At 36.8% G+C, this 72089-nt stretch overlaps 1 protein-coding gene across 3 annotated transcripts; it reads right to left on the bottom strand.

Moving 5' to 3' along the window:
* Positions 1-42148: 42148 nt before the first annotated feature.
* On the bottom strand, positions 42149-50527 carry LOC114413334 (bifunctional 3-dehydroquinate dehydratase/shikimate dehydrogenase, chloroplastic-like). 3 transcript variants are annotated; one of them, XM_028377673.1, is made up of 12 exons: positions 50369-50521; positions 50068-50288; positions 47637-47742; positions 46780-47007; positions 45917-46263; positions 44859-44922; positions 44643-44751; positions 44406-44549; positions 43557-43705; positions 42892-43054; positions 42712-42756; positions 42149-42382 (listed from the first exon to the last, which is right to left on the bottom strand). In XM_028377673.1, exons 1-11 carry the CDS (start codon positions 50387-50389, stop codon positions 42716-42718), a joined length of 1593 nt encoding a protein of 530 aa, XP_028233474.1. In that variant the 5' UTR covers positions 50390-50521; the 3' UTR covers positions 42149-42382; positions 42712-42715. The 3 variants fall into 3 exon arrangements, with proteins under 3 accessions (XP_028233474.1, XP_028233490.1, XP_028233482.1); XM_028377689.1 differs by having other exon boundaries at positions 46789-47007; positions 50369-50519; XM_028377681.1 differs by lacking the exon at positions 42149-42382 and having other exon boundaries at positions 42532-42756; positions 50369-50527.
* Positions 50528-72089: the final 21562 nt, after the last annotated feature.

The raw sequence follows: 72089 nt of genomic DNA, 5'->3' as shown, positions 1-72089 counted from the left end.
AAAACCAAGGAATTTCAATTTCTTCCCGTACCAGTACCACTCCTCTTTATGCGTGCGTACTCACTCCTCTCTCTCAATCTGTCCTCAGAGGATCTGAGAACTCCAATTTTGACCCACAATCTTCCTACCTTGCAATTTCGACCCACGGTCTCGCTCTCTTGCGATTTCGACCCACACTCTCATTGTGCCACAATGGTTCATACAAGGTTCTTTTGATTTTCCTAAAACTCTAACGGTGGTTCATACATTGCAGAAGGGTTTCATTTTATTCCGTTAATTTGTGACTTGATTGGGTTTTGTTGATTTCTCGCTCATTAATCATTGTGCTTTGTTGTTGTTGGATTTTTCCCACAACGTCGATTCCATCATAAAGAGGCCTCGAGTAGCATACGACCTTGCACTGTAGGTGCTTGTGTTTATTCTTGAAAGATGTTTTCTGCTACAACATGAATCAGGGTGTATTGTAAATTTGTTAGGAACAAACCCTGGACTGTAGGTGCTTGTGTCTATTCTTGAATGATGTTTTTTGCTACAACATGAATCAGGGTGTATTGCAAATTTGTTAGGAACAAACCCTGGACTGTAGGTGCTTGTGTTTATTCTCCTATAGAGATTTTTCCACAAGCAAAAATGCCCACAGATTAAGTGTTAAATTGACCAATAAGCTAGTTACAGTATCAAATACTACTCCATTTTTAAAACTACAGATAGAGCCTTTTCCAAAAGAAAGAAAATTTATTCCCTTAGGTGTCACAGTCGATAATTTCTTAGGAATGTCCACCTTGTTTTGAGTTTTGTGAAATGCACTTTGATCTTCATGGGTCCCAATTTGTATAGGACTTTCCTTGGTTGTTACTATGTCTTGTTTCAGTGAACTAAAGCTGGGTGATAATTTTGCAAGATTGATGAAACTAATTCCGTTAGGTGGTATAGGTTGTTTTTCTACAGATAGGATAATAATGTACAAATCATTCATAGGTCAAAAAAACTGCAGCATTTTCTGCAATGTTGTCCAACATCTTTGTCTACTATTATTTTGTTGATCCTAATATACAGAACTTTGTTAGTTTTTTTTCTAGTTGATCATCTCTATCTATACTTTAAATTGCACTAGTATCATTGTTTTGCATCTTTTACCTAGATATTTGTTTTAAATCTCAAAATAGTATATACACATATTATCTTATATCATTATCATGCAGTTTGGATTGAGAAGCAATGGATCCAAGCATAGTTGACACTACAATTATTTCAAGAAAATGTAAAAGAGAAGAGTATAAGAAGATAATCTTATTAGTTGTTGCTTGTGTTGTTCATATGGTCATTGGTGTGGTGACATGATATCATAATAATTATTTGGTTAAGGAACCAACCCGTAATTGGGAACTAGAATGTCGCAGCTTCCTTAATCGTCTTTATAGAGGGACAGAGAAAGATTGCATGAACAACTGAGGCTTAGTAAAAAATCATTTTTTAACCTTTGTAGAATTTTACAAGAAAAAGGTGGATTAGTAAGAACAAGAAATGTTCCAACAACTGAAGCAGTAACAATGTTTTTACATATCCTTGCTCGCAACCTAAAGCATAGGGTAGTGCAATTTAGTTATTATAGATTTAAAGAAACCATAAGTAGGAAATTCAACAATGTCTTGAGAGTGGTAATGAAAGTGAGCAAAGACTATTTAAATTTTCAACCCTGTACTTTAGAAGGTGCAAAAGCAAACAAGTGGAGATGGTTTGAGGTAAGTTTATCAATTGTTAGGAGAGATTAGTTAATTATAAAATTTTCTTAGAATCTAAAAAAATTGTCTTGTTTGTAGAGATGCATTGGAGCACTTGATGAGACTCATATTCTGGTTACAGTTTCTCCTGATGAGAGACCTAAGTATCGTAATAGAAATGGTGATGTCTCTACAAATGTGTTAGCCACTTGTGGTTCAGATTTAAGATTTATTTATGTGTTACCTGGGTGGGAAGGGTCTGCAGGAGATTCTCGAGTATTACGAGATGCATTACGTCGTCAAAACAAACTTGAAATTCTAACTAGTAATATTTCTTGTAAATATTTTTTTTTCTTTTTTTTTGTCTAGTTTAAGCTTGTGTTTTTTATTTTAAACATTGTAGGTAAGTACTTTCTTGTGGATGCGGTATATACCAATGGTCAGGGATTTTTAGCACCATATCGAGGGACTAGATATCATCTCAATGAGTGGATTGGAAACACCCCCTCAAAGTTACAAGGAGTTATTTAATCTTTGTCATGCAAGTGCCCGAAATGAAATAGAAAGGTCATTTGGGATCTTGAAAAAAAGATGGAGTATATTAAGAACTCCCTCATTTTTTGATATAAAGACACAATTAAGAATTATCAATGCTTGTTTTGTGTTACATAATTTCATAAGAGACGAACAACAAACTGATTAACTTCTAGAAGTTCAAGACATCGAATTCTTATATGTTGTTGATGAAGAGTTAGTCCATCAATCAAGGGAAGGAGTTCAAAATAATGTCATAGATGATATCACAACTATTCAAACTATTGAGGAATGGACAAGATTTCAAGATACATTAGCTATGAATATGTTTGCTAACTATCAAGTTAGAAGAAACTTTGCTCAAGGATAGTTCTTTTTTAAATGTATTTTGCTATTGCAGACAAACTTTGTGTGCTTTGTTACTATGGTACTTTGCTATTGAAGATAGACTTTTATGTACTTTGCTATTGCATAAAAACTTTGCTTGAAATATTTTCTATGATTGTGCAGCGGACTAATCAAATGAATAAAGTAGGTTGTATCTAATATTTGTTATGTGTAAGTTAAATAAGTGACATTAACTTCAATGGAGTCATCTAATGAAAAAATGACGGGCAAAAGAAAAGTTTTAGGAAAAAATAATGAGAAAACAAGAAGTTATTTTACATGGAATTTGGAGATGGAACATGTATTGGCTGATGTACTAAGAGATCAAAGGAATTTGGGCAACAAGGGTGACGGAGGTTGGAAAAGGTCAGCATTGAATGCTGCAGCAGTGTTGTCTACAAGCTTCAATATTAATGTCACATCAGATAATGCCAAAAACCGTATCAAATTATGGAGATCATGGTATGGTATTGTAAGTGACATCCTTGACCAGAGTGGGTTTGATTGGGATGACACTAAGCACATGATCATAGTTGAGAATGAAAATGCTTGGAATGAATAGTGCACCATAAGTATTCTTTAATATATTGCTATTTGTAATTCAAAGTAGATTGGATTTGACTTTTTCTTTTTTCCAGTCGCATAAATCGGCTAAACCATTTCGATTCAAGGTGCTTCAAAACTGGGATGATATAGTGGATTTGTATGCTAAAGATAGAGCCATTGGTCATGAAGCTGAGACTGCTATAGATGTAATTCATGAAGATTTTGATGATGTCAAGAAGAATTAAGAATTTGCTTGAGAAAGGGAGAGAATGTAAATCATGCAAGCTTTGATGGTGTTGAGAAGAAATCACATGTTTGTCATCATCAAAAAGGGGGAGAATGCAAATGTATGTATACATGATTTTGATGATGTCAAAAGAAGAATCAAACAGGGCTCATTTTGCTTCAAGATTAATACAAGATTGTTTCAACAAACAAAGCCTTGATTCAAGATTTCTTCAAGATCAAGCCTTGCCTCACAATGAAAGGTTTCAAGTCATTCAAGGCACATGTAATCGATTACCAATACATGTAATCGATTACCAATGGTTTGAAAGTGTGTAATCGATTACACATCATATGTAATTGATTACCAGAGACTCTGAACGTTAGGAATTCAAATTTTAAATGAAGGATCACAACTGTTCAAGAAAAACAGCTGTGTAATCGATTACACTAATTCTGTAATCGATTACTAGAGAGGATTTTCAAGGAATATCGCCAACAATCACATCTTATCATTTGGATTTTGAATGGCCATCAAAGGCCTATATATATGTGTGACTTGGGACGAAATTGAAGAGAGAGTTTTGCTAGGCAAAAATGTCTTATCCTCTCAAAAGACAATGAGAGAGATTCCAAAAGAACTTCATTGTCAAATGCTCTCTCAAAAGAAATCCTTGGCCAAACACTTGCAAAATCTATAAGGATTCCTACATGATCTTTATTGTAATATTCTTCTCTTGAAGAGAGAATTCTTCTTTCATTCTTCTTATTCAATGAGATTGGTTAAGAGACTATGAGTCTCTTGTTGTAAAGGATTCCTGAACACAAGGGATGGGTTGTCCCTGTGTGGTTCAGACTTTATAATGGATTTTACAAAGATAGTGGAAATCTCAAGTAGGTTGCTTGAGTACTGGATGTAGGCACGGGAAGTGGCCGAACCAGTATAAAATTGTGTTTGCATTCTCTCTTCCCTTATCTCATTTATGTTATTGCAATCAATTTTGCCTTGCATGTTTATAGAACATTATTAAATTGATTGTTGTTGCTTCTTCTGCATTCTAAGCCTATCCCTCTTAAGATTATTGAGGCCACAAGGTCCAACAATAGATGCTGATGAAGTGATGAGTAGAGAAACAAATGAAGTAGAATTCATGGGTTTAGGTGCTACTGCTACTATAGACGTAGAAGAACCAAGCTCTAATACAAAAGGAAAAAGACAAGGTTCAACTTCTTCTGGTACACATTCTCACAAGATCGAAGAAAAAGAAGGAATAACAACTTCTTTGGATAAAATGGCCAACTCTTTTGACCGGATGGTAGAAAAAATGGATGGTAAAGTCAATGATGAAGATATTCAAGAAGTATTACGTGAGACAACTTTGATACCAGATCTTAATAGACAACAATGGGCTAAAGCTATTAAATGGTTAGCTGAAGATCCAAAGCAGTTAGCTATTGTGAAAGCCCTTCCAATTCGCGAAAAGACAGATTATGTTTTAACACATCTTGCAAAATGAAACTTGGTGAGTAACCTTTTGTCTACATTTTCAATTTCAACTTTCAAATTATAAAATTGTGTCTTTTTTATGCCTAATTGAAGTGATATTTTCATTAAAGTTATTTGTCTTTCCTGTTGTGACTTATATTATTTTATTTTGTTTCTTCTATGTCAGGTTATTGTGAACAAGGAATAGTAATGCAATCCTACCCCGCAAGGGCATTGGATAAAGATTCCAAGAAGATTGGGCCAGAGATGCAAGAGAAGGCCCTAGAGTTCTCATGAGCCTTATGGTAGATTTCAGGCCCATGGGCTAAGTATGAGCCCGCTTATCTTTGTACATATTAGATTAAGGTTTCATTATTTTTGGGCCTTGTATTTAGGGCTCCATAATATAGGTAAGGTGCCCTAGAAATGTAGGATTTTTCAGCCCTTGTATTTTATGGCACCTAGACTAGTTTTTTGTATTAGGGGTAGTTTTGTAATTTCACATGCATTAAGTGAATATTTGATGTGTGTGGTTGGAAATAAATTTAATTGAATTGGGAGAAGCCCAATCCAATTAAATTTTAGAGGGGGAGGCGAGCATTTGCTTGCTACACCCCATTGCCACATCATATAGTCACACTTTGTGCATGTTTTTCATGCTTTACATGTCTCATGACACCTAAGCACACTTAGTGGAGAATCTTGGACTTGATCTTGGATTAGTGGGCTGAACCATAGCTAAAATTCACTAATCATAATTAGTGAAATTTTGCCTCCAAAATTTGGCTCCACAAATTCAATTGCAAATTCAAGTGAAATTTGAATAGAAATTCAAATTTCCCTCCAATTTTGTGACACTTAGGCTACAAATAGAGGTCATGTGTGTGCATTTTTTGAACTTTGATCATTTGAAAATTAAACTTCAGATTTCAGAGCTCTTTTAGAGCACAAAATTTCGTGTTTTTCTCTTCCTCTCCCTTCATTCATCTCATTCTTCCTCCAAGCTCTTATCCATGGCCTCCTATGGTGGTGAGCTTCTTCTAGACTCATCTTCTCTTTGAAGTGGCGTCTCCTCTCTCTCTTCCTTCTCCATTCCGCTGCCATTCATCTTCCAAGAAACAAAAGAATCCATTGATGAAGAAGATCCTAGGCCTACAAGCTCCAATGGAGCTTACATCAAATAGAGAGGAGTTGCATTCTTACAAAGCAAGAAAAAAGTTGATTCTTCTAAAACTGTTTGATTATGTTGTTTGTTTTGGACCCTCTAATTTGCAAAGTAATTCGTGAATGGTTGAGTATTATAAGTGAAGTGACATCAATGTGGATGATATATGATTTTAGGTCTTAATATGAATTGAAATATTTTCTTCTCTTACGAACAATGAAATTAATATCATTATTTGAATTTTGTATGAGATAATTGTCCTTAAATTACGTAATTATTTAATTTCAATGCGTTTTTTTAAAATTATTGTGAGACTAGGTAATTGAATTTTTTTTTAACAAGGAATTAGATTGAACAAGGAATTACATATCATTCATCTTTAATTTTGCAATATTGTTTAATTCAAGTTTTTTTTGTGTGTTAATACAAGAATATTGTGTAAGATTCAAAATTGTTTAACATTAAAATTATTTTGATTATTTAATTATTAAATATTAAAAAATTGATTATTAAATATTGTATAACATTAAATTTATTTTGAATATTTAACTATTTAAAAATGACTAATATTTATTTTCATTCAATATTGAAATTTTAATTTTTAAATAAATATTGAAAAATGAAAATTTGAATTTCATTGAAATTGAATTACTTTATCTAAACAAGGAAATTAAAATACAAGAAATTGAATTGCTTCATCTAAACAAAATATTTACAAAATGAAAGGAATTTAAATCAAGGCAATCAAAATATTGTGTATTTAAATTTCCTAGAAATTTTTAAATTCCCCATCTAAACACATGGTTATGCTTATACTAGAGATAGAGGGAACAACATGAAGATCAAGACTAAGAAGTGTTTGACTTTTACATGCCCAACTCTATATTGAGTGGCATTTGTATTGCTTGTTATCCTTAGTCAATCTGTGTGTACATCATGTATCATCATATAGAAGTAGAAAAAACAATTTCTATAATAAAAAATATCATTTATGTTGTACAACTCATTGGTTTAATCAATTACCACATGTGTTTAATCAATTACGTAAGTGTTTGAGAACTTGTACTGAAATCATGGCTCTGGTTTAATCGATTATCATATATTCATAATTGATTACACAATTCAAATTGAGACCATGATTGTTTTTTTAGATCTCTGGTTTAATTGATTACGAGGATATAGTAATCGATTACATTGTTTTTTAAAGTATTCCTAGAAGTGATCAAGAACACTTTAATCAATTAAATTAAGAGTTTAATCGATTACATTATTCTTGAATTTTTTCCAATATTGGGGAAGAGTATTTTAATCAATTAAATGGGACATGTAATCAATTGCTTTGATGAAATAATCAATTATATTGTCAATTTATTCGATTATAGACGGTTATAACTATTTTTTATATATACCCACCTTGTGTTCTCACTCTCAATGAACTTTTACAACTCACAAACTTCAGTTTATGATTCTTGGAGCTTTTTAAAGTAAAGTTTCTTTGAGGGTTATGTGATTAGTGAGTTGTAAACACACTTGAGATGAAGAGAGGTTCATTCAATCAAGTTTTTTGCTCTTGCATTTGAATGTAAAGGTTGTATCTCTCCTTGATTATGTTTCATATTCTTTTTACACATTGTTACTACATGTGCAAGAGTTTTACTGCATGACAAAATAAGTGTTTCTAGTTTGAAGCTAAGAGTAGGTTTCTCTTAGGCTTAGATTCATTAAGGACCCTAGGGTTGGATGCCTAATCTTGGTAGGATTTGAAATTGTTTGTGATTGCTTGTAAAACTCACATTGTATAGTAAAAATCTAATTCAGGTTAAATTAGATAACTGGATTAGCTTCTCTAGAGATAGAGAGTGAACCAGTATAAATCTTATTCTTTAGCTTCTCATTAACTCTCATATCTCTCTATTGCATTCTTTATCAATTTGCTAAGTTTCAAAGATATTTAAAATTGATGCACTTTAACAAAAAGGGTATTATGCTTGGGTGATTGATTCAATATTGTTTTAATAAGAAAGTTCTGATACGATCTTTTGGGCAACAAAAGTTTTAAAACTCTTTTTGACGATTTGATTTTACACCAATTCACCCCCCTCTTGGTTTGGTTAGTCCCATTGTCTTTTTCAACTTAGTGAGTGGTGAGGTCCTATTTTTCTATATTTTGTGACTAACATCTCGTAGGTATGTCATCCAAAAATGATAGTGATCCACTTTTTCCTAAGACTGCCAAGTTAATGGCATCTTTGACTTAACAAATGGAGAAGATGCAAAGCCATATTGAAAGAAGGATGAGAGAAAGGTTTGATGATATGCAAAGGAGTACTCAAGAGTTAAGTGAAAGGTGGAAGGCATAGAGAGGATGAGACATCATAGGACACCTCCATTTTCACAAGGTAGTAATGATGATTATGAGGGAGGAATAAGGCACAGAGATAGGACAAATAAGGATGGTATGGAGGATGTGAAGGTTAAAATTCTAAAGTTCCAAGGTGCATATGACCCAGAGGTGTCCCTAGATTAGGAAATGAAGGTTGATCAAATTTTCAATTGCCATAACTATAGTGAAGAAAAAAAGAAGATAAGATTGGCAAGTATAGAGTTTGAAGGTTATGCTCTTGTGTGGTGGAACCAACTTCAAGTTGACGTGGATAGGTTGAGAAGACCTAGAGTGGAAACTTGGTTAGAGATGAAGAAGGTTTTTAAAGAAAGGTTTGTACCTCCTTATTACAAAAGAGTGTTGCACAACAAATTGCAAAGATTTTACTAAGGAAATAGAAGTGTGGATGAACATTACAAGGAGATGGAGATTTCTTTGATAGGGCTGAAATGGAAGAAACTCAAGAAGACACTATGGCTAGATTCTTGCATGGTTTGAATAAAGATATCCAAGATGAAGTGGTGCTTCAAAGCTACAATAGCATGGATGAACTCATACAATGGAGACTCAAAGGCATATGGAAGGGTTGCTGAGAAATGGATAGGTAAGAGAAAGCTTGAGTCCATGAGCCATGCCAATTATTCTAGTGCCCAAGAAAGATGGATCATGACTGATGTGCACGGATTGTAGGCTTATTAATAACATCACTGTGAGGTATAGACATCCAATCCCTAGGCTTGATGATTTGTTGGATGAACTTCATGTTACATGTTATTTCTCCAAAATAGATTTGAAAAATGATTACCACCATATTCGAATGAGAGAAGGTGATGAGTTGAAAACCTCTTTTAAAATTAAGTTTGGACTCTATGAGTGGTTGGTCATGCCTTTTGGCCTAACCAATGCACCAAACACTTTCATGAGATTAATGAACCATATTTTGAAACACTTCATTATTAAATTTGTGGTTGTGTACTTTGGTGATATCTCGATCTATAGTTTGACATTTGATGACCACTTGGACCATATTAGGAGTGTTTTGGAAGTGCTTAAAAGAGAGAGCTTGAATGCAAATAAGGCAAATGCACATTTTGCACTAATCAAGTAGTGTTCCTAGGATTTGTTGTGAGCTCTAAGGGCATGCAAGTCGATGAGGATAAAGTGAAAGCTATTTAGAGATTGGCCTACCCCTAAGAATGTGGGTGAGGCGAGGATTTTCCATGTGTTAGCTAGTTTCTATAGGTGCTTTATCAAAGACTTTAGCACACTAGCTCTTCCTTAAATGAAATTGTAAAGAAAAATGTGGGGTTTAAGTAGGGAAGTGAATAAGGGGAAGCTTTTAATATCTTGAAAGAGAAATTAACACATGCTCCTATTCTTGCTCTGCCTAATTTTGCCAAATCTTTGAAATTCAATGTGATGCATCTAATATGGGAATAGGTGGTGTGTTGTTACAAGAGGGGCATCCTATTACTTGTTTTAGTGAAAAGTTGAAGGGTGCTCATTTGAGTTATTTCACATATGACAATGAATTATATTCACTTGTAAGAGTTTTACACACTTAGCAGTATTATACTTTACCTAAGGAATTTGTTATACATAGTGATCACGAATCTCTTAAGCATTTAAAGGCAAACTCAACAAGAGACATGCCAAATGGGTGAATTTTTTGGAACAATTTCCATATGTGATCAAGTGTAGCAAGGCAAGGCCAATGTGGGGGTCGATGCTCTTTATAGGAGATAGTCTTTACTCTCCATGCTTAAAACTAAAATGCTTGGGTTTGATCACATAAAGGAGTTGCTTGCTTGCGATGATGACTTCTCTAGGTTGTATGAATTGTGTGAGAAAAATGCTCACAATGGATTCTTTAGCCATGATGGATTTCTATTTAAAGATAAGAGATTGTGTGTGACTAAGAGTACTTTATGTGAGTTGTTGATTAGGGAAGCTCATGACATAGGCTTGATGGGTGACTTTGGGGTTAACAAGACTTTGGACATTTTGCATAAGCATTTCTTTGTCCTAAAATGAATTAATAAATATTGTGTCGAATGAATTGTATGTCATAAAGCTAAATCTAAGGTCTTAAACCATGGATTGTATACCCTTTTGCCTATTCCCACCTCTCCTTGAACCGACATATCCATGGATTTTGTAGTTGGTTTTCCAAGGTCCAAGAGAGCCAAATATTCTATTTTTTTTGTGGTTGATAGGTTCACAAAGATAACTCACTTCATTCCTTGCCATAAAGTGGATGATGCTTGTGTGGTAGCGAACTTGTTCTTTAGAGGGGTGGTGCACTTACATGGACTTCCAAGAAACATTGTGTCGAATAGAGATTCTAAATTCCTAAGCCATTTTTGGAGGACTTTGTTGGGAAAGCTTGGCACCAAGCTTTTTTTCTCCACAACTTGCCATCCCTAAACCGATGGGCAAACCAAAGTGGTAAATAGTAATTTGTCTCAACTCCTATGGTGCCTTGTCAAAGGTAATTTGAAAACTTGGGAAGATTGACTACCCCATGTAGAATTTGCATAAAATAGGATAATCAACTTTAACACTTATCATTTTTCTTTTGAAGTTGTTTATGGATTTAACCTAATGTCTCCTCTTGATTTGATTCCTTTGCCTAATGTTGATTCTATGTTGAATGGAGATGAGCTTTTCAAAGCCTCTTTTATTAGAAACTTGCATGAGAAGGTGAAGGCTTAGATTGTGAGAAACATGGAACAATATGCTAAACATGTAAACAAGGGGAGGAAAACGATGGTGTTTGAGCCCAACGATTGGGCACATGCATTTAAGGTAAGGAAGGATAGGTTTCCTTCTGAAAGAAAAACTAAACTTCAAGCTAGAGGAGATAACCCTTTTCAAGTTTTGGAACACATAAATGACAATGCATATATAATTGATTTGCCTCTTGATTATGGTGTGAGTGTCACTTTCAATGTTAGTGATTTATTTTTTTATGGTGCAGGTACAATTGATTCAAATCCGAGGACATATTCTTTCAAGAATGAAGGGATGATGAAGGACTACAAAAGGATGAGGACCTTAGCTTAGGAGGAGTAGATCAAGGTTGAGGAAACTACATGAGGACATTAATATGAAGATGTACTCACTTATGGAGAAGGAAGAGGAAGGAGCTTTGAAGATAATAAATTGTAGTCAACACTTTGATTAATAGTTGTTTTTAGAACCCTTTGTTGGGCTTTAATAATTTTGTAATTGAACTCATGTGTGAGTATTAGCTTTATTTTAGTTACTCTGGTAATTTTCTATAGTGTGTTAGTTTTGGGTCTTGGTCTAAGTGCTCATTTTAGTGAGAAGAATAACTATACCTCTTAAACATTTTGTAAGGACCTTAGGCTAAATAATTACAATTTTAGCTTGTTGCTAATAGAGATAGTACTTATCTTTGGTTCTTCCTTGGAACCTTGATTCTCATAAAAGAATTTCATTCTTTGTGGCGGATCTACCTTAACTCATCAATGCATTTGAATTATGGTGTTATTCTTCCACTTCTCGTCTTGATCCATCTTTTCCTTTCCCTATTTTTTTTTTTTGCGAAAATCCCCAATTTGATGATGCTGAAATTTGATCCTTATTAGGGTTTTTATCAGGGACAAACATCCACAAAGTTTAAGATGGCCACCTAAAACTCATTAATGGGAAGGTGTAGGCCTAAATCTTCAAAGAAGGTGGTATACATGGGCAAAAAATCATGATAAACATAGTCGCTTTCCCCGGTGCCAATAATTTCTTTGCCAATATGCTTAGTGACCCTTTGTGAACTAATTCAATCATGGACTCCAAGGGAAATGACCATCCAACCATCATAACCACTACTCTTGCTAATGGGATAGAGATTTTTCAGTAAGTCCGCAATCGTGGCCTTGTCAATGATGGATTGTGTACCAAGAATCTTGTGGTCAACCCATTCCACCTTTTTTGACTTTGGAACCTCGTGGAGAGTATTTTCTTTTTTAGAGCCTTTAGCCATTTCCTTGTTAAGTGAAGAATCAAAAGAGGACAAGTTAATGGAACTGGTATCTCATAGGTCAGACATAGCTTCTAGTGAGTCAAGATTCTTTATACAAGCTAAATCATATTCTATCGTATCGTCAAACAATTGGGGTTGATCCAAAGCTTGCAAGTGCATAAAACAGTCTTTCAAAAGTTGCTTGCTAATATTCTAGTGAATTGTCACAACAAAATCATCTTAGGGCATATAGTGACACTTATCTTTGTCGTATTGTATGAGAACATTTTCCCTCAAAATAGAAAACTTGGGCCTTGATAGCTCCCTTTTTCCACTAAGGTCATCATCAATAGTAATGTATTTATCGACACCACTGCTACCCACCTAGCGACGATTCTCAGGACTATTACCCCTTTTTTAGTTAGAACTACCACCAGCCAACCACCATTCACTGAATTTTTGAAAATACATCTATATAATTGATTGTGATTTTTTAAAAATAAAAGAACAAATAGAAACAACACACAACATAAAATAAAATATCTAAATCCTTACCAACTAGAAAGCAAGAAGCACTATAATCAATAATGAGACAAAAGAGGGGCAATGTCTAGAAGGTCCACAACGGCAAAATAAATGAGATGGTGCAAAAAATTTGTTGCAAGCCTCATCATATGTGACACCAAAATTTGTTGCAAGTGTCACCATATGTAACACCCTATGTTTCAAGTACTAAAAATATACCCTAAGGAGAATCCTTATTAGGACCCTTCTGTTATATTTTTTGTAAATTCTTGTTGTTGTTGTTATTATTATTATTATAATATTATGTTTGTTGTTATTGTTATATAATTATGTAATTGTTATTAGGACCCTATGTTTGTTGTTATTTTTAGATTAAGTTCTTATAATTAGAATGCTGGAAAACTTTCCAAATCTGGTGCTAGTTTTATGAAGACCCTAGAAATACCATGTTGTATCTTGAGTTATACTTGTCAGATTGAGGTGTTGTTTACGCTGTTGGAAAGCTTGTTGGAAAAGGTATAATTCATCCCTACATATTAGAAACTAAAATCGGTTTCCATCTTAGACAAAATCATCTCCGAAGTAAGACACTTGATCATGAAAAATATTTAAGTCTCACATCGGGCAAAATAACCTTATGAATCCCTTTCTTCCCCTATATATAGAAGAGATCACTAAGCCTCAAGAGCACCAAGATAGAGTGGGCTTAGTGTTAAGTGTGGAGACCCTCATAGTTAATATTTTTATCTTCCCCTTAGAGTTTTCAAACTTGGGGCATATAAGTAGCTTGGGTTCGTGTTTTAAATTACACCCATGTTTTAGCCTTAGTAAGAGTTGTGGGGATCGTGGTGGACGCCATCGCCAAATTTGTGTGGGTTAATCAGAGCTTGTCTCCGTGCTTTCTTGGTGAGTGCTTTTCTTCTATCTTTCTTAAGTTATTGCCTTCTTTAGTTGTTGGTGTATGTTTTTGTTCTTTACATTTATATTTTAATTGGACATGATTTTGATGTGAAAAATGAGTTATGGATATTGTCGCCACCTACCCTTCGGTGGGAGGGCGACGCGTGACTCGCGGGATGCGTGTTCCAAGAAAGGAATACACACGGAGTCGCCACCAACGTTTATTTGAGGAAAACGTCGGAAAAACCGAAAAAGACGCGATCTACGAACTTTTAAGTGAAAGGTTCGGGAGTTGTATTTACGCACAGGGAAGGTATTAGCACCCCACACGTCCGTCCCAAGGGACGACAGCCTTTAATCGAATGTGCAAACATGACTTTGATTTTTACGTTCCCTTTACGTTCTTATATCTTTTATGCCCTTTTTTATATTTTTCTCTTTTTGTGGTCGACAAGGGTGTTTTCCCTTTGCTCCTACGTATTCCTCAATTGTGATGAGGAAATCAGACCTACGTAGTTCTTTCAGAACAAAGTTTTTGGTTAAGTTGTTTTTGTCTTTTTTTGCAAAATATGTTTTTATTGAACAAAAGGTCATTTAAGGTGTTGGACCATTAAACGGTCTTTTGATTTTGAAAGGAGAGAAACGTTAAGGAATTGGACCATTAACGATATCTTGTTTTTGAAAGGAGAGAAACGTTAAGGCATTGGACCATTAACGATCTCTTGGGGTGGTCGACAAAAGCGGGGCTTTTGCTCCTACGTATCCTCAATTGCGATGAGGAAATCAGACCTACGTAGTTCTTTTTTATCAAGTGATTTTTTTACTTAAAAATCATTTTAAGGCGTTGGACCTTGAAAATGATCCATTTTACTTAGTAAAAAATTGAAATGATAAACTTCAAAAACCTATTTTTATGGACGAGCTTGACTAGGCGAGTTGATTTTAGCCTTAGTTTCTCTTTAGTTATTAGTCAATTCAATTAAGAATGAGAAATCCCAAAGAAAAAACGTCCGATTGATTTTCCGCTTTATTTTACTAAAAGACGTTTTTTTTTATTATTATATTATTATTTTACCTCTTTTTTGATTTCCAACGTGGTTACAGCACGACCGAACGGTCGGAATTCATTTTAACCGAAGTTAACGGATAATACAATTCAAACGATCGGTGGAAATTTATTTTATTTTTAGGTTAAGCGAGAAATGACTTAAATAAAATGACTTAAGCACGTCAAAAGGGGGTATAAAAAGTAAATGAAACGAGAATAAAAATACACGAAACACAATGTGGACCACCACGGGTACATAGAATGAATCGAAAAGCTTGGTTCGAGGTACTTACCCATTGAAGATCGAAGAACGATGAAGAACGAATGAAGAAAATCGAAGAATGGTCGAAACCTTCGCGAAATTCCTCACGGAAACGTTACGGAAACGTTTCGCAAGCGCCTCGGCTTGGATTTTTTTCACGGAAACAATTTTTCCAAGCAAATTCGAAAGAGAGAGAAGTGCCTAAGGGGCTGAACCCTTTTTCACTTCACTTCTCCCCCTATTTATAGAAAATTGGGGGAGAAGCTTGCCACCCAGCTCGCCCAGGCGAGCAAGGTTGCTTCCTCCAGAAGCAACAACCTTCTGGAGGAATCTTCTGGAGGGCCCAAGTGGGCCTGGTTGCTATTTGCACCCCCATTTTTACTAAGTACACCCCCCTGCCTTTTTTTGGTGATTCTTTTTTCGTAAAGTTATGAAAACTTACGAATTTCGTAACGATACTTGTTTTCTTTCCGTAATGTTACGGAACCTTGTGGATTACATAATCATCCCCTTTTTGACTTACGGAATGTTACAGAACCTCACTAATTGTGCAACGATGCTTCCATTTGATTTCCGGTGTGTCACGGAACCTTAGGGATTGTGCATCAATATTTTCTTTTACTTTCTGGCATTTCCCGGAATTTCACAAATTGCCTAATGATGGGTGCCAAGCACCTCACAAGGACCAAATAAAAGTTGCATGTCATCAAGCAAAGGTCCCCAGACGAAATTAGGGTATGACAGTTGTCCATCTTTACTTGTCTTTTATTGGAGATAAAAGGAAAGTAAAGATAAGACACTAATTTCGTTCCTCTCGGTAGACAAGAGTCGCGGGTGACCATAAAATTTCCGCATGCAAATGACTTGTTGTTCCCGGGGGAACAAAAGGTGCAGAAGACGATATCAGTCTCTGCATGCTATCAAGCCTTCTGTCTTACAGATAGCAAAAGAATGTTTATACGGATAACCACTCGGGTATTTCCGCCCGCCAGCGTGACTCAAAAGTCAGTATGACAGATCTTGTAAGTGCGGAAGATGATGTAAATCTCCGCGTGTCAACGGGCTTGTCGGCCGCGATTGACGAAGGGTGCAGAATGACCATAATTTGTCTCTGCGTGCCATCGGACACGACTGTGTCTGAATGGCAAAAGGTGTGCGGAATGACCATAATTTGTCTCCGCATGTCATCGGGCCCGCCGCCTCTGGATGACAAAAGGGTGCAGAATGACCATAATTTGTCTCTGCGTGCCATCGGACACGACTGTGTCTGAATGGCGAAGGTGTGCGGAATGACCATAATTTGTCTCCGCATGTCATCGGGCTCGCCGCCTCTGGATGACAAAAGGGTGCAGAATGACCATAATTTGTCTCTGCGTGCCATCGGACACGACTGTGTCTGAATGACAAAAGGTGTGCGGAATGACCATAATTCGTCTCCGCATGTCATCGGGCCCGCCGCCTCTGGATGACAAAAGGGTGCAGAATGACCATAATTTGTCTCTGCGTGCCATCGGACACGACTGTGTCTAAATGGCAAAAGGGGTGCGGAATGACCATAATTTGTCTCCGCATGTCATCGGGCCCGCCGCCTCTGGATGACAAAAGGGTGCAGAATGACCATAATTTGTCTCTGCGTGCCATCGGACACGACTGTGTCTAAATGGCAAAAGGGGTGCGGAATGACCATAATTTGTCTCCGCATGTCATCGGGCCCGCCGCCTCTGGATGACAAAAGGGTGCAGAATGACCATAATTTGTCTCTGCGTGTCACATGACCTGAGGGTTAGTATGACAAAGATTGTGGGGCGGCCGACAAAAGCAAGGCTCCTGCTCCTACGTATCCTCCAATGAGGAACTCAGACCTACGTAGTTCTTGATAACTTGTGAGACTTGAAAAGGTCTCCACCGGAAGATGTTGACATCTCCGGAAAGGGCGCAGATGACCACACTGGCCTCTGCTCATCAATCACACTTGGGGTCACTGAATGACGAGGTGCGGATAACCGTAAGGCGTCTCTACGGGCTACTAGCTCTTGGGTCATGGTAACAAAAAGCGGTGTGGTCGACAAAAGCGAGGCTTTTGCTCCTACGTATCCTCAATGAGGAACTCAGACCTACGTAGTTCTGGATAACTTGTGAGACTTGAAAAAGTCTCGGTGTTTTCTCCACTAAAATGCAAACATGCTTTAGTAAAGAGACAAATATTCCAACTGATTAGAGCAACATATGCTTTTTGGAGTGAAAAACAATGCGTCTACCGGGGAAGGAGAGTCTGCTGATGAAACCCCCCCATAACCATAAATGAGATTTTGAATGTTAGCATTTCGTTTCTAAATGACCATTTAGAGGAAACACTGGGTTCAACAAAAATAGAAGAAAATCACTCAGGGTGTATCAACCTCGCACAGGTAAGTGTTTCATCCTAATTCCGAACCATAGATATGTCACGACTTGACTTTGCGAATTATTTCCTATCAAATCAAAGATTACATGTGTGATCATGGATCAATAGGACTTCCCTTGGAAATGGGTTCTTTTGGTGGGTTTTTCGGCGTTTGATTGATCTGATTTTTTTGCTGGCTTTTGATTTTTTTGGCTTTTGATTTCTTTGGCTTTTTCCTTTTCTGTTCTTGTTTGACGCGAGGCGAACAAGTCACTGACGCACAGGATTTTGGTTGGCAATCAAAGGGAGAAGACCACTTTAGGTCGTGGTTTCCTTTCCTTCTTTTTGTTCATTTGGTGACAATTCTGTATTGCTCAGATATTGTCCAGTCAAAAGACCTTTCTGCACATTTCTTCTGTTTTCTTTCGATCCTTGATCAGGAGCTTTCTTTCCTTCTTCTTCTTCTTCTTTTTTTTTTTTACTTTCTCCCATTCTTTGATTGGGAATTTCCTTTTTTTTTCTTTTTGCTTTCTCTTTGATTGAAAATTTTCCTTCTTTTCTTTTTGCTTTCTCTTTGATTTGAAATTTTCCTTCTTTTCTTTTTGCTTTCTCTTTGATTTGAAATTTTTCTTCTTTTCTTTTTTTTGCTTCCGAGGGTAAGGATTGACATTCTCACCCTGGGTCAAGGTTTATGGTGAGTCAGGATTTTGGCTCAAGGCTTGTAGAATGGCTAGACATGATACATGTCGGGGTTTGGTTTGGCTCAAGGATAAAAGGGATGCCCCACATTATTTCCATGACACAAATGCAAAAATGATGATTTGGAAATTTTATGCAAAACTGGTCATGCATGCACCTATGTAGACACTCAAGTGTCAAATTTTTATGGTCATGTAATGCTAGGGCTCAGGATTCATTTCCTCTATTTTAAATCAACCCAATGTTTCCAAAATATGTTCTTTTATCAATTTGTGCATTCATCCGAGTCCATTTTGGGTACTCGGGAAAATTTCACAGCATTCACCCTTCAGGTGTACACACATTTTTTTTCAAAAACTAGCTATGATCAGCGAATTTTTTTTCAAAGAAGAGTTGGAAGTCATCTCTTTTCAAAAGCATGTTGGTTTTTCAGCTAGACAACTTATTTTTCTTTTTTTTCCTCTCTTTTTTCTTCTTTTTATGAGGTATTTTGCTACCTAAACATGTGTATATTTTTGTGAGGTATTTTTGTTATATACACGCATATCCAAGGTATCTTGCTACCTAAACATACATATATATGTTTTGTGAGGTATCTTTTTGCTACATACATGCATATCTAAGGTATTTTTCACTACCTAAACACGCATACATATATTTTGTGAGGTATGACTACCTTCCGAGCTTGCGCTTGTTTTATTTAAATTCCCATGATCATGAGCAACTAGGTGTGTCCTACTATAAAAAGTGATCAAATAGCAAGCAGAAATTTAAAAGTTACTAGGTTGCCTCCTAGTAGCACTTCTTTAACGTCTTGAGCTGGACGCCTTATGACTTGTTGGTCACTGACCTAGTACTTTGCTTACCTTGGCTTTGGACTTGGTCGCCTATTGGTCAGCCATGTGGTGTAGGCAATACTCAAACATTTTTGTGGATGAGCAGAGGTGAACTCTAGAGGTGATGGCGGTGCGTCTGTTGCCCGCTGCCGGCCATCCCCAGGCTGCTGTGGTGTTTCGCCCTGCGCCTGCCTGGAGACGCAGTACTTCTTGATGAAAGCTCGATTAGTAGGGGGCCTGATGCCCTTGCTGGAGGTGACAGGTACTCCGTAGAACTGACAGAGACCCGTAATTAGAGCTTGACAACTCCAAGACCCTGTTGGACTTCTTCGGGTCCACTGGGTGTCTTGCAGGCGCGATCCCTACAAACAATAGATGAAATCAGAAATCAGTTGAGCGATGTGCATACTTACCTGTGATGACGTGACCTTGCCGGGGGGGTACGGGCACCCTGTAGGACTGATAGAGGCCCGTAACCAGAGCTGGAAACCCCAGGGCCCTGTTGGACTTTTCCGGGTCCACTGGGTGTCTCTGTGGGTGCGATCCCTGCAAACAATAGATGGTATCATAAATCAGTTGAACCATATGCATACTTACCCATGTCGGGACGACACAGACCAACTGATACTTTTGCAGGGGGAGATTGGCATTGCGGTCGCTGGGCAGAATGTTGCTAAGTAGCAATGTCATCTATATCTGTGTAAGAGTGGTCATGTTGGTGCGCATGATCCGCACTCGTCTCTTCACAGTGGCACGGGTGAAATCTTGCCCCGGTATGCATAGTAGCTGTGTGACAGCCTCCCTCTCTGGTTGTGCTCGCACAGTTGGCCCTCCTCCAATATCAGGGGGTGGCCTAGGAACCGTTAAAAGGAAACTACTGGCCCCTTAACCGGGAGTGCAAGTCTCGGTTAAGCATTTAAGGACAGAGGACCTTAAATTCTCTTAAGGTGTAGATGTGGAGCACACTGAAAATGAGGACACGTAGCCCTCTAAAGGTGAGGGCGTGCAGCCCTCTCAAGACGAGGATGTGTAGTCCTCTGGAGGTGAGGGCGTGCAGCCCTCTGATGGCGAGGACGTGTAGTCCTCTCAAGGTGAGGGCGTGCAGCCCTCTGAAGGTGAGGACATGCAGTCCTCTGATGGCGAGGGCGTGTAGCCCTCTCTAGGTGAGGGCGTGTAGCCCTACGAAGGTGAGGACATGCAGTCCTCTGATGGCGAGGGCGTGTAGCCCTCTGAAGGTGAGGACGTGTGGTCCTCTAAAGGTGAGGGCGCATAGCCCTACGAAGGTGAGGACATGCAGTCCTCTGATGGCGAGGGCGTGTAGCCCTCTGAAGGTGAGGACGTGTAGTCCTCTGAAGGTGAGGGTAACTAGTACCCAAGGCGAGGGCGGGTAGCCCTCTCAAGGCGAGGACGTGTAGTCCTCTGGAGGTGAGGGCGTGCAGCCCTCTGATGGTGAGGACGTGTAGTCCTCTCAAGGCGAGGACGTGTAGTCCTCTCAAGGTGAGGGCGTGCAACCCTCTGTTGGCGAGGACGTGTAGTCCTCTCAAGGCGTGGACGTGTAGTCCTCTCAAGGTGAGGACGTGCAGTCCTCTGAAGGCGATAGGTACAAGTACCCAAGGGTCCACCCTTATGAGAAAGCAAGAGATCGACTCATCGAGAGGGCCGGTCATCCCAAATCCACAAGATTTGGACATTAGATGTAGGAAATCTATGCAGTTAACATGATTTTTAGGGATGCAAATGCATGCAACCTTTGTCGTGAAATTTGGTAAATGCGGACTTCATATGAAACAATGCAATGTAATGGAAAGTTGTACAATGACATTTTTTCCTATTTTGTGATTTTGATTTTGATTTGATTTTTTTTTTTTGGAAAACACAAATTGACTGTCCTTTTGAAAGAGGTGATAGTCCATGCAACCTTATTCTATCTTTTGCAAATCTCTTTGAGAACTCCCTCAGAGTGTGTGTTCTGTTTGATTTAGTCATTTGACCATTTTGGAGTGACGACAATGGAGTCGTTTGATGTTTAATCAATCCATTGAAATCCTAGGGTTTGTCCCCCTTTTTTTTGTTAAAAACATCGATGGGTGAGAACTTTTGATCGGCCCCTATGTTCACTTGAGGCTCATGCACGGTGCCCCTCATTGCCCCAGTGTAAGGCTTTGAGGTACCAATCGTTGTCTTTCGTCATGACCTTGTAGGAGGGAACCTATTGGGTGAGAACTTCTAATCTGCCCCTAGGTTCACTTGAGGCTCATGCACGATGCCCCTCATTGCCCCAGTGTAAGGCTTTGAGGTACCAATCGTTGTCTTGTTTGATGACCTTGTAGCTGGGAACCTACTGGGTGAGAACTTCTAATCTGCCCTTTGGTTCGCTTAAGGTTCATGCATGGTGCCTTTCATTGCCCCAGTGTAGGGCTTTGAGGTAACCACCGTTGTCTTGTTTTCATAGCCTCGTAGTGAGGAAGAATGAAAGAAGCAGTTGATTCTTGCAAAAATAATTTTTCCAAGGACGAGAAATAGTTGAAGGATTTTTTTTGATGGATTAAGTCAAATGACTCCTATGTAGAAGCAAGATGTTTTGATGATGCCAAAGGATCAAGTGCTTCCAAGTTTTATTCAAGACAAGAATCCAAGAAAATCAAGATATATGATCAAGTTGATCTCTAGAATCTTAGGAAGAAGTTCCCAAATTGAAAAACAAAAGGTTTGACCAAAGAATTCTATCATTTCAAATTGAGATTTGCTCTCTGGTAATCGATTACCAGCAGCTGAAAATGTTTATAACAGTCACTTGAAATTTCAAAATTTATAAAGTGTAATCGATTACACACGGATGGTAATTGATTACCAGCAGTTTTTTTTAACGTTTTAATTCAAATTTCAAAACCTGTAATCGTTTACACTAGTCTTGTAATCGATTACCAGAGGGGATTTTCGGAAAATAATTTCCAAGAGTCACATCTATTCAAATGGTTCATGAATGGCCATCAAAGGTGGCTTGGAAGCACGAATTTAAAGAGAGTTTTTCATTGCCCAAAATGGTTTTATCCTCTCAAAAGATTAAGAGAGTTTTTCTGAACTGAAATGTCTTATCTTCTCAAAAAGATTCCTTGGTCAACCACTTGCATATTCAATACGGAATTTTGATTGATTTTCATTGTACAATCTATCCCTTTTAAGAGAGATTTCTTCTTCTCTTCTTCTTATTTCTGAAAAGGGATTAAGAGATCGTGGGTCTCTTGTTGTAGAGGATTCCTGAACACAAGGGAAGGGTTGTCCCTGTGTGGTTCAGACTTTGTAAAAGGAGTTTTACAAAGAGAGTGGAAAATCTCAAGTGGGTTGCTTGAGGATTGGACGTAGGCGTGGGAAGTGGCCGAATCAGTATAAATCAAGTTTGCATTCCTCTCTTCCTTTAAACTTCTTTTATTTATTGCTATTTATCTTTTGCTTTAAAGAAGTTTATTTTGAAATGCCTTTTGATTAATTCATGTTAAGGGTGCATTGTTAATCCAAAAAGAAAGAGCGATAGTTCAATTGGGGAATAGTCTTTGCATCTTAATTCAACCCCTTTTTTTCTTAAGGTAACTGAGGCCATTTGTCCAATATCCTATTCTTGATAACTCACTTCTCTCTAAAAAGACAAACTTTCCGGAATGAGGTCACATGAACGTCTTGAAAACACAGTTAATCAAATGTTTTTTTTTCTTTTTGAACTCCCTTTTTTTATTTTGGAACTTATTTGTTTTGAACTTTACTCGTTGTTTTATGGCAACCCCACCAACGTGCAAGACGAGTAATCTCTGATTGAATGGTCTTGGAAGTCAGCACTCAGGAGCGCATGTTGCTCGAGCAAACAAACCAATGGCTCGCACCTGAAAATCCTGATGAGTCATTAGAGACATCTAACAACAGCTTTCAAAATTGCCCCATGTGTGGCATCTCTTGTCAATGTCAGGATTTACACGTGATTCTCCTCAAATTTTAGCCAGCCAGCATCAATTAGACCTTGCACCTTACGCTTGAAGGTCATACAATGCTCAATGGAATGCCCCAGGGCCCCTCCATGATATGCACATGTTGCGTTCGAGTCATATCCTCAGAAAAATGGGGGTTTGAGGGAACCTAGCAGGGGTTATGGCTACCATTGCATTATCAAGTAGATATGGGAGCAAGTTAGCATATGACACCGGAATTTGGGGTGAATCCTACAGGCTTTTCGCTGCAAAATTCATTTCTTGGTCGGTGTTTTGGTTGGTGCCAAAGGTGGTGTTTAGCATTGGTTGTGTGGTAGGTGGGTTTTGTTGTCGATTTAGGGATGGCCTTGGTGGATAAATGGGCGGTAGGTTAGGAGAAGGGTTGAGTAATGACATTGTTGGGTTGGTGGGAAACTTGGCCGTACAGGAATGGTAGTCATAGCATGGGTTTCTCCCTCATCCTCACCCTCTTCATTTGCCCCAGTTTTCTCATTCGTCCAAGAAGGATGATTAAATTTGCCTTTTTTCGGACCCACATTGATCCTTTCACTGGCGAAGACCAAATCTGCAAAGCTTTGAGGGTGCGTAGCCCACCATCTTTTCATAGTAGAGTACCGATAATGTGTCTACCATCACGATTATTGTCTCCCTTTTTGCACATGTTCTGTAGTTGCATCCTATCCGGAACCATATCAAAATAGTACTGATACTGCCTAACGAAGGCAACCATTAGGTCCTTCCAAGTATGGACTCGGGAAGGTTCCAAGTTAGTGTACCAGGTAACAGCTACCCCAGTAAGACTTTCTTGGAAGAAATGTATTAGCAATTCCTCATCTTTGCGTATGCCCTTATCTTCCGACAATACATCTTTGGATGGTTCTTGGGGCAAGTAGTCCCCTTGTACTTGTCAAAGTCCAGCACCTTGAACTTGGGAGGGGTGATGATATTGGGTACTAGGAACAACTCTTCTAGGTTAGGAAAGGCATAATCTTTACCTCCTTCAATGGCCCTGAGCCTTTCCTCTTTCCCATTTCTGCCATAGCATGAGGGTTTTTAACCGCTGTGGAATGTGAGGGTTGTGGTTGTGGGTGACACTGAGGGCCCTCCAAAGTGTTTTGCAGGGGTATACCACCAACTGCTTGCCCTTCAGTGGCATATCCGAGGCAAGGCTCGAAGTCGGCTAGATTGTGGTGGGGAATTTCATGTGTCTCCCCCATGGTTTGAGAGATATGTGCCTGATCAGATTGAGGTTATTGGTTCTCAATGAGTATCGGAGTGGAGTTATTGAGATTTTCATTGAGATTGTATGCCACATTGGGTGGTGTATAGTTGGGAGGCAAGCCATATGATGGGAAGGCGTGCTCGTTTTGAATTTGCACATCATGGGGTCGTTTGTACTTCCCAAATCTTTGCCTACCATATTTGAGGTTGGATGATTCATTTGCTTGAGGCCAGATGGGAGCATCGGGTTCACCTTAGCGACAGCGCTAGTAGCGGCAACTATAACCGCATTGGCTTCCATTATCTTCTTCATGCTCATCATGGCCTCCATCATTGTGGCCATTTGCTTTTTCATGGCCTCCATGTCGGCCTTCATCTTCTCTTGCACCTCCTCTGCTTCACCCATTACTCTAGCTCTAGCACGAGTTCGGTAAGGGCGCCGTAAAGCGTGTTTTTTTCTTTTTGATAATAACGATTAAGTTCATTTTTATTTTATTTTATTTTATTTATTTTTTTATTTTTATTTTATTTTTCAAGGAAAGAATGCAATGAGCAATGCAACCAATGAAAAGCATGGATGTATGTGAATGACACACAGATGAAGTATTGCGAATTTTTACGCAGGACATGGGGTTGAATCAATTTAGATTTTTCAACATGGTTCATGACATCTTGGTCAAGGTGAAACTGGAAGTAACAAGGACATCAACAGTCCTAAATGTGTTTGGCAGTAAATGAAGCAGTGATGTAACTCGATTCATCTTTTGCCCCAATTTTTGCAAGATAGTTACTTCCATACTTCAACTTGACTTGATGAACTTTTTTCGAAAAAGCATGAGCTTGGTTCAACCCCATAACCCAGGGAATGACAATTTTGATCGCCAATACTTCAACAACATTTCATAGGGATGAGAGACTCGGGAATACGCATACTATGCATGGAGAATGTAATTATCAATTTGAGATGCCCGAAGAAACATCTTTTCTTAGTTAACTATGCATTAGGTACCATGTTCACTCATTTTGTTTTTAAGTGAAACGGGTTTATGATCCCAACATGGTTGGCTCATGGTACCGAATATATGCAACCAAGAATGCATCATGAATTTTCATGCTTCCTTTTTTTGTTTTTGTTTTGTAGAGGAAAATGCAAGGGTTACGCATGAGCAAACATGAAAACAAAAGGTATGCAGTTTGTAGAACAAAAAGTATGTTGAACGCATATGCATGATGATGCAATGACTCATGCAAAATGTGATGCTGGAATATGATAACGGACAAATGTAGGAACGATATGTTCATTATGATGCCATGAAGAGATGCTTATGCATGCTAGAGATAAAATGCGGGAGTGATTTGATTCGCACTGATTTTTTGGAGTAAAAACGCGGGATAAACTCATTTTATTCAGAAAGTTTATAACTAGTCAAGATTTGAGCGACAATACAAACTTCCTGGCGGTTTCTAATCATATGGGCCATTAAGTCTATCCTATGTTGACAATAGCTGAGAAGTCTGTGGATCTCCTCGGGAGCGGAGTAGGTGTCCACCATTGCTTTGGCCTTGGCTAGCAATCGGGGAAGTTCTTGACTCCCGTTCAAGGTAAAAGCAAATCAGTCCATCCACATGGTTGCCTCTTGGTGTAACGAGTCGATCACCCTTCCTCTAGCCTCCTTTTCTGCGTACACTTGGGCATGCTCATCCGCCACCCTATGCTTGTGGGCTGTGGCTAGGCTTAGTTCTTCTTGATACTTGCTGATGATGGCTAACATGTTGGTCTCTGTCTCGCATAAACGCTAAGACAAACTTCTCTTGGACCACGAGCAAGCCTTCAATTCATCTTTCAAGATCAAACTGTCTACTCGCGATTGGTCCCTTTCCTCCCTCCGGAGTTTAAGCTCGTTGTTACTACCCCACAGAGCCCCTCGGAACTTGTTCCGACCGTGCTCTTCCCTACGAGCCCTCTTGGTCTCTTGTTCCAAAGCCTTGGTGGTAGCTATATTTATATCTCTCAGTTCGGCATTCTCTTTTCAGATTTTAAGAGCTGCTGATTTGAACCTTTCTTTGACTGTTTGAGCTTGCTTGAGTTCCGTCCTAAGGGCCTGCACCTCTTCGTCTTCCTCCGGTGCCTCATCTTCCTCCCTCTTAGCGGTTCTCAGACTTGGGAGCCAATCCAAACCTTGCACGTGGGCTTTCAACCACTCACGGTAGCCACCAATGGGCCCATTGTCTCTGAGCTCTTTGTCCTTCTTTTGTACCACCCCCCATGCCTTGCGGACCATCTGAAGCATCTCCACGTTGGTCTTATTGAAGCCTCATGAAATGACAGGCGCGAGCTCATCCTCTAGTGGCGCCCCTCTCCTAGGGTAGCCAAGTTGTCTTATTGCAAGAACAGGATTGTAGCTGATGCAACCCCTCGTCCCCATCAAGGGAACATTTGGAAATCTTCCGCATGAAATAAGAACTCTGGTTCCTCCTTCCTTCCATCGAGGGAGCCTGTTGACAGATGCTCCTTCTTTGCTTGCTAAGAGTTGATCCCAATTCGCCCTTCCTTTCTCTGTGCATGAACGGTGGCTTTCTAATGGACAAGCATGCCTCACCTCTTGGCGAAAAAGGTGTGAAACTAACCATACATAAAGAGCTGGAGTACAGCAAACAATCCTTGCATTGCTTTCTTCACATCTTCGGTCGAAGGTGTCATATAGGTCGGCTAGCATAGCGACAACCGGACTTTCCTTGTGGTTATGATAGGCGAGAAAAACGTCGATCGCTGCCAGGTCCACCAACCCATCCACATTTGGAAAGAGGACTCCCTCGAAAATCAACAGTGCGAAGATGTCAATAAAAGAAAGCCCATTTGCCTTGATTTTCCAAGGCCTTTGCCCTTTCCTCCAAACACTTCCTTGGTACTCCGACTACCCTATTCCTGTTTTGCTTTACCCGGTCCAACTCTTGTGCTGAGATTTTCACTACCTTGGCAACTCTTGTCGTGGAAGGATAGAACCTAGAGAAAAGATATGGCTTCCTTCCTCCCAGTGGGCATCCCAGGATTTCTTCAAACTCTTTCACAGTCGGCACTAGCTGGAAGTCCTCGAATGTGAAGCACCTTAGGGGCTGGTCATAATACTGGGAAAGGGATGCAATCGGTTCCATGGAGACTTCTACCCTAGCTAGGTCCCAAATCTTACCATAGGCTTTGCAGAAGGCTTGCCGTTGAAGTTGACCCATTAATTGCCCTAACTCTCGTAAACTAGTGACCTCTAAGCTCTTGATTTTGACTTGATAGAACCTCTTTTTAAGCGAAGGCTTTTGACTTGATCCCATGTTTTACTAAAGTGAAATAAAATCTAGTGCGAATCAAAACTCTGACATCTATCATGGGTGGAATGGATGAATGCATGAAGAAATGCATATGACACAGATGCAATTTACGAATACGGGAGCCCGAGAAATTGTTTCCTTCTTGGATACAACGTTTGGGCAGCATGGCACCCAACGTATGTTTTTAAGAAGGCGACACGGACCCTCCGTCGGTTTGCTAAAGTGAGGGGATCAAAGACGAAACCCACGCATGATGCATATGCGAAAGGCACAACACGGGGATGTACATAGTACGACAATATTCACAAACAAATATAAGCAAAAGGGTATATGATACTTATGCATGGCAGTGTGAAAAATGGCACGCAGCGTGTTTGCTCCGTGCCCCTATTTAAGGGACCTATAAGGGAGAGAGCTAACTAGGCTTTTAGTGATAACCCCCAAGGTAGTCATATCTCTCTTGATGGTTTCTAGAGGTATCATCCCCTTCGAAGAACATACTGCAGCAGTAGGGACTACTAGCAACAATATGTTTTCAAAGAGAAAAACTCTAGATGAGGGTTTGTGAATGTATGTATACATGATTTTGATGATGTCAAAGAAGAATCTAACAAGGCTGCTTCAAATGATAAACATTTGCTTCAAGAATAATTCAAGATTGCTTCAACAAACAAAGCCCTTGTTTCAAGATTCACTAAAGACCAAGCCTTGCCTTAAAACAAAGTGCTTTCAAGACATGCAAGGCTCTGGTAATCGATTACCAGGAAGTGTAATCGATTACCAGAAGACAGGGTTGAGAAATAGCTGTTGAAAAAGGTTTTGAATTTGAATTTTCAACATGTAATCGATTACCATATGTCTGTAATCGATTACCAGCAACGAAACTTTGGAAATTCAAATTCAAAAGTCATAACCCTTCAAATTATAACTGTGTAATCGATTACACAAACATTGTAATCGATTACCAGTGGAAAGTTTTCAAAAAATCTGCCAACAGTCACATCTTTTCATTAGATTTGTGAATGGCCATCAAAGGTCTATAAATAGGTGACTTGGGCACGAATTTTATGCAGAGAGTTTTGCTTGGCAAAAATGTCTTATCCTCTCAAAAGACAATGAGAGAGATTCCAAAAGAACTTCATTGTCAAATGCTCTCTCAAGAAATCCTTGATCAAACACTTGCAAAATCTATAAGGATTCTTACATGATCTTCATTGTAATATTCTTCTCTTGAAGAGAGAATTCTTCTTATTCAATGAGATTGGTTAAGAGACTGTGAGTCTCTTGTTGTAAAGGATTCCTGAACACAAGGGATGGGTTGTCCCTGTGTGGTTCAGACTTTGTAATGGATTTTACAAAGATAGTGGAAATCTCAAGTGGGTTGCTTGAGTACTGGACGTAGGCACGGGTTGTGGCCGAACCAGTATAAAACTGTGTTTGCATTCTCTCTTCCCTTATCTCATTTATGTTATTGCAATCAATTTTGCCTTGCATGTTTATAGAACATTATTAAATTGATTGTTGTTGCTTCTTCTGCATTCTAAGCCTATCCCTCTTAAGATTATTGAGGCCACAAGGTCCAACAAGTGGTATCAGAGCAGGATTCTTGTATAAAGTTTAAAAACTTCAAGAATAGATATGGCATCATCCAAATTTCCATTTTCTGAGGGAAATTCTATCAATAGGCTCTTATGTTCAATGGTGAGGGTTATCATTATTGGAAAACCCGAATGCAGATCTTTATAGAAGCCATAGATCTAAAGATATGGGAAGCCATTGAATTTGATTCCTTTATTCCTACAATGGTAGAGAGAAATGCAACTATATAAAAAAAAACTAGAGAAGAAAGAAGATGATGATGAAAGAAGAAAGAAGAAGATTCCTCTTTAGCCCCAAAATGCTAAGTGCGATCAACTTGGGCACATGAGATTCAATTGTCCTGTGTTTAAAAGAAGAATGGAAAAATCCGACAAGATGAATTTCAAAGAGAAGAAAGAAAAGAAAGGATATATCACTTGGGAAGATAATGTCATAAATTATTCAAGTGATTCAGAGAAGAAAATCATAAGTTTGGGTATCATGATGAAAGACTATGAAAATGGAGAAGAACAAAGTCGATACATTGATAGCAATTTCTCCAAACACATGGCATGCATCAAAGTTTATTCATATTTCTCCCCAAGATAAATGAATATGTGATTTATGGAGACAACAAACGAAGGCCACATTTCTCCCCAAGAAAAGTGAATATGCGATTTATGGAGACAACAAACAAAGGCCACTTGATCAACAACCCCAACAAGTAATATCAAATGATACCAACAGGTCACTTGTCTTTGATTGATTACTTTTGATGCTTGCTTTCTACTTGAGTTTAGACTGTCCTTGATGATTGTGATTGAATTTGATTGACTGTGTTTGATGATTGATTGATTGTATTTTTTATTGTGTGTTTGATTGTCTTTGATGTTTGTTCCTGATTGAGTTTTTGATTGTTTTTAAAGAATCTATTAAACTTTTCAAATTAGTTTCATGTTTTAAGAAAACTATTTAATTTAGAAAAGGAAATTTTGAAATTGAAATTTGAAATTGAAAATTGAAAAGTTAAATTTGAAAATTGAAAATAAAAATTTGAAATTTGAAATTAAAATTTGAAAGTTGGAAGTTGGAAGTTGGAAGTAGTTATTGGAAGTTGAAAGTTAAAAATGGAAGTTGGAAGTTGGAAGTGGAAGTTACTGGAAGTTGGAAGTTGGAAATGAAAGTTATTGGAAGTTGAAAGTTGAAAATGGAGGTTGGAAGTTGGAAGGGGAAGTTACTAAAAGTTGAAATTGGAAGTTGGAATTTAAAATTTAAAATTTAAAATTTAAATTTTAAAAAATTTGAAATTTGAAATTTGAAATTTGAAATTTGAAATTTGAATTTTGAATTTTGAATTTTTTTTTAATAATAGAAATTATTGTGTATAGTTAGTTGATTGTTAATTTAATTAATTTGATTTGAAATATTTGATGATTGATTGTGTTTGATTGATGTGTTATTGTACTTGTTTTTGCTTGATTAATATTGAATGATTGTTTTAATGCCTTTTGGTATCACTTATTCTCATACATTGCAACAAGTGGTAACATCTTTCTCCTTTCTATTCATGATTTGTTTTTGATGTTGACAAAGGGGGAGAGAAAGATAAAAGATAAAATAGTAAGAAAAATTATCTATTGTTTTATGAGACAACTTTTTATATATGAAAAATATGAAATCTTCAATTATCTCATATAAGCAATCATTGTAAAACCAAGGGGGAGTAAACTATATGCAAATAGATATTTTCTTTGTTGTTGCTCCTAACCTACAGGTGGTTGTCATCATCAAAAAGGGGGAGAATGTAAATCATGAAGATTTTGATGATATCAAGAAGAATTTGCTTGAGAAAGAGGGAGATGTAAATCATGCAAGCTTTGATGGTGTCGAGAAGAAATCACATGTTTGTCATCATCAAAAAGGGGGAGAATGTGAATGTATGTATACATGATTTTGATGATGTCAAAGAAGAATCTAACAAGGCTGCTTCAAATGATAAACATTTGCTTCAAGAATAATTCAAGATTGCTTCAACAAACAAAGCCCTTGTTTCAAGATTCACTAAAGACCAAGCCTTGCCTTAAAACAAAGTGCTTTCAAGACATGCAAGGCTCTGGTAATCGATTACCAGGAAGTGTAATCGATTACCAGAAGACAGGGTTGAGAAATAGCTGTTGAAAAAGGTTTTGAATTTGAATTTTCAACATGTAATCGATTACCATATGTCTGTAATCGATTACCAGCAACGAAACTTTGGAAATTCAAATTCAAAAGTCATAACCCTTCAAATTATAACTGTGTAATCGATTACACAAACATTGTAATCGATTACCAGTGGAAAGTTTTCAAAAAATCTGCCAACAGTCACATCTTTTCATTAGATTTGTGAATGGCCATCAAAGGTCTATAAATAGGTGACTTGGGCACGAATTTTATGCAGAGAGTTTTGCTTGGCAAAAATGTCTTATCCTCTCAAAAGACAATGAGAGAGATTCCAAAAGAACTTCATTGTCAAATGCTCTCTCAAGAAATCCTTGATCAAACACTTGCAAAATCTATAAGGATTCTTACATGATCTTCATTGTAATATTCTTCTCTTGAAGAGAGAATTCTTCTTATTCAATGAGATTGGTTAAGAGACTGTGAGTCTCTTGTTGTAAAGGATTCCTGAACACAAGGGATGGGTTGTCCCTGTGTGGTTCAGACTTTGTAATGGATTTTACAAAGATAGTGGAAATCTCAAGTGGGTTGCTTGAGTACTGGACGTAGGCACGGGTTGTGGCCGAACCAGTATAAAACTGTGTTTGCATTCTCTCTTCCCTTATCTCATTTATGTTATTGCAATCAATTTTGCCTTGCATGTTTATAGAACATTATTAAATTGATTGTTGTTGCTTCTTCTGCATTCTAAGCCTATCCCTCTTAAGATTATTGAGGCCACAAGGTCCAACAGGGTTCACTGTAATCAAGCAAGTCGGAGACCTAGCATGATCACAGATTCACCTCCACTCCTTATGTTCCCACGAACCTGGGTATAGGGCCCTTTTTCAACTCACCGTGTGTGCAAATAGTGTTAGTGTTTGTGTGCATCAAATGAATAAATATTTACCTCAAGCATACAAAAAATGCACTAAAAGCATCAAAGAGTTTATATATACAAGAACATAATGAAGGGAAACCAACAAAGGAGTAAGTCACGGTAAAACATTGCACAAGATTAAATGGCCCAACTCTCTAAAAACAGTCCCCAGTGGAGTCGCCAACTGTCGCAACCTACCCTTCGGCAGGAGGGCGACGCGTGACTCGCGAGATGCGTGTTCCAAGAAAGGAATACGCGCGGAGTCGCCACCAACGTTTATTTGAGGAAAACGTCGGAAAAACCGAAAAAGACGCGATCTACGAACTTTTAAGTGAAAGGTTCGGGAGTTGTATTTACGCACGGGAAAGGTATTAGCACCCCACACGTCCGTCCCAAGGGACGGCAGCCTTTAATCGAATGTGCAAACATGACTTTGATTTTTACGTTCCCTTTACGTTCTTATATCTTTTATGCCCTTTTTTATATTTTTCTCTTTTTGTGGTCGACAAGGGTGTTTTCCCTTTGCTCCTACGTATTCCTCAATTGTGATGAGGAAATCAGACCTACGTAGTTCTTTCGGAACAAAGTTTTTGGTTAAGTTGTTTTTGTCTTTTTTTGCAAAATATGTTTTTATTGAACAAAAGGTCATTTAAGGTGTTGGACCATTAAACGGTCTTTTGATTTTGAAAGGAGAGAAACGTTAAGGCATTGGACCATTAACGATCTCTTGTTTTTGAAAGGAGAGAAACGTTAAGGCATTGGACCATTAACGATCTCTTGGGGTGGTCGACAAAAGCGGGGCTTTTGCTCCTACGTATCCTCAATTGCGATGAGGAAATCAGACCTACGTAGTTCTTTTTTATCAAGTGATTTTTTTACTTAAAAGGTGATCATTTTAAGGCGTTGGACCTTGAAAATGATCCATTTTACTTAGTAAGAAATTGAAATGATAAACTTCAAAAACCTATTTTTATGGACGAGCTTGACTAGGCGAGTTGATTTTAGCCTTAGTTTCTCTTTAGTTATTAGTCAATTCAATTAAGAATGAGAAATCCCAAAGAGAAAACGTCCGATTGATTTTCCGCTTTATTTTACTAAAAGACGTTTTTTTTTATTATTATATTATTATTTTACCTCTTTTTTGATTTCCAACGTGGTTACGGCACGACCGAACGGTCGGAATTCATTTTAACCGAAGTTAACGGATAATACAATTCAAACGATCGGTGGAAATTTATTTTATTTTTAGGTTAAGCGAGAAATGACTTAAATAAAATGGCTTAAGCACGTCAAAAGGGGGTATAAAAAGTAAATGAAACGAGAATAAAAATACACGAAACACAATGTGGACCACCACGGGTACATAGAATGAATCGAAAAGCTTGGTTCGAGGTACTTACCCGTTGAAGATCGAAGAACGATGAAGAACGAATGAAGAACGTCGAAGAACGGTCGAAACCTTCGCGAAATTCCTCACGGAAACGTTTCGGAAGCGCCTCGGCTTGGATTTTCTTCACGGAAACAATTTTTCCAAGCAAATTCGAAAGAGAGAGAAGTGCCTAAGGGGCTGAACCCTTTTTCACTTCACTTCTCCCCCTATTTATAGAAAATTGGGGGAGAAGCTTGCCACCCAGCTCGCCCAGGCGAGCAGGGTTGCTTCCTCCAGAAGCAACAGCCTTCTGGAGGAATCTTCTAGAGGGCCCAAGTGGGCCTGGTTGCTATTTGCACCCCCATTTTTACTAAGTACACCCCTGCCTTTTTTTGGTGATTCTTTTTTCGTAAAGTTACGGAAACTTACGAATTTCGTAACGATACTTGTTTTCTTTCCGTAATGTTACGGAACCTTGTGGATTACATAATCATCCCCTTTTTGACTTACGGAATGTTACGGAACCTCACTAATTGTGCAACGATGCTTCCATTTGATTTCCGGTGTGTCACGGAACCTTACGGATTGTGTATCAATATTTTCTTTTGCTTTCCGGCATGTCCCGGAATTTCACAAATTGCCTAATGATGGGTGCCAAGCACCTCACAAGGACCAAATAAAAGTTGCATGTCATCAAGCAAAGGTCCCCGGACGAAATTAGGGTATGACAAATATGATCGAAGTAAGGTTAGGTGTCTTCATAAGAAATGTGGCACTAGATGTTATTTAAAAATGGCTTTGGTTTCACCTAATTTGGACTTCTAGAACTCTATATATAAAACAATTAATAAGAAAAGGCTGAGTTGTTGGGATTGTGCAATCAGTTCGTGTTCCTCTTAATTTTGGGCACAATAGACAATTGAACTAGTAATAAACTTGATCGAGTTAGTATAACTCCAGGTATAGCATTTACACCATATGGAGGTCATAGGAGCATAAAAGGAAATAAAGGAGATAATATCCAAGAACTTAATAAATGATATATGACTTATAGGTGTTTATAGATAATTTTTATACGAGGGAAATAATATAGAATTTGGATGGATTGATATTTTACAATTTTTCTATTCAATAATTGTGACTAATATTATAAAAATGAACATTTAAGGATCAAAAATAAAAAATGACAACTTACATGGATTAAAAACATATTTAAGCCAAAAATTAATTATATGTAAAAAAAATGAATTATTTAAATATATTTATATCTATACTTTAAAATGATTATACTTTATCATTTAAATAAAATAATTAATTTTAAAATATTGTAATACATTATTTTAAGCGTTAGTAAATAATTTTTAGGGTTAATTAAGTTTTTAGTCCATCAACCTTTTTAAATTCCAAATTTTAGTCTCTTCAAAATTTTTTTGAAAACTTTTAGTTCTTCATTAATTTTCAATCAACATTTTAGTTCTAAAAAAAATTTGTTCATTTTTAGTAGTTCGTATATTTTTATTGTTCAAAATTAGTCCTTATTTTCTCATTTTTAATCCTTCATTTATTTTATATTTGAGATTAATTTTAAGCAATAAAATAAAAGAGAGGCTAAACAAATTGTTTTAGAAGGACTAAAAATACTTATGAAAAACTAATAGAGGACAAAAAGTTATTAAAATTTTTTGAGGAACTAAAAATTAGATTTTGAAAAAATTGAGTGACTACAAATTTAATTAATCCTAATTTTTAATACTACTTGTTTTTAAAATATTTTTTATGATAAACTTTCATATCTATTCTTGCCAAATGAAAGTGAGTAACCACTTTCTATCTTCTCTTAAAAATAACCCACCTTTTGCCTTTCTCAGATTTGCAATTCGAAATTTTCGTCGTACGTCAATGAAATAAAAGCCAATGGTCAACTTGTCACAAAAAGCGGTCCAAATTGGCGGGAAATGAAACAAATAATGCGAAAAGAAAGATGGGACCACCACTGTGCAACTTGAGCCCATATTTTAATGGTGAATGAACTTTTTCGTAAAAGAGAAATCATAATATAAGCTTAATATATTCATTTGTTAGTATAAAAAAATATTCATTTTAACGTATTAAGTTAATAAAAATTTATTATGATAATTTATAGTAATATTTAATTATTAATTAATTATGATACTCATTTATCAATTAATGATATGATTATTGTATTTAGCTTAATTATATTACTTTTTTATTTACACTACAAATATCTCCTGGAGAGACAATTTTGATGGAAAGAAAAATATTTATTTAACTTCTAATTAGATAGAGAGAAACAAATTTAAAACAAAAGTTACTTGCTGCATAAAGGATAATAAAAAAAATTAATTTCACTTAAAGAAAATAATCCATGAAAAAGAGAAGGACGAAAAAGAAATATAAATTAGATAGGAAAAGAGATAAAAAAAAAAAAAACTAGATAGTAATAAAATGTTCAATATAAAAAGATTTCGATATAACATCACTGGTTCTTTAACTAATGGCTAACGCTCAGAAATTATCAAACAAAAAAAAGACGATCAGAAGAAAAGGATTAATACTGATAATTACTTTTTTAATTAAATGGACTCACGTCTGCATCAGGCGAGATTTCAGTGCTGGAAAAATGAAATTTGAACAATGAAAAAAAGACATTTTTTTTAAAAAAATTAATTTTAAAATAATAAAGACAATAATTGAAAGAAAGATGGTGTCCTTTTTTGCCTAGTCCATATAAAATGTTAAAATGGATCCAAACGACAGTTAAGTTAGCCGAATGGGACATTATTGGAGCTGAAAACGCGGGAGATTTGAAAATCGGATGTCATTTTGTCCTTGCGATTCTGGTCAATTGCCTCGTTCAAATGGGAGCGCTCCTTCACCGGCTTCAACCAGTGCCCGGTGCCCGTGATAATGCGTCTTAAATTGGCTGTATAGCATTTATTTCTGACTCTGCACGTGACAGTCACATCTTCGGTTTGAGTTTCCTATAGGATTTTTTTTAAAACTACTTTTCCCTTCAAATATAAAATGTTTAAGCTTAATTATAAGGAGGAGGGTGTGATTATACTACTTTAATAGGCGATTCATGGTAATTCATATTTTTTAACCTTTAAGTTAATCTTGTTGTCAAGATCAATTTACACTAGATTTCTCTAATTTTTTTTCTTAAAAGGCGACTTTTAACGATGATAACATTTTATTTTCTTCTCTCTGCCCTCTCCATCAATTATTTGTTTGGCATCAATGCCTGAATATGATACTCATGAGAGGAAGTTTGGGGTTTGGGAGACCCATTAACACAACTATAGAAGGTTGTAGAATGAACTAGCTTGTTGGAACAACTATGTGGGAAAGGGATAGGTGAGCTCTTGGAAGGGATGAGAGGGAGAGAGTTGAGGAGTGATAAAGAGCTAGGAAGGGTAAACATGGAATGTCTACTTTCTTCTTCTCAAAGTTTCTTGATGACTTTAGGGAGGAAAAATGTGGAGAATTTTCTAGAAATAGGGGAGGGTGAGAGAGATGTTTATAGTGAAGAAAAGGAATAAAAGAGGGATAGATATTGTTTTGTTAGATTTGAGAGTGTCTGAAATGTAAAAGAGCTTGAAAAGCATCTAGATAACATTAGGATTGATAGTATTAAAATGCATGTCAAAATCCCATTCTTCAGAAAAGATCGTGACCCAAATATGGACATGAAGTTTGATGACAAGGGTAAAGATGTGATGAAGGTAGGGAAGTTTGAGGGGTCTACAGGGAGTGATAGGTATAATAATACGACTCATAAAGGGGGACAAGTTTCATTTGCACAAGTGGTGCATAATGGACCAAGTCGTAACAATCTGGACAACAAGTTTGAAGATAAAGGGAAAGGTACGATGAAGGTAGGGGAGGTTGAGGGGACTAGAGGGGGGAGAAAGATATAAAGACTTAACTCATAAAGGGGGACAAGCTCCATATGCACAAGTGGGATATAAAGGACCATGTCGAAACAAGTTCGGATAGAGTGTCAAACAACAAGGGATTGGGTTTAAAGCACCTAGAAGTTGGTCTGGACTAGAAATTAGAGTAAAGGAAGAAAACAGTACTTGGGTAACTCAATGTCTGGTAGGAAAACTCAAGGATCTAATGATGTTAGAAAAGTTATAACAAGTTCACTTATTAGTGGATATGGGAGAGGCTACTCTGAATTATTGGGGAGATGATATGATTTTAATAGAGGAAACAAATGAAGAAAAACTATTATTGAAAGATTTGAGAAATTCTATTTAGATAGGGAAGCACAAATGCTAGAAGGAGAAGAGAGATATAACTCAAAATTGTTAAGTTTATTGTAAATAACATAATTTACAATGAAAGGATTCAAAACACTCTCAAGCTCTTTGAACCCAAAATACAAAGCTTCTTATAAAGGAGACAACAACTAACTATCTAACTGAAAACGATTACAACAAAAAAATAGAAAATAGTTACAATTACAAAACAACTTATGTTAAGGAACCATAAGATTGGACGCTCCCTTCTACGAGACTGGATGTTCCACTAGATTATAGGAGATAGGATGACCAATATAGAAGACAAGAGTACTACACTAGATGACCAACACTATCGTCCACCCTATCTCAATCGTCTATCATCCAACAATCAACAATCTCCACCTTGGTTCAATAACATTTCTAAATTACTAGTAACTCAGTTCATTTTCAACAATCTACATTAAGTAGATCTAGACAATGCATGAACTGCTTCTTGGAACAGGTTTCAACAAAGCCTTATATGGACTCAAGCAAGCTCCTAGAGCTTGGTATGAAAACTAAGTTTGTTTCTTTTGAAAAATGGCTTTGAGAAAGGAAAAGTTGACACTACTCTATTTCACAAAAATTATAACTCACTTTTTATTCGTACAAGTATATGTAGATGACATTATTTTCGATGCCACTAATGATATGCTATGTGAAGATTTTTCTAAGCTAATATAAAAAAAATTTGAAATGAGCATGATGGGAGAGCTAAAATTCTTTCTTGGACTACAAATAAAACAAACACCCAATGGTATCTACATCCACCAAACTAAGTATGTGAAAAAATTGTTGAAGAAATTCAACATGAACCATGCAAAAGAAGTCAAGACACCCATGCATCCTACAACATACCTTGGATTGGATGAGGTATCCACAAAGGTGGATGAGACTCAATACAGAGCAATGATTGGATCACTGCTTTATCTCACACGTTTAGACCTGATATCATGTTTAGTGTTTGCCTATGTGCAAGATTTCAATAAGAACCATGGGAAATCCATCTAATTGTAGTTAAAAGAATTTTAGATATCTAATTGGAACTCCTAATCTTGGTCTTTTGTTCAAAAGAAGAGAAAATTTCTAACTCACAAGTTTTTGTGATGCTGACTATGCTCATGACAAAGTTGAAAGAAAAAGCACAAGTAGAAGCTGTCACTTTATTGGCGGTAACTTAGTTACATGTATATGAAAGAAGCAAGGCTCAACAATATTATCCACTATTGAAGTTGAATATATGTCAGCAGCAAACTGTTGTGCTCAACTTCTTTGGATAAAGAACCAACTTGAGGACTACAGCATCTATGAAAGTCTAATTCTCATCTATTGCGATAATAAAGTTGTTATTAGTCTTTCTAAAAATCTAGCATTGCATTCTAGAGCTAAGCATATAGAAATTAAGCATCATTTCATAAAAGACTATTTAGAATGGGACAGTGGATTTCCAGTTTGTACCCATTAATGATTAGCTTGTTGACATTTTCACAAAACCCTTAATTGAGGAAAGGTTGATTTTGCTAAGAAATCACCTTGGAGTGGTGTTTATAAATGAATGAATTAAGGGTTCAACATATAGATGCTCACTTATGCATTTATATTTATTTAGTAAAACACAATGTTTCTATATAAGAATGTTGTAACGATTTTTGCTAAGTCGGCTCTTGAATGATGGGCTTCATGATTACTTTTCAAAGCTCATAATAAACCTTTAAAATAATGAGACTCGTGGTATCACTCTCACTCTAACTTTGAAAACACTTCATCTTCCTCTCTAAAACCAAAACCTTATCTCTAAACTTACTTCAATTCTCTGCAAGGTTGCTTTAAACTCATCTACTTCTAAGATCATTCCAGCCGTAAAGATAACTGCCATACATACTGACAATGAGCCCTCAATACACGTTGATCATTTTTTTGATATCCAAGAACTCAAGAAGGTTGGTCTCAAACTCAAAATGACACTTCTTTTCTATCGAGCAAGGAGTTTCTTCAACGAGGCTCAATCAATCTATCCAGAACTCATTAGAACATTTTGAAGGGATGTTGAGTTTGCAAATTGCAAGGTTATTGAGTTCAAGGTCCAGGGAACCACAGTGGTGCTCTCAAGCGAGTTGATTGCCAAGGCCACTGGGTGCCTTCGTGAAGGAAGCACCTATCAAGAATGATGGGAGAAAAACTATGACTCTCATGTTGCAAGGGCTTTGTATAAGGAGAATGCTGACAAAACCGGTGACCAAAAGGCTATAGTCTATAACTTGATGTGGGAGATTTGGGCCAACATTCTTAATAAAAGAGTATTCTCCACAAAGCAGAATCAAAGTCATTGTTGTTGGATCTCCGCAAGTTCGTGCTGTTTCAGTTGATCGAGAATCTTCCATTTGACCTGCCTCACACAATCTACATCAACATTTTAATGAAGCGGAAGGGCTTAGGTGTATGGACAATAGGGGTGGGAATAGGCCAGGCCGGCCTACAGGAGCCTACGACCTGGCCTACATAAAGCCTGACCTGGACTGACCTATTTAATTAAAAGGTTAGACTCAGACTTTTTTAAACACCTATTAAATTAAATAGACCAGGCTTAGGCTTATTAAAAAGCCTTATAAGCCTGATAGGCCGACATATATATATATATATATATATATATATATATATATATATATATATATATATATATATATATATATATATATATTATTTTTTGGGTACCAATATATACTTATATTATTTTTTGGGTACAATTAATTTTTTTTTAAAACTAGCATACTTTGATTACTGCTCCATAACTTTCATTCTTATAATAAAGTAAGACTTTAATTACAATTTAGTTGTGAGTCATGTGTCCCTTTATATTCTTCATTATTTTTATTGGCTTTCCTATTCCTGTTAACGTTTCCTTTTATTTTAACTTTCCTATTACGTTCCTACTCCAAAACAAAGCAATATTAAAGATTTAATGTGAAGAAGACTTTTAAAAAAGCTATTAGGCCAGGCTAGGCTTTTAAACAAGTCAGGCTGAGCCAAAATAAAAGTCTTTGATAGGCTATAAGCCAGACTTAGGCCTCAAAAATTCATGGTAGGCTAAGCTCAGACTTTTTAAAGCTTGACCTGACCTGGCCTATTCCCATCCCTAATGGACAACATCTACTAGGCTGCTTTAATTAAAAGGTGCCATGGGATCAAGGCGTCTATCATGTCTTTGACAAGATGTACGACGACTCTAAGCACACCATTACATCAGAGGTTCAGTTGTTGCTAAACAACAAAAATTCAGCAAAACTAACCTAAAAGCTATAAAGGTTGCCTTAGAACAAAATCTCAAGGAAACTCCTCAAGTGAATCAAGATGTAATAAACAAGATAGAGGTCTCAATAGCTTTGGCATTGCCAAGAAGATTCAGAAATTCATGACTAAACAACAAAAAAAGAAAAAAGACAAGAAAGCAACCATAGAGTGAAGAAAAAGAGGAGGAATTGATTGCAAGAGAGCACAAAACAAAGAGAAGACATGAGCAACACAGATGAACAAAAGACAATGCTACAAAGGTTAAAAGATCAATGTGTTTGGATGAGAAAATTTAAAATTCTAAGAATTTCAAATATTTTAATTGAAATTCTTTTATTTTCAAAATTTGTATTTGGATAAAAAAATTAAAATTGTGAGGATGAAAGAAAATGAATGCAAAAAGAAAAGATATGATCAGTGTGCTTCCAAAGAGAAGAATATATTGATGCCGCATAAGGAGCCGCAGGGGAATCAGGACACGACGACATACACCACTACACCCAACTACGACATTTAATCAACAACGTAAGACATGGCCTAGGCCCTTCGCGTCAACGAACACCTTCGCCAAGTGATAGACAACAATGACTGCTCCCCTAACTAACGGATGTAATTCTACGTATCCCCCTACTCCCGCACCCGATCGACACTCCATAAACTCAAACGGTGTTTCTTGAAAAAGAGGATCATCGATGTAAGGAAAGAGTCACAAGTTCGAGAACGAGATTTTGGAAACTTTCAGGTGGAAGAGAGAATAAAGGTTATAAAGAAAATACACAAACATTTTGAAAAGTTCTTCTATTAAGAAGAAAATTTCAATTTCTCATCTTTTAGAAAGAAATTAAAATTTCACATTTTTAATTGTTTAAAATTCGGTTTAAAGTTCAAAAAATTTAAATTCTTCATAAAAAACATCCAAATAATAAATTTTAAATTAAAAAAAATTTAAATTCTCTGATAAATTAGTCTCCTCAGTTAAAATTCTCTATCCAAATACACTCTAATTGAGATACAAAATCATTTGTTGATTTCAATTAACAAGACTTTGAAAAATTGGAAGTAGAACGGGGAGGATACCTCCTCATTCACATCCTAAACACTTTAAAGTACCTCGCCATTAGATTCTTTGATTGTGTTGCAAAGATAACCGATCACTGCAAAAAAAAATAAAAAATGACGGCTAATTATTTTGCATCATTACTTTCATCGTAACACATTAAAACCCTAGTATGAAATACAAAATTGTCATTTTCAAAGAAATTAAATTTAGATTTTTTTTCTTAAAAAAAAAGATTCAAGAATATTGCAACAAGTAAAAATCCCCAGCGGTTAGCATACTCAGTTCATATGTAAACAACAAAGACACAATTACATTTAATAAGCTCTATAATGCAATGATGGATGGAGCAATAAATTAGCAAACTTAGAACTTTCAACACATGGAAAAACAAGATCAAGTGGACAGAGTTTATGGCCAGCAAACCTCTTCAATAGTTTTCCATAATTTTTCTGAAGAGCTCCTTTGGTGCTGCAAATTAAAAATAGAATCAAAGAAATAAAAGATTTCAAAATCAATTGGATCAATCAAGGTATAAACCAGGGAACTAGGGTAAAAAAAATTTACATGAAACTCAACTAATCAAAATTTTTACATTCAGTTTACCTGGTAATCCGGTGAAATTCTCATATTGTCCATATGCTTGCCCCATAAACATCTCCAATCCTGTTACAATAGTGGCTCCTGATTCTTCTGCTTCTTTCAAGAGTCTAGTAATCTTGGGCGTGTAGACAGCATCAAAAACTAGGGAGTAATATTTCAAAGCGTGCTGCAAAAAATCCAAAAATCGAATGATTGGTTCTCTGGATTTCAACTTACTCATGTTCCATATTATGAGATTTTGTGCCTTTGTACAACGAGAATATTTTTGTTGGTAAGTCTTTGGCTTTTTAATCAAGTTAAATTCAACTATATATATATAAAAAAAATATCCCAGAGCACATGGGCATGTCAAACCAAAAAGGCTAAGTCGCAGACAAGACTTAAGAAGCATTTTGGCATTATTAATCATATTGATTACCTACTAACTTTCTATTAAGGAAGTAGGAATTATCCAATGGTAAAGATAACATAATTTTAGTGAGATCAAGTAATGAAATAAGCGTTTTGATACACCAACTATCATATTTCATCTGAATAGAAATCCAATTTCATTAGCAAATGGAAGTAGATATGATTGGCAATAACATATCAAATTCAAAACTTCCACCAACAACATTTCAAGGTCCTAATTGGTATGACTATGACACATCCATATTAAAGGAGCAAACCTTAGAAACAGGCGTCTCATCAACTTTAGGTTGCATTCCAATTGATGTTGTGTTTGCAAGAATCATACCATCCTCCGGATGGTAATTATCTAAATCAGCAAGGGCTAAAGCATCTCCTCCAATTGCATAAGCAAGTTTTCTGGCATGGTCTATGTATAATATAAACAAAAAATATTCAATATGCCATCAAATATGTTTAAAAAGACAGGAAATAATAGTTATGATTATTTCTGTTAGAAGAGCTATACAATGAGTGAAATATGCTTATTGGAAGGTTACCCATGTATAAAATGAGAATTTAGGACCATAGAATATTTTTTGGGAAATCATTTGCTCAATACTAATTGATTATCTCACTCCCTAACACAGACACATACACACATGCTATTATTATATAAAAATATTGCATCCATGAGAGTCATAATGAACTGAACGAACAAATCTACTAGCATGAGTGGAATACAAAATATAATAGACAAAGAAAATACTATTTATGAAAGGAATGTTAAAAGGAAAAAGTACAGTAGTGCATACAAGGGTAAACAAAAGATGAAAAGTGAAACAGTGTAGACATTACCATTAACAAAGCACAATTTTTCTTAAGCTCGTGATCAAGACATAAGAAATAAAACCCAGAACGAACAATTGAGATGCTTCAAGGCACTATAATTGTACCCAAAAGGCCAAAACAACATAACTTCTTTCAAAAATGATTTTTCTCTTATGAAGACATTTCTCATCCTTAACACCAATATTAAGAATTGATCACATTATCAGTTATCTCCTACATAACAATTCAACATGTTTTAAGTTTTAACTTCATGAAAGAAAAATAATCGTGAAGCTTACCATAGGTACGGTTTGCAATCACAACCCTAGCTCCTTTTGCTTTTGCACCATAAGCAAGTGCCTTCCCAGCACCACCAGCCCCAATAACAACAAACAGCTTACCAGCTAATGGAGAAATAGTTGTGCTACTACCATTATGTTTACCTGCCAATAAATAATTGAAGTACACATCTTCAGAATAACAGCTACCAACAAGATTGATAGCAAAATTACTTGGCTACCAAACATGACAACTACCTCGTAACCCATTCTCAATTGCAGTAATAGCACCAACATAATCAGTGTTATACCCAATCAATTTCCCGTCAGTTGGTCTTCTTACAATGCAATTCACAGCTCCTATTGACTGTCGCAACCAATTTGTAGAATTTAGAAAAAAACGAAATCCAATCATTTCCAATTATCAATCCAAGATTGTCAAATGCACATTGTAATGCAAAGTAAATCAATTACCTTAGCCACTGGATCAACCTCATCACAACACTTAAGTGCTGTCTCCTTGTGAGGAATGGTAACACTGAAATACAAATACTAAAGATCAAATTCAAGTAGTTCTTTTAGAGGTTTAACTATCCAACACAAAAGAATGGCTAAAATAGAATGATATATTGGAGACCTGAACAATAAAACAGAGATAAGAAGAAACAAAAAGAAAGAAAGAATTTAAATGGATAATTGAGTTCAACAATAAAAGATATTCATAGAAGTGGAAAAAAAACTAGGAAGCATATATAGGGTTACTTGAGCATTTAAGCAAAGGTTGATGCATTACATAATAAAAAGAAAGAACTTCACAACTACTTTACTTTTCTAATTGTATACCCCTAGGTCATACACACCTAGACTTGAAACGACTACAACTATATGTATATGCTTCAACTAAATAAATAACACTAATAACACACACACACACACACGTGTGTGTGTGTGTGAAACAGAAGGGCATACAAAACACAGTATACTGACTACATTGATTGGCCACCTGATTTGAAATAATAAAGAAATATTCATCAACTCTAAACAACTACGTAACTAACAAGGAAAAGGCCTCATTAAATGACTTTATGATTAGGCATAAAAAGAATTTACATCCTTGTTGAATATGTCAAATAAATGCTTGAGCTGTTGAAGTATTTAATTTAACCACCCTTTTTATATTCCAAAATATTTCTGAATATCCTTAACACTTGGTAATTGGTATAACAACATTTCAATAATACTAGCCACAAAAGACCAAGCAGTAGACTAATAACAACATATCAATAATACTAGCCACAAAAGACCAAGCAGTAGACTAATAACAACATATCAATAATACTAGCCTCAAAAGACCAAGCAGTAGACTAATGGCTCATTCTTGCATACATGGATCTTTAGCAAACCCAGGAAAGATTTCTAGCATGCAAAAAAGAATCTAGAATATCTTACCATAACGTGACCATAGAAGACATGAAAAAGGCATCTAACATTAGATTACATAAATTCAAAAAATCTTTACAAGGAGTTGGAACCTGAATCCCACAAAATCTGTAGAAGAGTAAGTCCTGAGAAAATTGGCAAGGTCATCCACCAATAAAAATAGATAAACACCATTCAAACCAATTGACTTGAAGACTTCATTGAATAATATGGGTGATTTACTGTGACCGACAGGCTTTCCAATAATCCCAAATACTTTTGTATCAGGAGCCAGTTGTCTTAAATTGTATAGATACAATAGATCCTTAAGAGTAGGTTGACCAGGAGCTGAAACAACTCCTGACTCAAGGGTACCAAAAGTGAGATATCCACCAAATTTTGCAGAAAGTATACGAGAAATCAACCCCCTATCACCCATAACAAGTCCAATAAATGGAACCTGAAAATTAGAACAATAGTTATGCTAAAATTAGTTATCATCATATAGAAAGCCTCAGCATAATAATAATAAATTTCAGAGTTACTAGTCAAAATATTATTAGAACCAGATGCTATTTCTCAAAGGAGCATGTCACTTGAAACTAAAAACATAAAAGTTTTAAGCATTAACATACGAGACATTCATACAGTCCAAATGTATTGGATAATTTTATGCAAAGGTTAAGTGCTTTACAAATTGTTTCTAGTTTCTACTACCATCAATACATGGTTTTAAATGGTGAAGGCAAATGTTTCATTAAATTTACATTGGTCGCAATTGCATTGGTCCTTATTTCTGAAGATATCCACCTTGATAGCATATTTGGCCTCTCTTCCTCAATTGAACTTCCCAACAATTTCATCTTACCAAATACTAATTAAAGTCACTAATGTATAAAGTCAATAACTTATAAAAAATTAAAGAAAAATGTATATGGAGTTAAAATTTTCTTCATAATTCAATTTCTAGACATACGCGCCTTACTTGAGAATGCACCATTATTTGAAACATGCGTGCCACATCAGTGATGTCCAAGGCAGTTGTTGCAATCTTCACAATGTCTGCTCCCGTTGCTTGTATTCTTGCTACAAGGTTACCAAGATCCTCAATTGAAGGAGTAAGCTGATAGTTGTGAGATGAAACAATGACCTTGGTTTTATTGAATGTCTTCCCACGTATAGAGTCATAGAACTCATGTGCTACCTTTGGAGATATGGCGGAAATAGGAAATGTTTCGTTAGGTTTCATAGTTCAGATATCATATCACATAGCAAATAATACGAAGACAGCATTTGGCTTCAATTATCCATATACTAGAAAAAGTTTTCAGCAATTCAATCTGCAGTTGAGTTTGCTCAATGTCAGATGCTAGTTTCCATGAGAATTACACAAAGACTTCAATTTAACCATGAAACAAGATAAGACACTTAAATGGCATCTTTGGGACTATATGATACATATATTTTCTTCAGCATCATCAAGATGAATGATTCATAATGCATGGAACTAGTAAACTAAGAGTGTATCACATAAGGAATAGGATATAATATTATAAATAACAAACTACGCCATTACAAGTACACTGTAGTCATTTATATTTCTCATACGTTGCATAATATATTGGCAAAACTAAGGTACTAGAATCAAATAAATTCAGTATAGTAGCATTATCATATGAACAGAACCTACCCAAGAATTTGTTAAGTTGAAGAGAACTCCACCCAATATGTCTGAATTGAGTAAATATTACATTTTGGCTCATATATTCATTCCAAGTGTTTACAGTATAGTAAAGTTGTCAGTGGAATTTATATAGACAAAGGGAGCACAACCTGAAGTTCAATGTCAATGTAATCAGCTCCCAACTCCATGGCTAACCGAAGTGCATCCAGCCGTTTATTTTCATCACCATCATACATACCACCCTCCCATTTGGGCCTTAGAAAAGGTATTGAATTTCATCATTCACAATGCTCAAATCTTCCAATTTCAAATCAGATCATAGGTAATGGTCAACAAATTCAAACTCAAGCACATAACAATAGTGGTCAATAGCAGATAGTGGCACGTATAGGCCACCTCAAAAACACTATAGCTAAATAGCAGATAACAAGATGGTTGCTATATATTATAATAATTATTATAATAATAATAATAATAATAATAATAATAGTTTTTTTTACTTCACATTTGAACTGGAAGAATTTCATAGCTCAAGAATATTTAACAATGTCAAAGTATACTCTCTCTTCATTAAATTGAGAAATTTAACAGAAATTACTGTAACCCCGTTCAGAAAGAAGAAAACTAGGTCTACATATTATGATGATTCAAAATAAGAAGAATTTTTCCTTTTCAGGCTTAAGGAAAAATAAAAAAAAAATATGAAAAATAAATATTTTTCATCGAACAAGTTCACCTGTCTACAGAAAACAATAAACAACTTTAATGTATCAAATCATGGGTCTTCATTAATTCATAAAAGAATACAAATAATATTAAAATTTATGATAAATATTCTGCTGTTATTATATATTATTATTAATAATAAATATTTTTCAATTATATTTATAGATATTAATTAAATATTTGTATTTGAAAAACAATAACATGTTTTATGACATTTTATAAATTATAATGGATTTATGATAAATTTTTTTAATAAAACAGTAATAATTTTTTTTTTATCGCATCCATTAGATAGTTTTAATTTGATACTAAATAATACTTGATAAGTTCTGTTATTAAAATTGATCCCATACATTCTAGCTTTCTTTTATTAAATTAAACCTGAAATTTGAAAACATCGAAACTAAATTAAACCTGAAATATTTTTATTTCGGTTTCTAACTATCTTAATTAAAAAACATTATTTAAATTTGATTAGAAAATAAGAAACAAATCACCATTTCGGTCCTTGGAATTGTAAGAATCAAGCAGATTAGTCTTTAAAATTAGTAAAACAACAAAATGATCCTTGAATTTGAAAATTGTCAATCAATTTAGTCGCTCATTTAAATCTCATTTAAACAGTTAATTAATCTGTTAAGTACTGGCTGCTAGCTCACAAATCCATTCTGGCTAAAAATAGATTTATGGAGTGTGTGGAGATGGGTAAGGGGGTGGTTTCCTTGCAACTTGCTGGGTTGAGTGTGGGGTTATTGAGGAGGTTGGGGAGTTTTGTGAGGGAAGGTGAGCGTGGTGATAAGATGATGGTTTTTGTGTCCATCTCTAAACAGAATGAAATTGTATTGATCTGCACATGAAAGAAACTTTTTGGGAACCAGGAATATATATATGCAATATCCTTGAACTTGAACTACATTGGTGAGAGTGAGAGTGAGACCACGTCCCAATAACTTTGTTGGGAGCTTCAATTCTCAGTTGCCTCTCAATTTTGTTTGAGAAAAGCCATCCCAAGTGGCTTTTCTGTTGTATTTCTGGGCCATATAAGTTATGCTGCAGTATAGATGATGGTTTGAAACTGAACGATTGACAGACTTTATCAAGTTATCAGAATTCTGAGATGGGGGATGGTTTGAGGAAAAACTCAACTGACACTAACGAATTGTGGCCATACACCATAGAGCTAAAAATAAAAATGAGGAGTACTATAGAAAAATATTGTGTAAAAATGATTGATTAAAGAGATGAAAGTGAGATTGAGTATGGGTTTTATTTATAGAGCTCATTAGAAATTAAAAAACACCTCTAACAAACTAACAAACTAGCCACTATACACAAAATTTTCATGGGCTATTACAGAGAGCCTAAAATAATTATACCAGTATCCAATACTCCTATAATGTCAGTAGCAACTACATCAAGAATGTCACAAGATGGGATGTAAAGGAGATTTGTCATATGGGTGGCTATGGAAACATAAGATTTCATTAGAGACTTCAGTGTTAGCTTTGCCATGGCGTTAGAAAATATTTAGTCAAAATGGACTTGTGAGGTTGCAGCCACTCAATTAACAGAGCAATTAGTGGAGGGAACTAAATTGATTGATAATTTTCAAATTCAAGAATCATTTTAGGGATTAATTTGCCTTATTCTTACAGGAGCAAACTGGTAATTCACTTGAAAAATAAGATATCATTATATTTAGATTTGATTTTTGATTAAAAAAAAGAGTATATTTAACTTTGTTTTCAGTAAAAACAGGGTCCAAACTTAAAAACCAAACAGCAACAATAGTGATTTTCTCTATAGCGACAGAAAACACTAAAACAACACAACAAGAGCTCCTACGAGAGAGACCTGTAAGTGAACAACAAGGGTAAAGAACGGTGTTGAATGAAAGCGTTGAGATCTCGATAGGGGTCAAAGGTTTTCAAAGAATCCAATCGAATTTCAACAAGGTCCGCGCCTCCGGCTTTCGCTTTGTCCACGTCAATCTCCATCTTTTCAACTGATTCTCCCATTATTGGGACGCAAATTAGCGTCGCGTTCTTCCTACTACCCGCTGCCGGAGCGGTAGACTGAAGAATAAAAAACACAAACATATATATACTGAGATTGAAATTGAAGCATGAGAATTGAAAGAAGAGAAGAGAGTTACCAAAGCGTTGGGAGAGTCCATTGGATTGATTGAGATGAGAAATGAGTTTTGGGAAGGGGTGTGTTTGATGCTGAGAAGGAGAGAGAGAGAGAGTAGTTGTTGAAGTATGTTGGTTGGTGGGCGCAGGCTATTGTGGGAGAGTGGATTAGGTCTCCCACCATGGGAAAGTTATTCAACACCGTTAGATGTATGACCTTTTAAGTCAATGACCAGGATTTTTTTCTTTTTCTTTTTATTCTTTTTTTCCTTTTCAATAACCAGAGAATATCAAGATCACAGAAGACCACCCTCGCTGGCTGCATCTCTTCCGCTGCCCTTACGAGCACCAACGCAGTGACCGCTGCAAGTTGAGCGCCGCAGCTATAACCATTAACCACCACCCTTTCTCTTCACCGCAGCAGCCTCTGAAATTAGGGCTGGAAAGAGAGTGAAAAATGTTAAAAGATTAAAAAGAAAGAAGAAAAAGTCCTGGCCATTGATTTAAAATATTAATATATCTGATGTTGTTAAATAAATTTCGCAGGGTGGGTGACCCAATGCCCTCTCCCACCGTAGTCTCTGTCTTGGTTGGTGGGACGAGTATAAAAGAAATGACTGGATTTTTTCCTCTAATTTATTATTTTGGTTTAATTTAATTTATTATTTTGGTTTAATTTAGTTTTCTAATTTTTTTAGATTAATTTGATTTTCTAAATTTTTGAAAAGAATTTAATTTGATATTTATCATTCATTCCGTGAAAATTATCATCCATAGAATCCACGTAATGATATGTCCTTCCTTAAGTGGATATAAAGACATAAATTTAATTGCATTAGACAAAATAATAAGGAGAATCAAATTAATTTTTTAAAAAATTAAAAGATTAAATTAAATTAAACAAAATTAGCTGATCAAATCGAACAAAAATAATAAATTATAGGAAAAAACTAATTTATCATAAAAGAAATAGATATTTTACACTCACATCCAATAGAATTATTCTATTCAGCCATAACAGGGTATCCATGAAAGAATATATTTAAATTTTTTAAAAATTAAAATAAATCACCTGATTTCTTCTTCTACAACACTTTTATGATGGTGATCTCCATCCTGAATTCATCAAGCAAGTAAATCTTTCCTTTAATTTTGATTGGTTCATCCTCAATTTTTTTATAACAAGTGTTGAGTTATTATATTAGGAATTTGTCAAATTATTTGGACCGAAACCTTCTTGCTTAATATGGTGCATGAACAACGTTGTTACTAATTTCTCTATATTAATGGTGTTTAAGGTCACTTACCATCCGTCCAGGGCTCCTAAAATTATTCAAGTTACTTGGTATCCCCCCCTCCCCCTTAATTGGTTGGTATAAGTGTAACTCTGACGGTGTTGCACTTGGTGTAACACCCCAAAAATCATTTTTCTACTATTTATGTATTGTTAGGGTCATTCGAATGAATTATTATAAGGTAATTGTTTGATTTTTTTTTTGTTTAGGATTGATGGTGCGATAAAGAAGACCTATCTTGTAGTGTCGAAAATATGAAATCGTCAAGAGAATGAGTATAAGAAATAGAGATGTGTGAAGTTGAAAAGGATAAATTCGATTTGATATGTTGAAAAAAGGTTGTTTGATAATTTTGAATATATTAATTCGAAAGAAAAGTAGTCGAGAAGGATAAATTGAACGTCCGGATCAATAGTTACTAAGTGATTAGTGATAATTCAAAATGAGAAAAAGTGCACGACAAATGACAAAATCTGAAGGCGTTCGAAGACACATGTCATGATTCACTTCAAAGAACAGTTATTTCTATTTTCTCTAAATAGGGGAGAATGTATTGTGTTTATTCAGTTACGAACATTTGCATATTTCCTATACATTAAACAATGTCGCTCTCAATGGCTCTATGGTCATTAGAAACATATATGTTCTTGCCCACTTTTGAATCTCATCTTTATTTACTTTTTATGACTCATTCTCCTTTCGATAATATCTTCTTCTATCTTTAACTTGTTCTTATGTCTATAACTCATTCTTTATTGCTTTCAAATGATTGTTTATGTTTTTTTATGATTATAATTATATTCATGTAATCGTAAATGTTATCGGTCCAAGTATTATTTTATGTTTGTCTTCATAAGTCGTTTACATTCATAAGAATCACATATATTTAATCCAAATGCTCATTTTGTACTCTAAAAAAATGGTTCTTGTGATAAGTTTCTAAAAGATATTCGTTTTTGTTAAATTTAAAATATTAAGATTGCTAGTTTGAAAACAAATTAAAATATTAAGATTGCTAGTTTGAAAACAAAGAACCCTAAAAGTATTTTGGTTTAGTACACTTAGTCCTAAAATAAATTCTTATTTGTTAATATAAAAAATAGTCAAACCTAATACCAAAATTCTCAATCAACAAATTAGCATGCCCGATGGGAGTATTGTGCCAAAAAAATGTAGAAATGAACTAGTTTTAACAAAAGTGTATGATTTTTGAGAAGTGGATGTGTGAAACTGTTTGGTTCTAATGCACATTCGTCTCAAAGCGAAGCAATTACACAACCTTTGGTTTCATAGGCAACGGTTACTCAACCACTCACCACTCAACATGCGGTTATGCAATCAGTGATTTCTGAAGTCGTTGCGACTCAACCGCATTATAGTCAAATAACTGATAATGCAAGGGTAAATGCTGGTGTGTTTTCTTCACCACAAACACAAACCTTATCGAGAACTTTAGGCTTGCTGGGATGGGTTCCATCCCAAATTAATATGGAAATGCCTTTGGGCATATTCCTTCTAGTACATTAACTTCAAAATGAGGAGGATAAACTTGCATAGTTTCAAGTTGTTCGGTAATGGTCTTTTTGACCGGGACAACATGTTGGTCAACCACTTGATCTTTGTCTTTAAATATTTCTCCTGGAATCTTTAGCCTCTTTAACCTTATCAGGTGAAGACTCACTTTGACTTTGGATGGACTTTTCTTTCGAGACAGTTTTGGTGGTTGAAAATGGAATGACTTTGGAGGAATTTGGCCTTGGTCAAATATTGAAATGTATATGGTCATAAATTAGTATGTTAGCATAATGATATGATCTCATCAATTAGAGACCTCAAGAATTTTTCTCTTGTTTTACCTGGTTTGATTTGGTCAATCTTTTCTAAGGTTGAACTTTATTCATGAGTATGATTGTTTGTCTCATCATCCTAGAAATATAATGTTAAGTATTTGAATGTTTTTGTGCAAAACAAATAAGTAAAGAATTTGATACATATAGAAATTTAGGAGTTTGAATCAGCTTTATCAGAGTTGGAAGACATGTCTTCAACATCTAAATCCTGCAAGTTTGATAACCAATGTTTATATTATGAGACATGACTTGATGCATCCAATGGTTCAAATGTTACAAAACCCTTAACCAAAGCGCTTCTAGATCTAGTATGATACACTCTAAATGGAACAACCGGATCATGTTTTGAATTCTCAAGTTCAAAATGTAAGAAACTTTAAAAGAACCAAGAAGAAAATATATTTTCGGCCATATTACCTCAAGTTTCTTTTTTAGTTTCGAAGTGCTCTAGGCAAGAAGTCTATCCAAAGCATTGTTGTCGCAACCATGGTCACGATGGAATGACAAAATTTCAAAACAATGCATTTAAAAAAACACAGGGTCGCCACCAATATTTTTTTTATTAGGAAAACATTGGAAAACCCATTTAAAAGAAAAGTAGTCTTCAAAAACTAGATTGGGTTTGGTGGTCGATTACACATGTAGGGAAGGTGTTAGCACCCTAAGACGGTTACCTATAATTAACTAAAGTATTTATTAATAACTTTTGAAATATTTATCTTACCCTAAAACACAGTTAAGAGCTATAATTGGAAATGATAATTAATTTATTCCAATATTTACATTTGGTAAAATTTTGTTTTATTTTATTGGGCTCGACAAGGGTGGTAAGTTAAATCATTTCCCAATAAAATAAAACAAAATTTTACCTTCTACGTCGTTATCATTTTTTGTAATTCCTCACACTTTTATGTCGTTATATCGTTCATCCTCAATTGATTAATGTATTCTATCCCTTATCCCTTAGGTGATAGATCCTAAATCACTTGCCTTGATTCCTAATCCCTTGGCAAACCAATACAAGCAATCAGCGTTATCATTTGGGAATTAGTGAGGCTTAACCAAGATTATTCTATCCCTAGAGATAACCACAATTAAGTATCCGATTCAATTCGGGTTTCAATGAGACTCGCCAAAGTGCATGTCAATTCCTGGAACCATCGATGAGGTGCACAGACTCACAAAACATTAAGTATAGAAGTCAAATAATGAAATCAAACAATATATCAATGTGAGAAAATTACATCAAATAGGGTTCAATCCTTTCTTCTCCTATCTAAGAAAACAACTAGTCCCTTCTTTGTTTCTAAGTAAAAACTCAAAATCATATTAAAAACTTATAAAATCGTAATTTCTATCTAAAATATATTAAAAACTAAAAACATAACGAATTTGATTCAAAACAAGGCCTAATGTATACTAAGTGAATATTGATCAACTCAAAATTGGTTCTGCAAGTTATCTCCAGTTCCTCCTAGTGATCTCCTCCGTGAACTCAGGATAATCTCCCGCTACTAGTTGGACTCTTCTTTCCTTGAGGAATGACCAATCTTTGATCAACTCAAAATGATGTTGTTGCTTCTCACTGTGAAATTTGTGTCCAATAAAAACAAAATCTGTAGGTAGAGATGTGCTAGATCCTTCTCCTGCAGTGGCTTAGTTGCAAGCTTCTTTGGAGCCATCTGCAACAAAACTTACATCCAAACTAAAATTAGCACAAAAATCATTTTTCACTAAACTCAAATTCACTTCACTTTCAGTTTTCCCAATCATAGCAACCAATAAGTCAATTTTTGTGTGTTTTTCATTAATTATTCAGCTCAAAACATAACACATAAATCAACAACTCAATGTACATTCCAAAAATAAAAATTCAACATTCAGAGAGCAATTCATGTGCAATGTACCCAGCCTAGTACAACAATTCAGACCAAACAAGCTACCCTAATTCAGTCCAAACATATTATGCTTTCAAAGAACAGCTCATGTGCTTGCATCCAAGGAAATTTGACAATTCAAGATTAGCTCACACTCTTGTCATTCAAGTTAAAAACCTTAGTTGGCCTAACACCTAGAATAATGCCTGAACATGTTTAGAGATTAGCATTCGTTCATAATTGAAAATAAAACATGAATTGACCATTGTGACATTTTAACGAACAGTTGGTGTGCACATCTAAAAGTATGTATAAATGAAGGATAGTGTGCAAGCATGATATGCAAACATTTAGAGATCAAACATTAGGACTAGGAACTACACAAAACAACCACAAATTTAAGCATTTTATCAATTCATGCATAAACAACACCTATCTTGAAACTCATTGGAAAACAACAAAAAACACAAACAACACAAAGAACATTGCAAGAAAAAATGATGGAAATGTGAAACTTACTTGAATGAGATAGAGTGGTGTGTGAGAGAAGATGAATTTCCTGAATGGATGATGGCTTGGGTGAGTTTTAGGAGAAGGAGGGTAAAGGTTTCAAATTTTTTTTAGAGAAGAAGAGTGAATTTGAAGTGGGGTGAAATCTGATTTCACCCCTCTATATTATTTTTAAACATCGACGTCCACTTGCCTAGGCGAGTTTAAAGCAATTTTTTTTAGTAGATTTAGTTGACCACTTCTTCTCGAATCTCACCCTAAATGCTTCCATTCATGTTAAAATTCAATTACAATTGTTTCAATAACACACAACTCAAAACTCAAGATTACAAATCTACAATCTTTTATAAAAAGCCTTAAGTTTCATCAAAACCAATTATACACATCAACATACAAAATTAAAAACATATTAAAGAAATAGACAACATGTACAAACACTAAAATATTTAAAACACAGTTTCACACTAAATATAGACATATTTAAAACTATACTCAACCCACAAATTGAAACTTATACATTCAAAAACATAATTTTCCAATAAAGACTTAAAAATAAAGTTCAGAAATATAATTCAAAAACATAAGACATAAAATTCAAGTAACACAAATTAAAACAAAGTGTAGAAATACTGGGTTGCCTCCCAAGAGTGCTTTTTTAACGTCTTTTAAGTTGGACGCCATGATGTAGCTCCATGTGGAGCTTGTAGGCCTTGAATCTTCTTCATCAATGGAGTCTTTTGCTTCTTGAAAATCAATGGCAGTGGAATGGAGAAGGAAGAAAGATGATTGGAGACGCCACTTCAAGGAGAAGATGAGTCAAGAAGAAGCTCACCATCATAGGAAGCCATGGATAAGAGCTTGAAGGAAGGAGAAGATGAATTGAGGGAGAGGGAGAGAAGGAGCACGAAATTTTGTGCCTCAAATGAGGTCTGAACCTTGAAGTGTAATTCTCAAATGATCAAAGTTCAAAAAATGCACACACATTGCCTCTATTTATAGCCAAAGTAAATTGGAGGGAAATTTGAATTTCTATTCAAATTTCACTTGAATTTGAAATTGAATTTGTGGAGCCAAATTTTCACTAATTATGATTAGTGAATTTTAGCTATGGTTCAACCCACTAATCCAAGATCAAGTCCAAGATTCTCCAGTAAGGGTGCTTAGGTGTCATGAGGCATATAAAGCATGAAGGACATGCACAAAATGTGACTATATGATGTGACAATGGGGTGTAGCAAGCAAATGCTCACCTCCCCCTCTAAAATTTAATTGGATTAAGCTTCTCCCAATTCAATTAAATTTATTTTTCAACACACGCATCAAATATTCACTTAATGCATGTGAAATTACAAAACTACCCCTAGTACAAAAACTAGTGTAGGTGCCCTAAAATAAAAGGGCTGAAAAATCCTACATTTCTAGGATACCCTACCTACATTATGAAGCCCTAAATACAAGGCCCAAAAATAATGAAATCCTAATCTAGTATGTGCAAAGATAAGTGGGATCATACTTAGCCCATGGGCCCAAAATCTGCCCTTAGGCTCATGAGAACCCTAGGGCCTTCTCTTGCATCTCTGGCCCAATCTTCTTGGAGTCTTCTATCCAATGCCCTTGGGGGTAGGATTGCATCACCCTTGTTGTGGCTCAAGCCTCCTGCAATTGGATAACAGTGGTGAGCCTTTCAACATCACCACCTAAGTAGTGTTTGATTTTGCTGCCATTCATAGTCCATGTCCTCTTTGTGGCTGGATCCTCCAATATCACAACTCTATGTGGCATGACTTTAGTGATGATGAATGGTCCAGACCACTTAGATTTCAGCTTACCTAGAAACAATCTCAAAGATGTAAATAACAAAACTTTTTTACCAGGTTGAAATTCCATTTTTAAAAGCTTTTTATTATAAAGCTTGAAATTCTTATAAGCTTGAAACCTCAATTCCTCTAATTTAGGAAGTTGGAGCTTCCTGTGTTCACCAGCTGCATTTAGATCAAAATTCAAAAACTTCAATGCTTAATAAGCTTTGTGTTTCAACTCAACAGGTAAGTGACAAGATTTGCCATAGACCAATTAGAAGGGAGTTCCTCTTATAAGAGCTTTGTATGTTGTTCTATATGCCCACAGAGCTTCATCTAATTTTTGAGACCAATCCTTCCTTAAATGAGCAACTGTTTTCTTCAGGATCTTCTTGACTTCATTGTTAGAAATTCCAGCTTGCCCATTGGTCTGGGGATGGTAAGGTGAGGCTACCTTGTGTCTAACACTATAGTGTTGGAGAACTTGAGTTAGACGTTACAAAAATGAGATCCTCCATCACTTATTAGTACCCTTGGTGTGCCAAACCTTGAAAAGATGTTTTTCTTTAGGAAGCGAATAACGGTCTTTGCATTTGCATGTTGAACAAGTATTGCTTCCACCCATTTGGTTACATAGTCCACAACCAATAGAATGTGTTCATTTGAGTAAGATGATGGGAATGGACCAATGAAATCTATCCCCCAGTAGTCAAAAGCTTCAACCTCTAGAATGTTTTGTAGTGGCATTACAGAGACCAAAAGGCATCTTCCTATAAGCAAAAACATTGAAGGGATAGGTAAAAGCTATCTTTTCTTGATCTTAAGGATTAACAATGATTTTATTATATCCTGAGTACCCATAAGGAAAACAATAGAATTGTTGGCCTACTAGTCTCTTTAGCATCTGGTCTATGAATGACAATGGAAAATGATCTATTTTGGTGGCTTTATTGAGCTTCCTGTAACCAATACACATTCGCCAGCCCGTAACAGTACAAGTTGTAATTTGTGACATCTTGGAAATTTCTACCCGGAATTTTTGTAAACGGTGCATTTTGTATGATCATATATATATATATATATATATATATATATAAAAGTATTATTCATTGTATATGCATATATATTCCTGGTAGAAGTAGGAATAGTGGGGGCAAGATAGGTGGGTTAGGCTGATTAAGGAAGAGAAATCCATAACTGGAAGGTTATAGGTTAATTCTCAATTAATTAGTCTAAAAATCATCGTTTTGCGTGCGACTTAAAATTTAACAAAACCAACCTCTGAACCACGCTCGGGGCTTTATTCTGAGCGTTTTGATATATATATATATATATATATATATATATATATATATATATATATATATATATATATATTGCCTACTTTCGAAAACTGGCCCAGACGGGCGCAGAGAAATACGAGGGACTAGAATTAGAGGAACGACATGCAAATCGAGGCAGGATTTTGGCATTTCAAAAGGTCAAATTTTTATCTTCATGTGGCTGAGCATGAGTCACATCAAGATAAAAGTGGGCCTTTTGCTCCACTCAAATGGAGACATGTGGCATAACTTAAAATAAAATAAAAGAAAAGAGAAAAGCTTTTCTTTTTAACCAAAAAACTGTTTTCTCTCTCCTCACTCAGCCAAAGAAAATTTCAGAAAGCTCTTTTCTCTCTCTCACGTTGCCATTCTCTTCTTCTTCCTCCACCATTGAAGCTCCAACAAAGCTCCAACCTTTGGTCATCATTTCTGCTCCAAATCGCGAAAGGAAGGCATTTTCGGAGTCGTGAAGCGCATCTCTACGTGTGGGACCTCGAAATTTCAGGTTTGGGTAGACTTCTTTCTCACTTGATTTTCGTGGGTATTGGGTTTTGGGAGATATGATGGGTAGTTTTGCTAGGTTTTTGCTTCATGATAGTTAATTGTGAAGAAATTTGTTGAAAGCATGTTGAACTTGCCATGTTTGGATGAGTTAAGCTTACCCATTCAGTTTTAGGGTTTTCATGATGATGCTTGTGATGTTTATGTGCTGAAATTGCTTATGGAAAACTGTTAGAGATGAAGGGTAGAGTTAACCTAGGGTTAGAAAGTGAGAATGTGGTGTTATGAGTGGAAAAAGAGTGAGGCTTTGAGAGTTGGAAGGCTAAATCTAGATTCAGTGGTAAATAGAGGTTAAAATGAGTTAATCCTAGTTTGAAATGTCATTTAGGACTTATGAGAAAGCTTGGGCTGTGCAAGAGAGAAAAACAAATGACCAAAGTGAAGGCAAGAGCCATTTCTAGGGTAAAATTGGGTGTTGAGGAGTCAAATTTTGATTCGGTGAAATTTTAGGTGTAAATCCAGTTTGAACAAGTTTAAATTGATGTTATAGACTTGTGTGAGGTGAGAGTTTGCTTTAAATTTACCCCATTCTCAATTTCACTTTTCAAACCTTGAAAATCCATTAAATTGAGGGGTTTTGGATACCTAGATTTTGTGTTGCTGTGGTTTGAAGCTTGTCCTTGGTTTAGACATGATTGATACATGATTTAGGACTTGTAGGATGCAATTTGGGCAAAATTGGATGAAGGCAAGAGTGGTTTTCGAAATCTGCACTTTGTGCAGAATTTTGCTGTGAAAATGTGCAGCAGAATTTTGCATAAGTGCAGAAAAATGCTATGTATTTGCTGGTTGTGGAAAGAGTAGTACAGAATGAGTTCTGGATGTTTGCTAGTAGATCCTAACGGTCAAAATGTAGACTTATGTACTAGAGACTTCCAGTAAAATTTTCGAGTCGATCCAACGGTTAACGAATTGGAACGAAGGAAATGTTACTGGGGTCTTTAAGTGAGAAAAAGCTGTGATTTTCGTTTGAGTTTTGGGTAGAGTTTTCTGCCTTTGCCCTGTTTTTCTTGGTTTGTTAGTTTGTGATGATTTGGATGTTGAATTACCTGGATGTTGGGGAAGCTTGGGAGGATTGATGGGGACCTGGTGTTGAGAGAAACGAGGATATGGGCTACGTGGGAGTACGTGAGCTCAGTTGGAGGTGGGCAATAGGGGATGGTGGGTTTATACGTGATTTGTGGATGTGGAAAACTTGTTGTGCACCATCGCCCGACCGCCACCTAGTACCACATGTGATGGGTACCCCATAATCCTACAAGCTTGAGATGAGGAAGTGTAGAAGGGTGAAACTTCCTGCTTTTATTCGTTGACCACAGAGTGGTACCTGGAGATATGTCGCGGGGGTCAGGAGACCTTGGGGACGTCAGGTGGGGTGCTATTGCCCACAACCAAGCTTGACCAATCCCGACCCAACCCGGGCATAGTCAGTCAGTGAGAACCTGTGATGTACCTAAGCAGGTGAGCTCCTGGCAGTCAACAGATAAAAGGAACAAAGACCACAAAACAAGGAGGCTTGTGTGGTGGCTGGCCAGCTGTGAATTTTGATTGATATATGGGATATGGCCTCTGGTAATCGATTACCAAGGGTGGGTAATCGATTACAAGGCTTAAAAATGAAGACAGGAGGCTAAGATGGTCTCTGGTAATCGATTACCAAGGGGTGTAATCGATTACCAGGCTTGAAAACGAGGTCAGGAAGCTAGGAGAGCTTCTGGTAATCAATTACCAAGGGGTGTAATCGATTACCAGGCTTAAAAAGGGAACTGGAAGATTGTGGAGGCCTCTGGTAATCGATTACCAGTCTGTGTAATCGATTACACAGAGGAATGGGTCACTGGTAATCGATTACCAGGTATGTGTAATCGATTACACAGTGTCTTTTTCAGGTTTTCATGTCCTGAAGCTGTGTAATTCGAGTTTGGCCTCTGGTAATCGATTACCAAGGTTGTGTAATCGATTACCAGAGATGAAAAGCCTAAAGATACCCCTTTTACTTGCATGTAGTGGTTATGAGGCGCATTGTGTTGTGGCATAGTTAGATTCTTGTGAAAGAGTCTACCCCTTTCTTTTCTTTCTTGTAGATCGTGATGGCGGTACAGCTAATCCATGATCGAGTGGAGATGGAGTGCCTAGAGGGAGCTTGGGAGACCCTCGAAGGCAACGTGAGGTGCCGATTTCGGGGCACGATTCGATTTACGACTACTTCATTGGTGCATCCAGATGAACCCGTGCGCACGCTTCAGCGTACTGTGGAGTGGATACTACCCACGCCTACACCATACCGTCTAGTGGAGCCAGTCCAAGTGATCGAGCTGACGTCATCCGAGGAAGACCCTGAGGAGGATCCCAAGGAGCTACCTCCTGAGCCTGCTGTGGATGCTCTTGACTTTCTAGAGGGTGATGAGGACCCACTCCCTGAGGTGGATTCTCCCGAGGACGTCATGTCGGCATCTGAGGCAGACTCTACGGAGGATAGTGGTCCTGGAGAGATGGCGATCAGTGGAGGCTCTTCATCATAGTAGACAACTCATTGGATTAGTTTTGTATACTTTTGAGGGTGGGTGTATCTAGGACTGACTGTTAGGTTTACTCTTTTGTTTTTGTATGGGTAGACCTATTGTATAGGAATTTGATGATTGTATACATGTGGCTGAAGCCACCACTGTGGACGCCTTTGCTCTGGATGACACTATGTATTTGGTAAAACTCCCATATTTTGGACAGCTTTTAAATGATGAATGCACTCATGTTTAATCTTGTTAATTGGAAAGAAAGCAGTAGCAAACTTTATTTGCAAAAGAGTTTACCGACCGTATTTTATTTTACTATTTTCACGTGACGACCTAAAGTAATGGCTGGTATACTCTGCCTTTTTAAACAGCAAAATAGTTTAGAGAGTACGAGCGGTAAGAAAGAAATGACTCCGAATAGAGTTGTGAACTGGCCATTCAGGACTCTATAGTGAGGATTTTCCTTCTGAACCTAATTATTGTGAAAAGAGAAAGAAATGAAAAAGAAAAAGAAGAAAAAAAAATTTACCATGGTTTTTGTTATTTAAATCATTATAATTAAACCAGTCATTATTTTGGGGACGCCACAATTGGTGGTATCAGAGCAAAAGTTGGATTCTAGTGAACCTGTTTATGGTCTTGCTGTGTGAATGCTGTGTATCTCTGAAACTTGGAAGTAGGTTTCGGGGAGTGATGTTAAGTCACACATTGTGTGTATTTCTGCCTTCTTGTCTTGAGCATGAATGTGTGATTGATTCAATAGGATTGTTGTGTGTATATGTATGTATAGAGAGAAGGATATTGTTATAACTGTCATAGCCTGTGTGGTACACTCTCTCATTAGGATTTCTTGGGTACTAATAGCTTCCCTACAGGTTAGGTATGGCAGGACGTGGTAGGGATCAGAACCGTGATGTCCTCGACCGCATCACCGCTGTGTTGGAAACTCTAGTGCAGGAACGTGATGTGGAGCCGGTGGAGTATCGGGGACTCATGGCTTTCCGTAAGAACCACCCGCCAAAGTTCAGTGGAGACTATGATCCGGAAGGTGCTAGGTTGTGGTTAGTTGAGATGGAAAAGATTTTCGAGGCGATGGGTTGCCTTGAGGAGCATAAGGTCCTTTATGCGACGTTTATGCTCCAAGGAGAGGCCGAGAATTGGTGGAAATTCGTGAAGCCTTCATTTGTTGCACTTGGAGGCGTGATTCCTTGGAATGCCTTCAAGGACAAATTCCTGGAGAATTACTTCCCGCGAGATCTCAGGAAGCGGAAGGCGAGGGAGTTTCTGGATTTGAAGCAAGGAAACATGTCCGTTGGGGAGCACACGACTAAGTTTAATGAGCTTCTGCAGTATTGGCCTCAATACCAAGATGCTCCGAATGAGGAAGATTTATGTTCTCAGTTTGAGAATGGGCTTCGGTTGGAGATCCAACAGGCGGTTAGTTATATGTAGATCACGAATTTTAATCAGCTGGTGACAAAGTGCAGGATTTTTGAAGATAAGATGAAGGAGAGGCAAGCTAGAGGCGTGGGAGGACCACAGAGAAACCATCCTTTTAGAGGAAATAGTAATAAGAGGATGAAGCCGTATGCTAGCAACAAGGGGAAACAACCTATGGCTACCTCCAATATGAGCCAGTCAAGGGGGACTGGGGTACAGTGTTTTCAGTGTGGGGGACCGCATCTTAAGAGGAATTGCCCACAACTCCCGCAGACACAGGAGAACCGTTGTTATGTTTGTGGCAAGGTGGGCCACTATGCTCGAGAATGTAGGGTGACAGGGAGACCGACGATAACCGCCAATTCCAACACCATCAATCGTGGACCCGCTAATTCCACAAGGAGCGGTAATGTTAGCAACAACAACAACATTAGTGGTGGAAGACCAAAAGTACCCTCCCGGGTATTTGCTATGAGTGGGTCAGAAGCGGCTGCCTCTGACGATTTGATACGGGGTAAGTGTTTGATTGCTGATAAACTACTAGATGTACTTTATGATTCGGGTGCCACACATTCTTTCATATCTCATGCATGTGTGGAGAGGTTAGGGTTATGTGCGACGGAGTTACCATATGATATGGTGGTGTCTACTCCGACTAACGAGCCTATAACCACCTCTCGGGTGTGTTTGAAGTGTCCTATAATTGTTGAGGGTCGACCTTTTACGGCGGATTTGACTTGCCTACCTTTAGGTCATCTAGACGTGATCTTGGGGATGGATTGGTTGTCTGCTAACTATATCTTTCTAGACTGCAAGGAGAAGATGCTAGTATTTGGTGGAGGTGTAGTTCCAAATGAACCATTGAAAGAGGATGCGGCCAACAATGGAACGGGGAACGTTCGAACTTACATGGTGTTATTCTCTATGAATGTGGAGGGGGACACTGAAGTTAGTAGTATACCGGTGGTGTCGGAATTTCCAGAAGTTTTTCCTAACGACATTTGTGAATTACCACCTGAGAGAGAAGTGGAATTCATTATTGACTTGGTGCCTGGGGCGAATCCAGTGTCGATCGCGCCCTATAGGATGTCTCCGGTAGAACTAGCAGAGGTGAAGGCACAAGTGCAAGATCTTTTAAGCAAACAATTTGTTCACCCAAGTGCATCACCGTGGGGCGCACCGGTCTTGTTGGTTAAAAAGAAGGATGAAAGTATGAGAATGTGTGTAGACTACCGACAGTTAAACAAGGTCACTATTAAGAACAAATATCCTCTACCAAGGATAGATGATTTGATTGACCAATTGAGGGGAGCGACGGTATTTTCGAAGATCGATCTGCGATCGGGGTATCATCAAATTCGAGTTAAGAAGGAAGATATCCCAAAAACTGCGTTTCAGACTCGGTATGGGCACTACGAGTATTTAGTCATGCCATTTGGAGTGACTAATGCTCCGGCTATTTTCATGGACTATATGAACCGTATATTCCATGATTACTTGGATCAGTTCGTGGTTGTGTTCATTGATGATATCCTAGTGTATTCAAGGAATAAGGAGGAGCATGAGAAGCACTTGAGGATTGTGTTGCATATTCTGAGGGATAGGAAGTTGTTCGCCAAACTGTCGAAATGTGACTTTTGGTTGGAGAAAGTGCAGTTCTTGGGGCACGTGATTTCTAAGGACGGGGTTGCGGTGGATCTGAACAAGGTGGAGTCGGTTACGGAGTGGCAACAACCGACAACTCCAACGGAGGTTCGAAGCTTCTTGGGGTTGGCTGGCTATTATAGAAAATTCATTGAGGGATTTTCTAAATTGGCATTGCCCCTAACTAAGTTGACTCGTAAGAATGAGAAGTTTGTTTGGAATGAGAAGTGTGATCAAAGTTTCCAAGAGTTGAAGAGGCGGTTGACAACAACTCCAGTGTTAATTTTGCCCGACCCTAAGAGACCATTTGAAGTGTATTGCGATGCTAGCGGGCAAGGTTTGGGGTGTGTGTTGATGCAAGAGGGAAGAGTAGTGGCTTATGCTTCACGTCAATTACGTCCTCATGAAGTTAACTATCCGACCCATGACTTGGAACTAGCAGCAGTGGTCTTTGCTTTAAAGATTTGGAGGCATTACTTATACGGTACTCGTTTTGAAGTTTTCAGTGATCACAAGAGTCTCAAATACTTGTTCGATCAGAAGGAACTCAATATGAGGCAACGAAGATGGATGGAGTTCCTCAAGGACTATGATTTTGGTCTTTCCTACCATCCCGGAAAGGCTAATGTAGTAGCCGATGTGCTAAGTCGGAAGTCCTTACATGTTGTGACTATGATGAGTTTAGAGCAGAGATTGACAGAGGAGTTCCGAGATCTGAATCTAGCAATCGAGATGCGACCCAAGAGCTTATTTGTGGGAGCATTGTAGATCACCAATGAATTCGTAGATCACATACGCGAGGCTCAAGAGGATGACCCGTTTTTGCAAGGCAAGGTATTAGATGTAATGGGGGATAAGGATGACCCGTTTCATCATCCATAATTCTTCTCTTCTTTGTAAGCAAATCCTTCATAAATTTAGCATATGTTGGCATTTGCTCCAATGCCTTAGAAAAAGGAATGTTAATCGGCAGCCATTTGAAAATGTCTAAGAAACGCTTGCACTGCCTTGCCTTATCTTTCTTTGACGGAGCATGTAGATAAGGAAGATGTTGAACTGGTGGATGATTTAGTACAACTTTGCCTTTGTCAGTTGCTTGTTTCTTTGATTTCTGCTTCTCTTCTTCACTTACTACTTTCTGTTCCACTTTCATTAGTCACCACCTCATCATTTTTGTCTTTTTCTTTTTCAACTCCTTCCTTTCATCATTTTTGTCTACAACTCCTTCATTTTTCTTTTTCTCACCATCATCATTCAAACCAACCACAGTCCCCCTGCTTGTTGCAATTACTTTGCACTGTTCCTTTGGGTTAACATGTGTGTTTGCTGAAAAAGATCCACTTCCATGCTCAGAAAATTGTTTTGCAAGTTCTCCAACTTGAACTTCAAGATTTTTAATGGAAGCATCAATGTTCTTTTGGTTTGTGATGGACATTTGCATAAACTGAGTTAGACTATCTTTTGGTTTTGACATTTTATTAGGCCGAGCTTGTTGTTGTTGTTGTGGTGGACCTATATTTGAAGGACCTGAATATGCATTATTATTTTGCTGTCTCTTGCCATAAGCCTGATTTGAACCTGAGCCACCTCTGTAGTTGTCGCAACCTACCTTATGACGAGACGACAAAAGAAAATAAATAAAAGCACGTTCGTCACCTAGGGAGAAAATGAGTGGGAGTCGCCACCAATATTTTATTTAAGAAAAATGTTAGAAAAACCAAAGAGGTCTGCAAATTTTGAAAAGAAGGGTTCGGGAGTTGTTTACACATAGAGAAGGTATTAGCACCCCATGCGCCCATCACAAGGGACGACAACCTTTAATCGAGTTTGCAAAATGTGACTTCAAAATTATTTATTTTCCCTCTTTTTTTTATTATTCTTTTTTTGAATTGACAAGGGTGTTGCCCTTGCTCCTACGTAACCCCAAGTTCAATGAGGAAATTAGACCTACGTAGTTCTTTAATAAGAATGCTCATGTTTCTTTTTGAAAGATTCATTTTAAATGCAAACAAAAAGTCGTTAAGGCGTTGGACCTTGAAATGATCTTAAGTGATATTTGATGAGAAGAAGTTTGATTGTGAATTGATTTTTTTCATTTTGATTTTGTTTATAACTTTCCAATCATACTAAAAAAAACCAATTTCATGACACTAGTGACCGATTAGAACTTAGCCTTACAGATAAAATGAAATTACCAACGATAAGTGAAAAAGATAAATGCACACTTAATATCACGAAGGACCTACAAGGGTACATAGATTACATCAAAATCTTAGGAAAAGCTAACCGACTATTGCACAAGGTACAAGGTACAAGGTACAAGGTACAAGGTACAAGGCTAGCAAGAGAAATGATGTAGGAAACGATCCATGGTTCGAGTCGGCAGCACCTCGACTTTGCTTTTTTTCTTCTTCTCTTTCTCCTTTCTGCGTTTTCCTTTTTTTCCTCAATTTTCTAACCCTTAAACCCTCCTTCTGCATTGCTATTTATAGGAAAAGGCCATTTGGTGCAGGGGAAGCCCGCCCAGGTGAGCCAGTTGCTTAGGCTTGAAGGTATAAGCTCTCCCAGGCGAGCTGGTTGCTTAAGGCTGAAGCTTTCCCATGGCCCAGGTGAGCCAGATGTTGGCCTGGGCGAGTTTAGGTCTAGAAAGTTCTAGAAAATGACCATTTCCTCCCTTTCCTTGTGGCTTTTGTTTCTGGATCTGACAATCAAACATCAACCCTGAATGACCCCTCGGCCTTGCTTTGCAACCGGTGCCAAACACCATAATTCGATTAGCAATGATCAAAATATCATATGTAAATGATAAAAGTATTATACCGGGATGAAATTAGCGTCTAACAGTTGCCCCTCTTTATTCATCTTTTATTAAAAATAAAAGATAAGTAAAGATAATGACACTAATTTCATTTGAGCGATCCGACTATTCAAAATCGGATGCCAAAGAGAACAAGATAAGTGAAAACTGAAAAAAGCAAAAGGACATTAAAGTCCTGTAATACCAAACAACGGACCTTGAAGTCCAACAAAACATAAAATGGAGGTCATTGAAGTTCTATAGCATAAGAGCAGAAGACACTTGAAGTCTTTGAAAGCATAAAAATAGAGGATGTTGAGTCCTAAGAAACACAAAGACAAGGACATTGAGTCCTATGGAAAATAAAGACGAGGACATTGAGTCTTATGAAAGATAAAGCAGAAGACATTGAAGTCTTTGAAAAATCATAAAATAGAAGACATTGAAGTCTTATAAATCATAAAGCAGAAGACATTGAACTCTTTGAAAGCATAAAAGATAGAAGACATTGAAGTTTTATTAATCATAAAGGCAGAAGATATTGAAGTCTTATGAATCATAAAGCAGAAGACATTGAAGTCTTTGAAAGCATAAAATACAGAAGACATTGAATTCGTTGAAAGTGTAAAAGGCATAAGTCATTGAAGTCTTATGAATCATAAAGACATAAGTCAAATATGTTTCAATAGATACGAACATGCTTGGTAAAGAACCAAACCCCCAAACCGATCAGAGCAACATTTTTTTTCAAAAATGTAACAATGAGGAATGAAAGCACAAAGATAGAATTCTCAGAACCAAGAATGAGATTAAGACATTTTTGCATTTTGTTTCTAAAGAGCATCAGAAGAAACACTGGATTCACAAGTCTGAGAAAAAGAATGTCAAAAGTGTGTGCCCTAATTCTACACAGAGCAAGCTTTAAATAGGTTCTGAAATGGCGATGTTATGCTTAGCGCCACCCTCGCGCTTTGCGTGAGTAAGTGGGTTTGGGCTTAGCGCCAGTCTTGCACTGAGCCTGGCTAATGACACCTGCTGCGCTTAACACATTGATCTCGCGCTTAGCACGCGGCCTTGATGCTGATGCTTTGCCAGATTCTCCTTCGCGCTAAGCATGCTAAAGCTACGCTTAGCGGTGGATGTGCGCTTAGCCCAACTGCTGAGCTTAGTCCAACGACCACTTTTGCACTTCAAAACTTAGCCTCTTTTTCACCTGAAAATGCACATATTTCATCATTAAATCCAATGGAAATGTTCTGGAGACATCTTTAACCATAAAAGAAGATTTATTTACAAGATTACTCCAAAATAACCATAAATTGGGGAACTATACAGGTTTTGGAAAATGATTTCTATACAAAAGTTAGTCATAAAAGGCGACTAACAGTACTCCGTAGAATTGGCAGAGACCTATAATCAATGCAGGAAATTGCAATGCTTTGTTGGACTTTTCTAGGTCCACTGGATTCCTAGGAGGTGAAATGCCTACAAACTGATGGATGGCATCTAAGATGAGTTGTGCCACGTGGACACTGATCTGCATCATAATGTTGTAGACCAGCTGACATTTGGGTAGTGTAAGATCAGAGTTGTGGTTACTCGGAAGGATGTTGCTGAGTAGAAAAGTCATCCAAATTTGAGTCAGAGTGGCCATGCTAGTACGCATGATCCACACCCGCTTCCCTACTACGCTTCGTGCAAAATCATGTTCGGGGGAGCAAAGTAGCTGACCTATGGTCTCTTCATCAAAACCAAAAAATTGGCTTCTTCTCTTAGTGTATTCGCATCGCTGTCCCTCTTCAAAGATCAATGGATGCCCTAAGAATTGGTTGATAGCATTTGTGTCATAGGGAATCCATTGGCCCCGCACTCTTTAGTGCTTATCCATGACACCTTCTTCACTAGGCTAGGCATTTGCATAAAACTCCATGACTACTTCAGGATCATATTTAGTCATGGGCTTTGCCAGTTGTGTCCAATGCCTCCTAGCAATTTTTGCCTAAAATTCCGTATACTCACCCTCAGCTAGCTGGACCCGTCTTTCTTTAAGAAAAGACCAATCTTTAATCACTTCAAAGCGGCGCTGATGCTCCTCACTTCGAATGTAAGTTGGGAGCCTCCAATAAGTCACCCTACTTCCATTTGTGTGTAATAATTTTAGGCAATTTTCCTTTTCCTTTAGGATAATGAGTGCTTTGTTGGGAACCTTAAATGAGGTCATCCAAACACTCTTAGGATCTGCCTAGTTTACATCTCTTGCACTTTAATTTCTTGCTTATTTACATAGCTTATTTTCTTTACTAGTCGCACCTAGTATATCTTGTTATTGCATAATACTTTCTTGCTTATCACACTTATCTTGAGTTCTTTTAAACCCTAGCTTTTACCTTTTGCAAACCCCCAACAGGAAAGAACCACAACTTAGGAACCAACATGAGTCATCATTCATCTAGTGTTAATGGTGAGGGTACTAGTCATAAAGACCCTCTATCTAGAATCTTAGATGAGTTGAGTTCCCTCAAGTTATGGAAAGAAAAACTAGAAAGAAAAGAAAAAGGAAAAGAAAGGGTAGAAATAAATCAAGATGAAAGGGAACAAATAAGGGAAGAAGAAAGAAGGAAAATATTAAATGAGTTAAGAAAAGAAAAACATGCCTCCTATAGTAGTCATGGCCCTTGCAAGAGCCTAAGTGAAGAACTTTGTGACTATTATGAAGGAAGGCATAGGTCACATCTTAGACATCACTCCCATAGGAGGGAAAAGGAACAAAAGCCTCAAGAGGTTAACATTAACCTCCCACACTTCCATGGGAAGGACAATGTAAAGGCTTACTTAGATTGAGAAATAAGGGTAGAGCAACAACTTAAAAGGAAGTCTACTTCAAAATCTTATGGCACTCACTCATATCCAAAGAAAGACCAAGGTCAAAGCATCTTAGGGGCGACAACTTCTAAGCCTAAAGATGATAAGAGGAAGACAATAGAAAAGCAACCCCCTAAGGCTAGTATGCAAGAGAAGACTAGCTCTATAAAGTGCTTTAAATGTCTTGGAAGAGGACACATTACTTCTCAATGCCCCACCAAGAAAACCATGATTATGAGGAGCCAAGACATTCATAGTAGCCAAGATGAGGCTACTACTTCACCTTCCTCTAGTGAAAGTGAAGAAGCAAAATGGGAAGAATCTAGTGAAGAAATCTACCCCCAAGAAGAAGGACAACCTTTAATGGTTAAGGATGAGTTTAAAGAGGTAAGTGTCTCCTCCAAGAGGTTAGCTAAGAAGGAAATTCATTTTGCAATAAAAAAAAAAATTAAATAAACTTCCCTTCTTAGACAATCTTAGCCAAGACATTAAATAAACCAAATTCCTAAAATATGTGATATGATGAATGTGTTGAGTGTTGCAACCCTCTTTTGTAAAATCACTCATGCACCATACATCTTAATGATTTGTGTACATAGAGACTCATTAGGTAGGTTTGTTCTTTATTTTTGGTTTTAATACAAACCTAGGTGCTCATATGTGATGCAATCTTACCCCCCAAGGGCATTAGATAGAAGACTCCAAGAAGATTGGGCCAGAGATGCAAGAGAAGGCCCTAGGATTCTCATGAGCCTTAGGGTAGATTTCGGGCCCATGGGCTAAGTATGAGCCCACTTATCTTTGTACATATTAGATTGAGGTTTCATTATTTTTGGGCCTTTTATTTAGGGCTCCATAATGTAGGTAGGGTACCTTGGAAATGTAGGATTTTTCAGCCCTTGTATTTTAGGGCACCTAGACTAGTTTTTGTATCATGGGTAGTTTTGTAATTTCACATGCATTAAGTGAATATTTGATGTGTGTGTTGGAAAATAAATTTAATTGAATTGGGAGAAGCCCAATCCAATTAAATTTTAGAGGGGGAGGTGAGCATTTGCTTGCTACACCCCATTGCCACATCATATAGTCACACTTTGTGCATGTCCTTCATGCTTTACATGACTCATGACACCTAAGCACACTTAGTGGAGAATCTTGGACTTGATCTTGGATTAGTGGGCTGAACCATAGCTAAAATTCACTAATCATAATTTGTGAAATTTTGGCTCCAAAATTTGGCTCCACAAATTCAATTTCAAATTCAAGTGAAATTT

This window comes from Glycine soja, chromosome 1, assembly GCF_004193775.1.
Source record: "Glycine soja cultivar W05 chromosome 1, ASM419377v2, whole genome shotgun sequence".
Taxonomy (NCBI): Eukaryota; Viridiplantae; Streptophyta; class Magnoliopsida; order Fabales; family Fabaceae; genus Glycine; species Glycine soja.
This window is presented reverse-complemented; position numbering and strand designations above follow the sequence as displayed.

Coding starts and splice junctions, on each gene's coding strand:
- LOC114413334 (XM_028377681.1), bottom strand. CDS start 50,389: ATGGACTCTCCCAACGCTTTG. Junction 47,743..50,067: donor CCCTTGTTGTTCACTTACAG/GTCTCTCTCGTA, acceptor ACCTTTTCTAAG/GCCCAAATGGGAGGGTGGTA. Junction 43,706..44,405: donor GATTGCAAACCGTACCTATG/GTAAGCTTCACG, acceptor TATTATACATAG/ACCATGCCAGAAAACTTGCT.